This window comes from Nelumbo nucifera, chromosome 7 (genome assembly GCF_055504915.1).
Source record: "Nelumbo nucifera cultivar China Antique chromosome 7, China Antique-T2T, whole genome shotgun sequence".
Classification (NCBI taxonomy): domain Eukaryota; kingdom Viridiplantae; phylum Streptophyta; class Magnoliopsida; order Proteales; family Nelumbonaceae; genus Nelumbo; species Nelumbo nucifera.
In genome coordinates, this window is record NC_142655.1 from 46,785,359 (window position 1) to 46,857,447 (window position 72,089).

At 38.3% G+C, this 72,089-nt stretch overlaps 3 protein-coding genes across 3 annotated transcripts; 1 reads left to right on the plus strand and 2 right to left on the minus strand.

The window, feature by feature from the left end:
- Positions 1-20,676: 20,676 nt before the first annotated feature.
- LOC104609468 (polygalacturonase inhibitor 2-like) lies at positions 20,677-22,898 on the plus strand. The gene has a single exon (XM_010275792.3). It carries the CDS (start codon positions 20,828-20,830, stop codon positions 21,827-21,829), a length of 1,002 nt encoding a protein of 333 aa, XP_010274094.1. The 5' UTR covers positions 20,677-20,827; the 3' UTR covers positions 21,830-22,898.
- Positions 22,899-26,867: 3,969 nt separating this feature from the next.
- On the minus strand, positions 26,868-28,144 carry LOC104609505 (polygalacturonase inhibitor-like). Its single transcript, XM_010275834.2, has one exon. It carries the CDS (start codon positions 28,112-28,114, stop codon positions 27,101-27,103), a length of 1,014 nt encoding a protein of 337 aa, XP_010274136.1. The 5' UTR covers positions 28,115-28,144; the 3' UTR covers positions 26,868-27,100.
- A 27,764-nt stretch (positions 28,145-55,908) lies between these two features.
- Positions 55,909-57,530, minus strand: LOC109115571 (polygalacturonase inhibitor-like). Its single transcript, XM_019199796.2, has one exon. The coding sequence runs from the start codon at positions 57,213-57,215 to the stop codon at positions 56,202-56,204; it is 1,014 nt and encodes a 337-aa protein (XP_019055341.1). The 5' UTR covers positions 57,216-57,530; the 3' UTR covers positions 55,909-56,201.
- Positions 57,531-72,089: the final 14,559 nt, after the last annotated feature.

Sequence of the window (72,089 nt, forward strand, 5' to 3'; positions counted from 1 at the left end):
AAAGGACTTAATATTCCTACAAAAGTCTTTGATGTGTGCACAATTTACATATAAATTATGGTGTTTATGCATAGTTTTGATGCTGATTTGTGTGAATTCTTACCCAAATTTAGCTTGATTTCAGGAAATTATCAAAGGGGACAAGTCTAAGGGAAAAAGAACATAAAATCATACTACAAGAGGCCAAATTGGAGGTAATACAGCCCAGCTGGGAGCAAGGCCCAGCCGAGAGGTCAAAGGAGGGCTATTCAGCCCTTAAAGCCCATGCAACACTCTTTGGGAGAGCCCAAAGAGAGAGCCCAACCGCAGCCTTCCAAGGGAGCCTATTCGGCCCAACAAGGAGGAGGCCCATTTGCAGCTCCAGAGCAGCCCAAATTGCAGCCCAAGAGAAGCTATGGGCGGCAATTTCTAGAAAGTTCAAGAGAAGCTAGGGGCGACAACTTCTAGAAAGTTCAAGAGAAGATAGGGGCAACAACTTCTAGAAGGTTCAAGAGAGGCTAAAGGCGCCAAACTTTCTAGATGAGAGAAAAAGGGGCTGAAGAGAAAGCTATAAAAGGAGAAGAGAAAGAGGGGAAAATGGGTCAATTACCGTTTAGGCGAATTCCTTTTGGGAGATTTAGGAAGAAAGGTGCACAAGAGAGAAAGAAGGAGAAGATTCAAGAGAAGAAGAGTTGCTGATTTCGAACTTGGAGGAGAAGCCATCGGAGGAGATCAATCTAGGTTGTCTTCTTCCTTGATTTCTGTATAAGTGGTAATCGAATTCAGCTAGGATTTTCATGTTTATTTTCTCCATTAATTCTATCTTTCTTGATGTAATTGAATGATGTTTCATGTAAATTCAGATCTGTAATTAGTTCTCTAGGGTTATTCGAATGGATTAAATTCAATCTTGATGTTTCTTGATTATAAATTTAATTGTTAGAACTGCTAGCCGAATTGATCTTGATCTTTGTAATGTCTGAATTGCTTGAGAAAGAATTTAGGCAACCTCAATTCTATTTGGCCAAACTGTTCTTGATTCTTGGAAGTTCTAGAGTGTTTGAGAAAGAATCTAGAAATTCGGATATGCTAATCAAGAACCGAATTGATTGCAAAGTTAGAGATAACTTGCACAATTTGGTTGGTTCTCATTCAATCTGAATTGAGGCCCTAGAATGCCTAGATCTTAATGCATGCATGGGGATTAGATTCTTGTTAGAGATAGAAGAACCACCACTCATGCATAGAGTGAACATGCGTTTGAGAGAGGTTGCTCATTGCCTTGGGGTTTCACCAAACGAAGGCTGAATCCCATTCCACTTGAATGACGTAGAGAACTAATTGCTAAAGCAATTCTGTGCATATTTAGCTTATCTTCTTAATTGCATGAAAGGTGTTTGATCCAATTTGCTAGAAATAGTTTGTTAGATAAGAATTCAGTTTTGATTAGGTTAGCATTTCGGTTAATCAGATAATAGATGGCTGATATATTACTAGTAATTGCTGTATAAGTCCTCGTGGGAACGATACTCTATTCATCACTCTATTACTTGTACGGCTAGTGCACTTGCTAGTGTAGCAAATACGCATCAAGTTTTCCTTAACAGTATTCCAAAATTTCTTGAAAAATAGGGCATTAAGTCCATCCGAACCTAGAGCTTTGAGGTCCCCAATAGTTTGGAGGGCCTTAAAGATCTCCCTTTCAAAAACTTCTCTACTAATAAATTTATTTTGCTCCTTAGAGACTTTCTTTGAAATCTCTTTAATGAAATCATTGATCCCTTGAGGACCCTCACCTTTAAATCTCTTCTCAAACTCCTTACTAAAATAATGTGCAATCTGCATGTGATTTTCTATTTTTTCACCTTCTTGGTTGAAAGTATAGGTGATTCTATTTCAAGCTCTTCTAATAGTAGCTGCCACCTAAAAGAATCTATTATTTTTGTCACCAGAATTGATCTAGTCAATTCTAGATTTCTAGGCCCCCTAAACTTCTTCTCTCAAGAGAATATTATTTCATTGTTTTTGTAGGGCCAATTCCAAGTTCTTAAGAGCTTTGTCATTTTCTTCATTAATTAATTATAATTGGAGCTTCTCAACAGTTGAGATTATGTCTTGTTTTTTTTTTAAATATTTTCAAGTTAAGATTTATTCCATATTCTTAGGTTATAGACGAGATTAACCAAATTGATATTCCGGGCTTGGTTTACTATCAATTCAAGGTTTGGATCTAGACACCACATGGCTTCAAATTTGAATGGTTTCAGCCTATAGCTTTGATTAGTATTGGTAGCAAGCACCAATGGGGAATGATCTGAATCAAAAAGGGAGATTTTTGAGAAGGGCGAGGGAAACAACCGTCTCCAATCATCATTCACTAAGGCCCAATCAAGTTTTTTCCATGTAGTTTTGTTCTTCCATGTAAAAGGGTTACCCTTCATTTTCTATTCCATAAGCTCACAATCAAACATGAGATCATTAAAATGTTTTGTTTGACTAGGTCTCACTTCCCTTCATTCTCTTTTATTTTCACTTGACCTAAATGTATTGAAGTCCCCTATAAGAAGCCAAGGAGAATTAGAATTCAAAGCAATTTCCTTGATCCAATTCCACACTATTCTTTGCTCAGCTTTAGCCGGAGGCGCATAAATGAACATGCACTTCCAAGAGACATTAGATCCAATTTCACTAATGTTCGCATGGAACAATCTATCATTAGAAAAGATGACCTGAAGATTACAAACATTTTTGTTCCATATGATCCATAAATCACCAGAAAATCCAACTAACTCAACTAAAAATAATTAACAAAAGGAAAAGATTTAATGATCTTTTTAGCTCTATCCGGATTTACTCTAGTTTCCATAAAACAACATACATCAATTTTGTGAGCTTTCATAACCTCCAAAGCTTCATGCTAGAGGCATTTTCTCCTAGCCCCACAGACATTCCAGCTAAGGATCTGCATCACTACTAACAATACTAATAGGACCTTCTTTGTCCTCCTTAAGCTTGGCAATCTCTCGGTTCAGCATCTCTTCATAATTCATCATGCTTCCATCAACTTCTTTGAGCATCTCTTCTTCATTTAGAGGTTTATTGTTGTCCCAACTGCCAAATATCTCATCCTCCTCTTCATTCTCCAGATTTTCCTCTTCTTCTTTGCCCACCTTGTAAGAGACAGAATCAAATTTCTCTTCAGACTTTCCTTCCTACAAAATAAGAACATCAGTGTTCTCCTTAATTTTCCCCAAATCAGTCCCCATCACCACATCAAATTTTTTATAGGATGATAGGTTCCCTGTCTGAATAGCTTTCACGCGATTTCCTTTTTTTATCCATTTTGGCTGGTAAGATCCACGGTTTAAGGGTTCGATGGTGGCATGACTGGCATTTAGGAATCTGATTCTGGACATTTCCTTTACCGATTCCAATCTATTCACTTTCGCATGGGACCTTTGATCCCTCTTTGGATACTATCGACCATCCATAAATCTATCAAAATATTTAGCGCTTTGGGTCTTCATTTTGGAATGCGTGAAGCTACCGGATACTATGGATTCACGGGTGGAGACGAGTTTGAGGCTAGAAGATTACGAGAAGGAATGCTTGAGGGACTGCTCTTGTACGGCCTACGGCAACACAAATATTAGTGGAGGGCGAGGATGGGAGAGTGGGTGCATTGCTTGGCATGGGGACTTGATGGATATCAGAGAGTATGGTGACCCAAAATGTAAAGTAAATCAATTATAAGCTTACGCTAAAGTTGCCTCTGGGGTAAGTCTTATGGAGGAGGTAAGTCTAATGGTAAGTTTTCTGGCCTCTAGTTTCGCTTTGCTCTTTGCTGGCTTAAGTTGTGAGGTATGTTAGGCTTTTGTTCTTTCTTATCTGTTTCTTTCATGTTAGTTTGGGTCCTTTTTCTTTTGTTTTGAGCTATTAGGGCTAGCCCTTGCAGGTGGGGTCTTTTGCTACCGCTTTGATCTGGAAGCGGTTTTTTTCCAAGACCCCTCTGACCTCTTTTTGCTTGTTTTTGATTGGCACAAGTTTTTCTGTTGAAGAGTTCCTGGTTGTTGGCTTGTTTCCTTGTCGATCCAACAGTATTAGTGGTGAACATTAGTTGTGATGGGTGTGAAAGGTTTTAAAAATAAAAAGAAAAAATGAATTCAAAAATCTATTGACCTGAAGTTAAATGAGATGAATGTAAAAAATGGAAGGGAAAGCTGGAAGGACGCCAACAGGTGAGAAAAAATGGAAGAAGTGAAGAAATTAACAATAAAAAGGGTGGGGTTGAAAGAATGCCCATCATTGTTAAAAAGTTCCTAAGGAGAAATTATATGGGAAGGGAAAGGGAGATGCTTGCCGTTCATGGCAGTTGAACAAGTCAGAGCTGAGTAATCTTTGTGATAAATTGGTTGATCTGAACAATAATTTAGTATGTGTCAAAGGCAATGGTACGTAAGAACAAATGTTTCTCATTAAAAATGAGTCATCAGGAGGAAGAGAAGTGGAAAGAAACCAGAATTGAAGATTGGACAAACAATCAAGTGTATTACAAGGAAAAACCTACAGAATGTCCAAATGGAAAGGAAATGATATCAAGCCATGATGAGGTGCTTGAGAGTAAGGAGGTGCCAGGAGACAAGAACCCCCTTATGGATGATAATGGTCATGGCTTACAGCCCTGGTGTGAGACAATTTCCTCTTTGAGAAAAGGTACATACTCTGTCTTTTCTTCAACATGAATAAAGGAATCTGCCGGGATTGGAATCCAATACGGAAAGAAGGGGAGATGAGGAGATGGAGTAAGATCATAAATGAGAGGCTTCTTGATGTAGTACAGGAGAAGGCCAATAAGTTCTATGCAAGTTGGGACCACTCCAAAATACATAAGAAGCTTGGATGATGTCACTAACCCAACCAAGTAATCAATTACCGAGTTAGCACCTGCATGAAACTTCTACCTTAGTTCAAGGTTACCAAGTTAGCACCAGTGCAAGACTTCTATTTTGGTTCGAATTTACTAAGATAGCGCCAACACGGAATTTTTATCTTAGTTCGAATTTACCAAGATAGCGTTAGGACGGAATTTCCATCTTAGTTTGAATTTACTAAGATAGCACCAACACAAAATTTCTATCTTAGTTCGAATTTACCAAGATAATGTTAGCGCAGGACCTCTATTCTACTTCATAATTACTAAATTAGTATTAAATTATGATTTTTGAATTTTTGTTCAATTAGGATTTTCTTTTTGAAAGTTTTAGTAGGATTTTATTATGAAGTGTTTTCATAGATTAAGAAACTTTCTTATAGGATCCATAATAGTGTATGCCTATATAAAGAGTAGCTAGGGTAAGGTTAAGATGGTTTTTGATTTTGAATTTTCTCTTAATTATTTAGTGAAGAATTCTTCTTCTTGATAGTTCAACTTTTGCTCTTTTCTTTGATGCTTTTCTCAACGTGTTTTGTTTCCGTATTGCACTATTTGGTATTAGATTCCATGTTTGGTTCTTCTTTGGATTATGACTCCTAAGAAGAAATAAGTATCTCACATTATGGAGCAAGAACTTAACAACAAAACACAAGAAGAGATAGCGGAGTTGAGAAGACAAGTCAAGGCACTTGCTCGGGAGTTGAAAGCACTACGAGGGGAAAATGACTCCAATGCAAGTGTTTCCGCTCGTTCATTTTCATCATCAAGGTATGCATCCAAGTCGGATTTAGTTGTGAGTGGTGACTAGAAACCGTGGGAAACGGGTTTCAATATTGAGATCCCAAAGTTTCATGGAGCTTTCTCTACTTGGAAAGCAACCAAATTGGCTGTAATTGTAAGTGGTGAATAGAAGCAATGGGAAACAGATCTCAAGTTTGAATACTTGGAGTTTAATGGAGGCATAGCCTCAAATGAATTCATGGACCGGAGTTCCATGGAGGAATTAGCAATTTCAAAGTCTAAAGGTAAAATCAAATCCTATGATTTTGTTGATTGTTTTAATATTGTTGAGGATTATAACTAAAATCTTGTGTGGACATTCTCCTCAACAATATCTCTTGAAGAGAAACTTGTTGATTGGAACAAACCTCCAATCTATGATGAAGAACCAATTACTAAGGAGGAATGTGCCATCTTTCATTATGAATTTCAATATGATGGAAATAATACTTATTATCTTGGGGATTCTGATCACATTATTTACATGCATGTCTATGAAGATCCTTATTGGAAAGCACTCTTGCAATGTTTAAAAGAGTCAATAAACGAATATTCAGGTTTTGTGAAGTGCAAGAAATATACTTCAAAATTTAAGATATACAATGAAAAAATCTCAATTCATGTTGGAGGCTTACATCACCAATTATATATCAAAGGGTTAGAAACAAAGAAGCACGAAGGAAGTGCAATGACATATGTTGACAGCCTCTAAAATGGTAAAATGAATCTGAGGTAGGATTCTCTCCAACCTAGGGAGAATGATGCAATACAAGATTTAGACCAACTGGGTAAACATTTACAAAGTTGGTTTTCGAAGACCCATCTTAGCATATATAGGAGGAAAAAAGTATTTGATGTGGAAGGCTATGTTTGGGCATTTTAATAGAGGAACACCTACTGGTTGGGCAACGTGGAAGGTTAAACCATATGAGATAGTTGAAGTCATCAATGAGAATGCTTATAGACTAAAGCTACCCATCCATATACGTACCCATGATGTTTTCAATGTCAAACACTTGATACCATATGTTGGCGATCGATTAGATGGTGATTTGAACTCGAGGATGGATTCTCCCCAACCCAAGGAGGATGACAAAATACAGAGAAGGCCAATAAGTTCTATGCAAGTTGGGACCACCCCAAAATACATAGGGCTAATATATCCTTAGCTACATGTTACAACACGGGCTGCACTTCCATCCTCGTTGTAACACGTAGATGGTTTAAGTGACATAGAAAAAAGTAAAGACGGGAGTGTTAACTTCCGTTACTTATTTTCTCTACATTTTTTCAACTTAAAAAGTAAAAGAAAAGCTTTAAGTTTATTCATGGTTTTTGAACCACTATTGAACCAGATGATTCGACTGTTTGGCTCGAGAATTGTCCAGACAACCGGTTCCATTTTACCTCAAACCCGGTTCTTGACCAAAAAACCTTTGAATCGGTAAACGACTTGCTGACCAATTCAACAATTTTTTGCCATTTTTTATTTTAATTATTTTTTCAACTTTCTAAAATTTTATGTCAAAATGGGCCATTTATTTGAATTGGATGGTCGAACCATCGACTGAAAAACTAGTGGCCAAAATAGACCGGACCAGACTAGCTGATTAGACTGGAAAACTGTCTATTTTACCCCATAATTGTTACTTTGCCAAAAACAATTGATTTGGTCAGCAAACCATTGACCTATATGTTCGAACCATTCAAATCGTCCAATGGTTTTGGCTGTTTTTTTTTTTAATTTTTTTTTTGTGAAAATAGTCGGACCATTCGACTTGGACTAGACCCCTGACTGGTTAGGGGTCCAACGATTGGACAACGAATCGGTCAGGGGTCCAGTTCCTGGGTCGAACAGTCCGACCATTCGAATCGAATGGATAACCTGTTTTGACAAAAGAATTAAAAAAGTTAAAAAAATAAAAAATGCCTAAAACCGTTGGACGGTTCGAATGCCTGGGGTCAACGGTTTGTTGACCAAATCAACATTTTTTGGCAAAATAATGGTTCTGGGGTAAAATGGATGGTTTTTCCAATCTAAATGTCCAGTTTGATTTGGTCTATTCTGGCCACCGGTTTTCAAGTCGACAGTTTGACCGTCCGATTCAAATGAATGGCCCGTTTTGACATAAAAATTTAAAAATTAAAAAAATGGCCAAAAGTTGTTAACCAGTCGACGGGTTGTTGACCGATTCAATGGTTTTTGACTAGGAAGTCAAGAACCGGGTTTGAGGTAAAACGGAACCAGTTGTCTAGACGATTCTCGGGCCAAATGGTCTGACCATCCGAATCAACAACGGTTCAAAAACCATTAATAAACTTAAAGTTTTTTTTTAATTTTTTTTAGGTTGAAAAATTGTAGGGAAAATAAATAACGGAAATTAACACTCCCATCTTTACTTTTTTTGTATGTCACTTAAACCATCTACATGTTACAACATGGATGCAAGTGCAGCCCGCGTTGTAACATGTAGATGTGTAGCCTAGCCGAACTCCAATCTCTTCTATTTGATTTCAATGGCAAGTGGTAATAACATTGTTTAGAGGATTTTAAGGAAAGCAAGACTTAAAACTTTTCACAAATTGATTTAAGTATACCTTGAGCTTTTTAAATAGACTTAAACATACTTTACCATTACCATCTTAGGCTATTTAAACAAAAATATAGTTTTAGCCCTTTGCTAAAATGTCAAAAAGTAGGGAAGGTATTGTTGGGAAATGGGGTCACTAAAACTTGGAGGAGAAGTTTTGAGGTGCGTTTGAAGACACTGTCTTTAGAACATTATTTGCCCCCACTTAATTTCATTGCGTTTTCTATTGGATTATAGACAAATCCGTTCCTAGGATACAATAGAGCCTTGGGTGAGAATCTGCAACCAGCAAAGTTGAAGAGTCTCCAAAGAAATCTTTTGTGAGACTGTAGTAGACCGAACTGAGATAGAGACAAAGTGATTTTCGAAACTGTGTGTGTGAAAGCTTGATTCATGCTCCTTAAAATAAATTCTGATGGGCCATGGAGTGAAGGAAGGTGCTGGTTTAGAAAAGGCTCATTGAATAGTCACAATTTTAAAAGGTACTTAATAGTTGTTAACTTTGAATGATGCCTCTTGATCAACCTGATTGAATTGTGACCGTTGATCACATCAACGGTTAGCATCGCACCAAAGCCAAAGGTGCCCTTTGCAAGCAAAGTGCACCTCTAAAGTGCCTCATTGCACTGCACACATGCACACACACGCATGTGCATGCATTGTGTGGTAGCAACCCTCCATACTCTCTTCTTTATATCTAAGGAGTGTAAATCAGCTCCTATTAAAAAACTCAAAACAATTCTTGTAATTTTTCAATGTGGGACAAGTTAAAACTGGTTTTAGTAAGAGAAAAAATTATCTTTCAAAACAAGTGTGAATGTGTTATTTTTCTTGTAATTAACCAATCAAACCCTATTGGATTTAATCTCTAATGAGATTAAAATCCAACAGACATGTTTAACGAACTTGCTAGACCAATACAAAAGGTTGCATGGAGAAACAAAATAGTTGCTTCAAATCTTTTGGATCAAATACCAATGGCTCTTCCACTTTGTTCAGACCATTCTTTTCTTTCTTTTTCTTTCACCCTATGTTGTTTAGTTATTTCAAGATCTTTACCTCCATTCAAGGTTTCATAGAAACAAACCAGAAGGACCAAGTTGTGGATATGTTGGTTCTGTCTTGTCTAATGAAAAATACAATCAACATTGTGTCTCTAAGAAAAACATTTTTGCGCTTGGCATTGGATAATAGTTTGATATTATCATTCATTGTTATCAAATCATTTCATTATTCTTTTCTAAGAAATTCTTCTTTAAAAAAGCCTGTTTTGAGAAGATGTGGTCTATTGTTTTCCAAGCGTCAGCCAATTTCTCACTTGCAAGCCTTAACTAGCCTAGAACCTTAAACCACATCTTAGGCATTACATGCCTATAGAATACGCCTTCATTCCGTTGTCTATCGCTTCAGCAAGTTTGTTTCTATTGTAAAAGTAGTAATAAATATAGAGAAAATGGAACGTATCTTTCTGTGCTTTCCAAACCCAGAGTGTAACTGTGTTGTAGAATTGATTTTGAAAATGTTAACCGTGAACTAAGATATTGCAAATTGATATGGGCTGAGTTGTGTCATGTGTTCTTTCTCCTTAAAATTGTATTTGCCCCTTATGATACAATCAGGTATTTGCAAATCGGTTTCCAAGATAAAACAACACATAAAGCTTCTAGTGGATATGCACTCGCTACCAGAAGGTAAGAATGTGACATTATGTATTGATTTGTACTATTGGGTTGATCAATACTTTTTTTATAGAGTTTTTAGTCACCCAAATGGACACAGAGGTATCCTTACAAAGAGATATTTCTCTCTAGAACCCACCTATTCGAATTAACACAAATAAACAAAGAGAAACAAAAAAGAACAAAAATGTTTAAATAGAATAATAATCAGTTAAACGATCAATATGGTTATGTAAAATTTGAAATAAATGGTCAAGCTATAAAAAGGGATATGGTGTGACTCACATACACACCCACACCCTAATTTGACTCAACTTGGCGTGGCAAGCACATGTGTGAAATTAACCTTCAACCCCCACAAGCATGTGAATATATAGTGTACTAGCGGGGACCCGTGCGATGCACCGGATTTATTAAGCGAAAGCTAAATAATAGAAATGGTCATTTACTAAAATATCCCTTATAATTTTATGGATTTACTAAAATCTACCCTATAGTTAGCATCTTACTAAAACACCACTTATAATTTTCAACGGATTTGATCAATCTTCCATTAGATGGTAGTGGAAAATGACAGTGTTAACCCTAATGTTCATTTAAATAAATTTAATCAAAAGAAAATAAAAATAAAATACCATTTTTGCTCTTAATAAGACATGGGCAACCACTTTGTTGGTTATATTTGGTCAATTTTATTTTTTATACAAAAAAGTGTGTTAAGGGTATTTTTGGAATAAGAAATCATGGGTCTAATGGCAAAACAAACACTCCTTAATTGAAGGTTGATTAAGTAAATAAGTTGTAAATTATATGGGATGTTTTAGTAAAACGAAAACTATAAGGTAGGTTTCAGTAAATATGTAAAACTATAAGGTGTGTAGGAATGGCAACATGGCATGGATCATATTCCTCATCCCCGACTCCGATTCTGAAATTAACCCCCATCCCCGATCCTCGATGGGGATGGGTTCCCCGTGGGGACCCAAATCCCCAAAATGTTTTTAGATAATGGTATTTTTTTAATTAAATTTATTTAAAGTAAATAAAAATTTTAAATTATAAATAATTTTTTAAATATGTTTTGATATATATATATATATATATATAATATAATATAAATAGATAGATAGATAGATATAATCGGGGTCGGGGCGGGGTGGGGACCACAATCCCTATCCCCAACCTTGACCTCGACCCCGACTGGGGATTCCTATTAATTCCTGTCCCCGCTCCCGCCCCGCCAAAACAATCCCTATCCTCGACCCCATCGGGTCAGGGAAGTCAGGTCCCCATCGAGGATGGGGAAAATTGCCATCTCTAAAGGTGCGTTCTAGTAAATGACCCTAATAGAAACACACAAGAGTATACAATTGTTTTATATTTTCAACTTTGTAAATAATAAATAATTATTCATATTTTATATACTACTTTTAATAAAATTTTTATAATACAAAAATAACAATAATTAATTTCAGTTAGGTTTATTCATCAAACTAATGAAATCGACCAACCAGATTAACTCGACCCGAGTTGGTCGGTTTTGTAGTATTTTAGGTTGTTTTGGTTCAAAAATTTCCCAATTCGACCAAGTTGGATCAATTTCACTTTGGCCATTTATAAACTGACCAAAACCAAATGACCTAACCATGGATATATATTAATATTTTATATTTTAAATATAATTTTTAATATGGAAAAATGGGAAATTTCCCATATTTCTTAGTCTAAAATGTTTTATATCATAAATCTAATTTTTAAATTTATTTTTAATAATTGTACTATAATTTTTAAAATTAAAATTAAATTTTAAGTTTAAATCTTTTGAACTGACTGACCAAACCAAAAAATCGACTCAAATCGATACAACTTGAGTGGGTCGGTTTTCACAAAAGGTTAGTTGGTTTCAACTGTCCAACTCCCTAACCAGACCAGGTCAATTTGGTTGGCCAAATACTATAACCGAATCAAACTAACTCATGAACACTCATAATTTTAGCTAAATTAATAGTCTCATCTCTGATAAATAACAATAGTTTAATCTCTAATAATTATTGAAAATTTATAGTGAAATACACAATTATAGAAAATATATTGATAATGAAAAAGACAATAATTACAAAAATTACAAAAATACAATAAGTACTAAAAATATATTAACTTAGTCAATAAATAGTATAATCTTAAATAATAGTTTAGTCTCTAATAAATATTAATCAATAACTTATAACAAAAATACAATAAGTACAATAAATTAAATTTAAAATTTCAATAATAGTAATTTAATCTCCAATAGTTATTAAAAGCTTTCTATTAAATAACAAAACTGATGAGGGCGGATTTGGCCCTCCAGTGAAATTGTGACACCTGGCACCTCATGCAAACCAAGTGCAACCTCTTGACAACTGGGCAGCTCAGGTAGCTCGGCAGAGATTGCCACAACTTGCCACTTACAAACAGCTCGAGTAGCTCGGCAGAGCTTGCCACTTATAGACAGCTCGGGTAGCTCGGCAGGGCTTGCCACAGATTTCCACTTACAGACAGCTCGGGCAGCTCGGCAGAGCTTGCCACTTACAGACAGCTCGGCATGGCTCGCCACAGGCAGCTCGGAGAGCTCGCCATAGCTCGGAGAGCTCGACATAGCTCTCCCCCAGGCAGCTCGCAAGAAGATCTCCTGCTTGACATCCGTACCTGCCGGATTTGGTGGCAGCGCCCACATCTCTTGCCAGGCGGCGTTGTGCCTGCCGTCTCTGAAAAGCATGGCACGCCTGATGAGTCCGTACCCTGTAGCAGCAGCCTGCACCTGCCACCTCAGTCCTGGCAGTAATGGCTAGGGCAGTGGCGGTTACGCCTGATGTGACTGGGCACCGCTATATAAGGACTCCGATCCCCAAAGCCAAGGAGAGAATGAAAAAATAAAGGTAATCCCTGCTCTCTAGCTCTCTCATTCCTCCAATATCATCTTCAAGCTCTCTACAATCAGAGTGCTAACTTAGGCATCAGAGAGTCCCCACCGGGTAAATACCCCCGGGCCCCTTGGTTCAGTTCTCGCAGGTCCCTCAGCTCTTGCTGCCTACAAAGAGGAGGAAAAGATGGAGTTCTCGCAGGTCCCTCAGCTCCCGCCGCCTACAAAGAGGAGAAAAAGATGGAGTTCTCGCAAGTCCCTCAGCTCCCGCTGCCTATAAAGGAGAGAAGATCACCTCATGCAGAGGGCAGTCGGGTTGCACTACACCAGGGAGCTCCACCATCCTCTGAGTTACAGGCCGCCTAGGAGCAGGTCAAATGACGAATCCACCAAGGTAGCTCACCACCAGAGAGCTCGTCATAGCTCTCCCCAGCTCGACATAGCTCGGGCAGCTCGGCATAGATCTCCCCTAGGCAGTTTGCCACCAGGGAGCTCCACCGTCTCACCCCAGCTCGGCATAGCTTGGGTAGCTTGGCATAGCTCTCCCCCAGGCAGTTCGCCACCAGTGAGCTCCACCATCCTCTCTTAGGAGCAGGTCAAATGACAAGGTACTTAGCCAAAAAAAATTGATACACCACAAAAAATTGGTACGTGACCAGAAACGGTTACATCAATTGGCGCCGACTGTGGGAACACGTTACAAAAAGCTAAGTTCTCATCCTACAAAAGCTAATTTCTCATCCTACAAAAGCTAAGTCCTCTTCTCCTAGAAAGCTAAGTCCTCACCTTTTTGAAATTGAAGCTCTCGCTTTATAGTTTACATTTTTTATGAACTCAAAGACTATGCAGGGAGCTAGCAGACTAAGCAACTCTACCAACTTTATTTTCAATTCAAATAAAACCTCATCAGTCCTCTCCGCAAGGTCCCCTCTACAAAGATGAGCTCTTTGTGGCTTCTACGGGAGTTGGCGGCCAACAGACTACATAGGCACCCTTGCTGGTCGAGCCTTCCAAGTCTCCCGTGTGAGCTGGTGACCTCAAGTTAGTAGTGCTGCCCCGAAGGTCGAGCTCCTAGTAGCATCTTGTAGGAGTGGGTGACCGGCATTACGAGGCTGATGCAGCACAATCACAGGTAGCTCGGCACCTCACAGGTAGCTCGGCACCTGGTCAGCTCGGCACCTCACAGGTAGCTCGACACCTGGTCAGCTCGGCACCTCACAGGTAGCTCGGCACCTGGTCAGCCCGACACCTCACAGGTAGCTCGGCACCTGGTCAGCCTGACACCTCACAGGTAGCTCGGCACCTGGTCCGTTCGGCATCTCACAAGCAAAGCCTATGGGCCACATTACTGCTTAAAGACCCAGTCGCCTCTTCGGCATGGGCAAAGTCAAGAAGAGTGGACTACAAGTCGCTCCCAAAACCTACGGGCCACATTACTACTTAAGACCCAGTCGCCTCTTCGGCATGGGCAAAGTCAAGAAGGGTGGACTATGAGTCGCTCACAAAGCCTACAGGCCACATTACTGCTTAAGACCTAGTCGCCTCTTCGGCATGGGCAAAGTCAAGAAGAGTGGACCACAAGTCACTCCCAAAGCCTACGGGCCACATTATTGCTAAATACCTAGTCGCTTCCTCAGCATGGGCAAAATCAGCAAAAGTGAACTATAAGTTGCCCCCAGAGCCTAAGGGCTACACTACTGAACTGGTGGAGACCTCCTCACCTTACAGGCAGCTCGCCACTTGCAGGCAGCTCGCCACATACAAGCAGCTCCCAAAGCCTAAGAAATTGGATCAGCACTTACTAGCTCATCGACTTACGGGCCAAAAGAAGAAATCTACTCCCTTCGCTAAGTTACTCTCAGCTCGGGAGTGGGGGGCAAATGATGAGGGCGGATTTGGCCCTCTAGTGAAATTGTGACACTTGGCACCTCATGCAAACCAATTGTAGCCTCTTGACAACTGGGCAGCTCGGCAGAGCTTGCCACTTATAGACAGCTCGGGCAGCTTGGCAAGGCTTGCCACAACTTGCCACTTACAGACAGCTCGGGCAGCTTGGCAGAGCTTGCCACAGCTTGCCACTTACAGATAGCTCGTGCAACTCGGCAGATCTTGCCACAACTTACCACTTACAGACAGCTCGGCATGGCTCGCCATAGGCAGCTCGGCAGAGCTTGCCACAAGCAGCTCGACATAGCTCAGAGAGCTCGGCATAGCTCTCCCCCAGGCAGCTCGCCACTTGCAGGGTAGCTTGTGGAAGAGCAGTTCGGCATATCGCAGGAAGATCTCCTGCCCGACATCTGTACCTGCTGGATCCGGTGGCAGCACCCACATCTCTTGCCAGGCGGCGTCGTGCCTGCCGTCTCTGAAAAGCATGGCATGCCTGACGAGTCCGTACCCTGCAACAGCAGCCTGCACCTGCCACCTCAGTCCTGGCAGTAATGGCTAGGGCAGTGGCGGTTACGCCTGATGTGACTGGGCACCGCTATATAAGGACTCCGATCCCCAAAGCCAAGGAGAGAATGAAAAAATAAAGGTAATCCCTGCTCTCTAGCTCTCTCATTTCTCCAATATCATCTTCAAGCTCTCTACAATTAGAGTGCTAACTTAGGCATCAGAGAGTCCCCGCCGGGTAAATACCCCTGGGCCCCCTGGTTCAGTTCTCGCAGGTCCCTCAGCTCTTGCCGCCTACAAAGAGGAGGAAAAGATGGAGTTCTCGCAGGTCCCTCAGCTCCCGCCGCCTACAAAGAGGAGAAAAAGATGGAGTTCTCGCAAGTCCCTCAGCTCTCGCCGCCTACAAAGGAGAGAAGATCACCTCATGCAGAGGGCAGTCGGGTTGCGCTACACCAGGGAGCTCCACCATCCTCTGAGTTACAGGCCGCCTAAGAGCAGGTCAAATGACGAGTCAACCAAGGTAGCTCACCACCAGGGAGCTTGGCATTGCTCTCCCCAGCTCGGCATAGCTCGGGCAGCTCGACATATCTCTCCCCCAGGCAGTTCACCACTAGGGAGCTCCACTGTCTCTCCCCAGCTTGGCATAGCTCTCCCCCAGGCAGTTCGCCACCAGGGAGCTCCACCATCCTCTCTTGGGAGTAGGTCAAATGACAATGTACTTAGCCAAAAAAAATTGATACACCACAAAAAATTGGTATGTGACCAGAAACGGTTACATCAAAAACAAAAAGATTATACATAATCATTGAAAGGATACTTATCACAAAAAAACAATAAATATTAATTTTAGTATATATATAATTATATAATAAATATAGATTAAGAGTTTAAAATTATTATTAATATATATTAATTTTTTTGAAAATTATTTTCTCGAATTATTACGTGATATATGTGAAATTAATTATTTACAATATTATGTAAAAATATTAAATTATTATTAATTTCAATATTATCCTATAATTATTTTTCTACTTTTTAGATTTTTTTTTTAATTTATTACATATTTTTTTCTATTTTTTAGATAGTGTATTTTCTTCTTATGAGTCCCCATACATCTAGAGCAATTTAACTTATATGTTTAAGTCTACCTCCATTCCCAAGCAATGTGGAACAATCACATGCTTCAAGGGCTAAAAGAAGACAAAAAGTCAAAATCAGTAAAGACAAAAAAGTTGAACAAAGAGGAGTTCAAAATTCTTGTAATTTAAATCTTCCCTCCAAACATGAATCCAACAGTTACACATGCACAGAGAACCAACCCTAATTCTTCCCAATGAATGCATGGTACCCATTGGGCGATCAGACCCAAATCGTTACTCCGTCTTGCTAATAATGCCTCCACCTCGTTTACAACTCTAGTAGAACAACAAGCTATTCAAACCAACAAGGTTACTACTGAAATTTCTGTTGGGATTGTCATACTAGGCATGCTCTCAGCATTGACATGGTGGAAAAATCCAATTGAATTGCAAAAGCTGATTTGAGGGAACTCCTAACAGTTTCTATAGGAACCAACAATCCCTTCCTTGGATTTTTTGAACCGTTATTGAACCTTCTGATACGAGAGGAAGTAGGAAATAAAAGGGCGAAATAGGATTTTTAAAAAATAAACAAGTCACTTAATTGACATAATTTTTAACAATTCTTAATGTTTCATTATGTTTAAGTCAATTTATGAAAAGTCAATGTATGTTTTAGTCTTTTACTCTCAAAAAATAGAAAAGTCAGAAGAATTCTAAGAAAGCCACAAGACTCGTAAATTACACAACAATGGCATTAAATGAGATTGGTTATGGGGTTTTGAAAAATCAAGTTTTTTTTTTCATATTTTGATCCATAAGAAATTATATTTATGTGGTCTATAAGAAATCGGTTTCTGCATCTATTTTTTTGTTTTCTTTAATATTTCGTTTATTTTATATTATATTTATAAATATTTTATATTTTATTTGATATCATGGGTTAAACTATTTGACCCAAACAGTTGAACCACTGACTTAAAACTGATGGCAAAAATAATTCTATTTTCGTTTTAAAACCTTAGTTAATACTTATATTGCGTGTATTCTTACACTGTTTTTTTAGATTATAGTCATAGAATGTGGGCTTACTTAAAAAAAAAAAAGCTATAAAAAAGCCACAAGACTCGTAAATTACACAACAATGGCATTAAATGAGATTGGTTATGGGGTTTTGAAAAATCAAGTTTTTTTTTTTTCATATTTTGATCCATAAGAAATTATATTTATGTGGTCTATAAGAAATCAGTTTCTGCATCTATTTTTTTTGTTTTCTTTAATATTTCGTTTATTTTATATTATATTTATAAATATTTTATATTTTATTTGATATCATGGGTTAAACTATTTGACCCAAACAGTTGAACCACTGACCTTAAAACTGATGGCAAAAATAATTCTATTTTCGTTTTAAAACCTTAGTTAATACTTATATTGCATGTATTCTTACGCTGTTTTTTTAGATTATAGTCATAGAATGTGGGCTTACTTAAAAAAAAAAGCTATTTCTTTGGATAAGTTCACTCATTTATGGTCTGGTTCAATTTTCAAAAAAAAAAAAAACTATTTACCTGAAAAACAATTACCCATGCAAATGTTCAATTTAGAAGGAGTATAAATATAAATATGTAGAGTGCAAAATCTTGTATTTTGTATGTATTTGTATGATACATATTTGTGTTTGTACTCCTTCCAAATTGAGCCTTTAGTTTGGAAAGAGTACAAATACAAATATGTAGAGTGCAAAACCTTATATTTTGTATGTATTTGCACTATATATATTTGTATTTGCACTCTTTTCAAACTGAGCCTTGGTAAACTATATAATGACTCTTTTACCTATAAAAAAGTTACTGTTAAAATGGGCAACTTTTGTCCTACGTGAAGAGATTGTTTATCCACTCAGAGAGATGGACTTCACTTGTATAAATAAGTGAAACCTAGAGAAAATGATTTTTTTTTTATATAGATGCTACATAAACATAAAAAATGAATATAAATAAAATGGATTTTTGGCTCTAACAACTCTTAAACTTTGTGAAAAGGCCAACTTTAACCCTAAAGAATTTAAATGGTCATTTTAGACCTTAAACTATGTTGAAAAGGCCAATTTTAGTAGAAAAAACACACGGTGTTAGTGACATTATTCATAATTTTTTTAAATAATAAATAAAATATTAAGAAATGCTAATGTGGCACCATTCAATTCAAAAAACTAAAAAGTTACAAGTGAGTCCCATTGAATAAAATAAAGACTATTTAACATATAAATTAGTAATGTTAAAAATAATATAAGTGGGTCCCATTTGAAATTTCCTCTTTGAAAAAAAATAATAAGTGGGTTCCACTTAAAATTTCCTCTTTTAAGAGCAAGATAATCGATGGATCCCACTTGAAATGACAGGTGGGTCTTACCTGAAATTTTCTCTTTTAAGAGAGAATTAATAAGTAGGTCTCACATGAAATTTTCTCCTACGAGAAAAATAATTGATGGATCCCACTTAAAACTATATGTAGACCCCACTTAAAATTTCCTCTTTAATAGGTGGGTTCCTCTCTCTCTCTCTCTTACACACACATTTTCTCGTCCTAGCGACGAAAGTGCCTTTGTTGTAAAATGGGCTGCCTAGAATTACCTCCGCCCAGGTGATGCCATGATTCTATTCCACATTTGGGCCACTAGCGTCCTTTATGGTGTTGATTGGGGCTGCATTGACCTCTCCATCGAAACCAACGAGGAGTCCCAACAGAAGCTCGAAGAAGACTTTGATGCCTTCACTATCACCACGGCTATCGATCTAGCTCAGCCCCTAGTTGAAGCCCAAATCCCTTCTAAGATCCATATCGTGAAGGACCACAACAAGAAGGAGCGGCTTTTCCTGGAGGTTGAAAAGTTAGGATTAAGTGTGGTGATTATGAGAAACTGAGGGTTTGGTGCTTTGAAGATGGGGGAGAAGACGACCAAATGGCAATGTGAAAGAGAGAGGGGGAGTTGCAACGGTGGTGGCGGGTGGAAAGGAGGATAGGGGAAGAAGAAGTAAGGATTGGACAGAGAGAGAAAGACTGATTAAAGAGGAAATTTTAAGTGGGACTACGCACTTATATACATGTTGGCATTTTCAGCTTAATTTCTAAAATGACCTTCAAATCTTTTAGGGTAGAAATTGGCCTTTTCGCAAGGTTGAGGGGTTCTGAGAGCCAAAATTCTCAATAATATTTAATAAAAACAAAAAACAACAACTCTACTCGAAAAAGTGAATCATCGTCATCCACTATGCACGGTAATCTAATCTTTAGAGCTCACCAGCACTCATTACAGCCGGATTCACATCATCCCCTTGCCATAAAAAATTTTCTGCCCACACCAATAGCAATATGCAACACCAGCCTATTTTTCCTGTTTCAAAATTAAAGTGATAAGTGATTTCTTTTAGGGAAAATTTTCAATTAGTACTCTATATTTTGGGCTTAGTGTCATTTTGGTCCCCCAACTTTGAAATGTAATAATTTAGTTTTCAAACTTTTAAAACTTGACAATAAGTTGTTAGCTAGTCATCAAGTGACATTTGAAGAAGACATAAATGCCTTTTAATTTTTATTTAATTTTCTTTATCAACCTTCTAAACATTGGCAAAAAATTAACAGTTCCAAATCTTTACTTTTTCTATTCAAGAAAATTGAGGTCACCTTTGAGTGGGCATTTTGGTGATCCCAACTTTCTTGAATAGAAGAGACAAGAATTTATGACTATTAACATTTTGTCAATGTTTAGATGATTGATAAAGAAAATTAAATGACACTTTAACGTCTTTTTCAAATGTCACGTAACGGCTAATTAGTAATTTGTTAAGGTAGGTAGTGTCATATTTTAGAAATCCATGTACTGAATTATTGCATTTTAAAATTTGGGGACCAAAATGCCACTATGCCCAAATTAGAGGGTATTAATCAGAAAATTTCCCTTTCTTTTAAATGGTATTGGCAAGGGGACAGAAGATGTAAACTCACTGCAGCCGTCTGCTGATTCAGAACCGAGAACCGAGACAATCCCTTTAGGACCCTGCAGACTCGAGTCAATACAGGATGGCGAATCCGGATCTTCTACCCACAATGAATGCGCTACCCATACTCTACCTACAAGGGGCGCAGCACACCGGAAATCAGTCGGCGGTGGTGTTCTGTCGGTAGGGGTGTGTGAGAACAAATTGTGTGTAGAAGATCCGGAGTGGACAAGAACGGCGCGCAGAAACTAGCAGAGACCAAACTCAAGCACGCACATAATAACAGAACAGGAGATAGAGATGGAATTATGGAAAGCTGAAGTAGGAGAGCAAAACAATGGGAGCCCTTCTTCTTCTTTGTTGACTGGTATTTCACGGATGAACTTACGATTGTGAATTAATTTCTGATCTATATATTCAGAAACAACCCTCCATGCATCCACACTCCACGCAAATTCATCAACCCAAAACTCAACCAAGAGTCAAGAGATGGCCATTCCTACCAGTGTTTCTTCCTCCTTTCTTCTCATTCTCCTTCTCGTCTCTTCTCTTCTATCGCTCAGTTTGTCCGCCTCCAGCCGTTGTCACCCAGATGACAAACGAGCCCTCCTCGCTATCAAGAAGTCCCTAAACCCACAAAACTTTGCTTCCTGGAATCCCCGTACCGACTGCTGTGGTTGGGACGACGTCATATGCGATGCAGACGACCAAGTCGTCCGCCTCTACATCAGGTATACCACCATGATCGGCTCCATCCCGGCTGCCGTCGGCGATCTCCGCTACCTCGAAATTCTGGACTTCAGTTACATCAACAACCTCACTGGCTCCATCCCTTACTCCATCACCAAACTTCAGAATCTCAAGTCGCTCACTATCAGTAGGACCTCTGTCACTGGCCCCGTCCCTGAATTCCTCAGCCAACTCAAAAACCTCGAGTCTCTTGACTTGTCCTTCAACGAACTCTCCGGGCCGATCCCTGCTTCTCTGGCTGATCTCACGAAACTGGGATACCTTGTACTCCGAGTAAATAAACTTACAGGAACTATACCTGATTCGCTTGGGAGATTCAAAAGCAACTTCACGACGTTCGACCTTTCTCACAATGAGCTCTCAGGCACGATCCCGAAATCGTTAGGCGGATTGAATTTCCAGGGCATCGGTTTGTCCGACAATAACTTGGTCGGCGACGCTTCAATGTTGTTCAGAGAGAACTCAGATGCGCTGTGGTATGATTTGTCACGTAATCAACTGGACTTCGATCTGTCGAAGGTGAGATTTCCGAAGACAACATCGTCGTTGGATTTGTCTCACAACAGGATTCGAGGGAGTATTCCAAAGCAGTTAACTGAATTGAGTGTGGCAGAGTTGGATTTGAGTTATAATCGGTTGTGTGGGGAGATTCCTATTGGTGGGAATTTGCAGACTCTGGGGTCCGGCCCCTTCTACCATAATAAGTGTTTGTGTGGTTCGCCACTCCCCAAGTGCAAGTAGCTTGGTGGTACTGAATGCAACAATCAGTATATACTTTCTTCCATTTCTTCCCGGCCGGAGTTTCTGACTTCTCTGTCGGTGCAGGTTGACGGGCCGGGAAATTATTTTTTCTATAATAAATAAATGCATCACGTCTCTCACTCTCTCTCTTGTAAAACTAGAAATTAATGTATGGTATCGAATTTTGTATTGGGCAATTTGGACACAGATACACTTTGGAAATGCATTGATACCTACAAAAATGCTTGTATTTGCTAGTAAATACATATAAATTTCATAAATATATTAACAATACTAAATTTAAAATCAAATAGCCATAAGAACTAAAAATGATGTATAGATAAATAGAAAATGTATATTTTAATTATATATATGAAAAACTATATTACAATTAATATGCCCATATGCATAAATATCATACAATTTTATAGATAATGCATCAATCAAGAGTCCGAGACACATAAAGTATATACATTTTAATTATTCAATTATTTTCTATTTTACTATTTTTTATTTTTTTACATTAACAAAAAAAGTCAACCAAATATTAATTTCTCAAATGTAAATTAAAATATCAATTAATAATTTATAAATTTTTAATTGCTAATATAATTATTATGTTATTAATATTTTTTCTATAGTTTTTCTAAAATTAAAAACCAATTTTGGCATAAATGTTGATTAGTAGAGTTGATAGATTTTATTTAATAATGTATTCCCAAATATTTTGTTAACATTTGTATTTTTGTAAATATTTAATATGTTGTTATTTAATATATATATATATATATATTAATTTTAAGTACTAAAATAACCATTCTATTATTAATACTTTATTTGCATAAATTGAGATTAAAATCATCTATCGTAGAACCGATAAAGATGAGTGATTTGATTCTTTATATACTAGCTGGGTTAGGATCCAAATATGAATATGTTTTTGCTGCCATTACTAATAGGTTCGAGATAGAGGACCTCGATATTAATGATGTTTTAGACATTCTTCTTGGCCATGAGGGCTGATTAGAATAGAATGCTACCACAGTTGATTCACCCCCTGCGGCCAATATGGCTAATTTGGAAAATAATAAAAATCAAAATAATAGTCAGTACTCCTCTTCAGGGAACACCTGCGGGAGAGGCAGGGGGTGTGGTTCTTTAGAAAACCACATGAATAATCGTAGTAGAGGATGTGGAAATACAATTATTTGTCGACTGTGTAATAGGGACATGGGGTGATTAAATGTTGCCAACGATATGATCTCAACTACAAGAATGAGAAGGCAGAACCAGCAGCCTACATTAGCAATACTGCTCCCTTTCAGTCTGCATTCAAGTTTGGAAATTAAGAATATTGGTTCTTCAGTTCTGCATAATGCTACTCGTTAGTTTTCTTTAAATAATATTTTTCATGTACCGGAGCTCTCCAAAAATTTGTTATCTGTTAAAAAATTTGCTCAGGATAACAAATTATTTTTTGAATTTCATGGTAATTATTTTCTTGTGAAGGATTATACGGGGAACATCCTGCCATGAGGAGCCCATAGAGATGGGTTGTATCAGTGGCGAGGTGATCAATACAAATCAGTCTTTTGCATTGATTGGCGAAAATGCTTCTGTTGATGATTGGTACAAATATCTTGGGCATCTAGCCATGTGAATTGTGAAGCAAGTTGTCACTCAGTTTGGTCTACCTTATGAAGGTCAATTTTGTTTCAACTCTAATTTACTTTGTGAATCGGGTCAAGTTAGTAAGAGTCATAGGTTTCCTCTTCCCTTGTCTTCTTCAGTTGTTTCTCGTCCACTAGATTTGATATTTTCAGATGTATGGGAACCAGCCCCAGTTTTATTTAATGCAAGGTTTCGATATTATGTAATTTCATTGATGTATTTTTATCCTTTAAGCATCATGTTGAAAATTTATTTAATACCAAAATCAAGGCTCTGCAATCTAATTGGAGTGAAGAATATCGGAAACTTTCTTTTTACCAGGACTCCATTGGCATTGCTCATCGAGTCGCGTGCCCTCACACACATGAACAGAATGGTTGTGCTGAGCGGAAACATCATCATGTTATTGAAGCAACCCTGTCTCTATTGGCTTCCTCGTCGCTCCCCTTCTCTTTTTGGGCAGATGCCGCCCTTACAGCTGTTTACCTAATTAATCGGCTTCGTACTGCTACTCTTCGGAACAAGTCTCCATATGAAGTTTTGTTCGGCTCCCCTCCAGATTATAGGTTCCTCAATTTTCAAGTGTGCTTGCTATCCACTACCCCGTTCGTACAATTGGCACAAGTTCGATTTTCGTTCCCATAAATGCATCTTTTTGGCTATAGCGACAAACACAAAGGGTATCGCTATCCGCACCCTGAAACTGGGAAAGAATACATCTCCAGACATGCTATCTTTGATGAGCATCATTTCTTGGGATACTCAGTGACTGCTCCCACTGAATCGGTTCAGCCAACTAGGGTTTATCTATGACCGCCGCTTGCACCTCCAACTACACCTCCGGCTTCCATTACAGATTCCCTAGCTTTTGACTCATTGATATAGGATAATTCAGATCTTCCACCGCCGACTGACAACCCTCACCATTTGATAGCTTCCTCCACAGATATGTCTTCTCCTGAAGTCAGACCTCGTGGGACACGTCCTATGCAGGACATTCTTGCTGTAATAGTCCTAGTTGCTTCTAAGCATTCTCGTAAGCTTCCTATGGTCACTCATTCCATGGATGGATCTCTTCCTCCCTGTTCTCATCTCACGACCAGGTATCCCTTACCACAATCATTATTAGTTCAGTCTCGAGATGATACCATGGAACCCTTCGGTTATTCATAAGCAGTAAAATCTGCTCATTGGCGTGATGCCATGACTAAGGAATTTAATGCACTTGTTTCTAATGGTACTTGGAGTCTTGTTCCCTACTTGTCTGACATGAATGTGGTAGGGAGCAAATGGGTCTATAAGGTAAAACGGAAGGCAGATGGTACTATTGATAGATACAAGTTACGATTGGTAGCACAAGGTTTTATTCAAATCCCCGGGGTTGACTTTACAGCTACTTTTAGCCCGATTGTAAAACCCGTAACCATCCGTACCATTCTCTTTCTTGTCATGATGAATTAGTGGTGTATACATCAGATTGATTTTTATAATGCTTTCTTGAATGGGGTACTTTGTGAGGATATCTATATCAAACAGCCCAAGGGGTTTGAAGATCCCTCTAGGTCGACCCATGTGTGCAAATTGCATAAGGCTCTTTATGGACTTCGACAAGCACCACAGGCTTGGTATGTTCGTGTCACTCACCAGTTAGCACAAATGGGTTTTAGAGCCTCTATAGTTGATACTTCTTCCTCTTTGTGTTTTGTTCCAAGAGCATTACTCTTTATCTTCTTATTTATGTGGATGAGGTCTTACTTATTGGGAACTCCCAATGTACTATCCATAGCTGCATTTAGGAGCTCTCTCGCCATTTCTCTCTTAAGGATCTGGGTCCTGCTACTTTCTTCCTTGGTATTCAGCTTATTCGGCATTCTAATGGGGTTCTTCTCAGTCAGCGCCAATACATCACTGATTTGCTACATCGGTCTCACATGGATGCTGCAAAACCCATTTCCTCTCCTATGGTAGTTCATCCCAAGCTCACTCGACATAATGGTTCTCCTCTTGTTGATCCTACTGAGTATCGGAGTATTGTTGGGGCTCTTTAGTATGTGGCGATCACCCGTTTGAACATCTCGTTTGTAGTAAGCAAAGTTTCTCAGTACCTGCAGTCTCCTACTGATGATCACTGGGCAGCTGTGAAATGCATCTTGCGTTACCTTAAACATACCATTATGCATGGTTTGAACCTCTCATGGACATCCTCTACCTCTCTTAATCTTCATGCTTTTTCCGATGTGGACTGGGCAGGGTGTCTAGATGATCGCAGATCCATCGGAGGCTTTGCTATCTATTTAGGCCCTAATTTAATTGCTTGGAGCTCCTACAAACAAGCAACGATTGCATGTTCTAGCACTGAGTCTGAGTTTCGTGCTTGTGCCACATCCGCTATTGAGGTGCTTTGGATTTCATCTCTCCTTCGAGATCTTGGAGTTACACTCTCTGAGATTTCTACTATTTGGTGTGACAACATTGGTGCCACTTATCATGTTGCCAACCCTGTGTTTTGTGCTCGGGCTCAGCATGCTGAGGTTGAATTCCATTTTCTCCGGGATCTGGTTCTTGCACGATGGCTTACTGTCTGTTTTATCTCTTCCAAAGATCAGGTTGCTGACATTCTCACCAGGCCTCTCGCCGGTGTTCACTTCCGCTTCTTGGGAGACAAACACCATGTTCATGCTGAGCATGGAGCTTGAGGGGGTGTATTAGAGTATATCTTGTATACCCAGTTGCGTATATCCTTAGGATAACAATTATCCTTAGAGTGTTAGGATAATTGTTATCCTAATGAAATGAGATCTGTTTGTTATCTTTGTTGATTGTTATCTAGGACTCTATCTAAGATAGAGTTTCCTCTTTGCAGAACTCTTCTATTATAAATACAGTTCAAGGCCAATGGCCAACTCACTGCGCCCAAACATTATTTGTCTACTTTGTTTTAACTGTTTCTATTATTAAAAAAATGTATACATTTTCTAAAATTTTCTTTTGTTTTTGGTATGCATCCTTTTCCATGACTTTACTTTTTCCGCATTTAGGTTAGGCTATGATCCCTTTTTCTATGTTTTGGTTCTGGTTTTGTGAGATCGGAGTTTGTATGGAGCTTCTCGGGATTGTTGGGAAGAGCTTCTCACCCTTGATTGCCTCTTTTTCTAGCTTCCTGGCAAGAGATTCAACACATAGAACAAAAATATATGAGGAAAGAGGGTACCCATTCCCCCTATCTAATACCTCCAGTAGGAAGAATTTCCCTTGTATGAGTGCCATTAATTAAAACTTTTTCAATAAAATTCCAGTCAAGTTGTTATTGGTAAGAATCTGTTTGTAAATGTAAAATTCAAGACAATTTATTAAAAATCATCCGACATCAATAATAATAAGTTTATTTCTTTCAGAGAACATCATCAACCTAGCGATGATACAAAAGATGCGCAGAAATAGAAGAGAAAAAACGTATTACACTACACTACAGCCACTCACTGTTTTATTGCATAAACCCATAAATAGAAATTGCATTATGTTTGAACTCCCAGCTCTGAGTGTCCACCAGTGTAATTAATAATAAATCTCAGTTACGTTAATCCATCCATGGCGGCAAAGCTACTTGCATTTGGGAAGAGGCGGACCACACAAACATGCATTATTGTTAAACACACCGACCCTCTGCACGTTCCCACCGATCGGAATCTTCCCACACAGTCGATTGTAACTCAAATCCAGGTCTGTCAAATCCAGTTTCGTAACCTGTCTTGGGATGCTCCCTCGAATCCTGTTGTGCGACAGATCCAAGTATGTCAGGGTCCTTGGAAACATTACCTGCGACAGATCAAAGTCAAGCAAATTCCAGGACAAATCCATATTTTCCGTGATTTTGTTTTCTTTGAATAGCACCGATGGGTCGCCGACGAGCTTGTTATGAGAAAGGTAAACGGACTTGAGGTTCAACTGGGCAAAAGACTTAGGAATCTCGCCGGAGAGGTAGTTGTCAGAAAGGTCCAAAGAATGGAAGTAGCCGCTGAATCTTCCAAATGAGTCTGGTATGCTTCCAGTGAGTTGGTTATGCGAGAGTGTTAAACCTCCCAGGTGGGGTAGATCAGCGAGAGAAGCCGGGATTGAACCCGATAGCTGGTTGTAGGACAAGTCAAGGTAGTCGAGGTTTTTGAGGCGGCTGTGGAATCCAGGGATGGGGCCGGAGAGATTGGTCTGGCTAATGATAAGCGATATGAGGTTGTGAAGGTTGACAATGGAGGATGGGATAGAGCCATGGAGGTTGCTGATCAGATCGAATGTCAAGATGCGAAGGTAGGGAAGGTCGCCAATGGCTGCCGAAATTTCCCCGGAGATGTTAGCTTGTGCGATGGAGAGTTGGGTGACACGGTTGGTTTGGGAATCGCAGGTGACGTAGGTCCAGCTTTCACAGCAGTCTGTGGTGGGATTCCAAGAGGCAAGGTCTTGGGGATTGTTGAAGGATTTCTTGATTTTCAAGAGAGCAATCTTATCACTACGGTTGCAGCGTTGTGAGATGGAGGCAGAGAGTGTGAGAGTGGAAGATATGAGAAGGAGAGAGAGGACAAGAGGAAATGGAACAATGGTACTTCTACTGTGAACAACCATCTTGCTTGGTGGGATGAGTTTTCAAGACTCACAACTTTTGAACTTTATAGAGAGGTACAGCTTGACAAGTCAAATAAGGAGGGCAGGCTCAGCTCCTTGGTTTAATTTCATATTCTCTTTCTCAGTGTGCCCCAGTCGCTGCCCCAAGTAAGACCTTAACCAGGTACTTGGCCTAGCCCCCAGATCCCTTTTATGTTACTGTTCATCGCCATAAATGAAGCTAGAATCAAACAAGGTTGGCGCAAGTTGATCCCATGCACTGCATTTTAAACACACTGGCTTTGTATTACCTTGTTAATAACAGATCCCGATTTGCTAGACACACAGAGGGGGCGTTTTAAAATGTGAATTGTTTTTCTTGTTGCCGGTTCCTGAAACAAACAAATAAATCTGATTTGAAAAAGATTGATTGCTTCTTAAAACAAAAACACGGAAAACATGTGATTGGTTGTGTATGTGTTTTTTTTTTTTTTTTCAAAATTGAAACAAAAAATATGTGTTTGAATTTTTGGGTTTCAGAAACATGTTTTTATCTGATTATTTGATATTATGTTTCATAATTCACATAATTTTTATACTAGAAAATTTGTTTTTTTTTCTATTTTAAAAAAGAATTATTTTGATGGTTCCAAAGGTTGGGAATAAATCTTTATATTTTATTTGTAAAAATCAAAATGATTTTAACAACAAAATGCAATCATGCAATGATAGAAACAAATAATCAAATACAAAACAAGTAATAATAAAGAGCACCAAGATTTACAAGGAAAATCCCTCAATGAAAAGGTAAAAACCACAGGACTGAAGTTCAAAATTCATCCACTATCAACAATAATAATGAGGTACAAAAATCTCTCTAACAACGGCAAAAGACATATACATCAAGAGTAACAAACTCTCGGGTATCACAAACAATCTCACTGCAAATTAAGTGGATTACAAGAGAAATGGAGAAATTGATGAAGGAATATCGACACATGCAATTCATGCAAGGCCCACACACTTTGCCCCAATCTCTCAAGCAAGCTAAGTTCGATAAGAACACCTCCTCTTCTTATCCTCTTATGTAAACAAATGTACATTATCTCTATTATTTTGTTTAACAACCAATGCCAAAATCTATAAATACTGTTAATAGTATTTGGTCAGGATTAGGATAACTCAAAGATAATCTTAGTGTAATCCCTATCAAATCAGGACAAGTTTAGGATAATCACTCTATGTAGAGTCCGTCACTGTAAATAATTCTATAGTGACGGATTTAAAGTTCTGTCACTAAAAATACATTATTTAGTGACGGAGAAATTTTTCATCACCATAAAGAGATTATAATAATGGACGGTTAAAGCTCCGTACTAAATTGTAATTTATAGTGACGAAAAATTGAATGTTCGTCACAAAAACATAAAATCTTGGCATATAGTGACGGATAATTGTCATCTTTCACAAATGATGAACTTAAAGTGACGGGCCACTTAATCATTGTCACTAAATATTGAGTTATAGAAACGGACAATTAAATAATCATCATTAAATGGTAAATTATAGTGACAGATAAATGAATGTCTGCCACAAAAGCATAAAATATTGTTGTATAGTGACAAACAATTGTTATTCGTCACAACTGATTGACTTATAGTGATTGGCGATTTAATCATCGTCACTAATTGCCGAGTTGTAGTGACGGAAAATTAAATATCTGTCACAAAATCATAAAAGTTGATTTATAGTGATGAATAGTTTAATATCAATTACATAATCTTTATTTATAGTGATGGGTGTATTTTTCACAATTTTTTATCTATAATAATGGACAATTAATGCTTTTTCACAAATTAAAATCACAACATCTTCATTTTGGGAAACAAACATTTTTTGTAGTGACATTTTCTCATAATCATTGTTTAAAGGATATTTTGTTTTAAACAATGGGCAATAGGTTAAACATTTAGATATTTAAAAAAAGTTTTGGTAAAATTCAATTTAAGTTCTACATAGGGATACTCTTTAGTCAAGTTTTTATAGACCATTAATAGCTTTTAATATTGTGGAGGCTTGATTGATCCATACATTATGCTTGATAATCTGTCTAGGGCTTGGCATTTGAGCTTGCTAGCCAATGAATTAATAAATTATATGAAAAATATAAAATGTTAATTTATTTTATAATCAAATATAGAAAAATATGCAAATTTTTCTAAATTCATAACCAAAGTATACCATATATTTCTCTCTCTTTCTCTCTCTCTCTCTCTCTCACACACACACGCACACACACACACACACACACACACACACACACACTAGCGAGGCTCCGTGTGATGCACACTAAAATTTGAAAACCAAATAATAAGATCGAAGGAAGGTAATTCACAGTAAAATAATAAATGCATAATTATTGTTAATTTAAGGTTAATTAAACCATAATTATTGTTAATGAATTATTTTTATTTTGTAATTAAATTTAAATAATAGTTGTTAGTTAATAGTAAAATAAGTAAATTATTGTTTTATGATAAAGTAATTGAATGGTGATGGAGCGGGTTCGGGGCAAAAACCATATTTCCCATCCCCCAACCCCGATTTTGAAACAAATCCCCACCCCGACCTCGACCACTGTTAGGGATAAAAGTTATCCTTCATCCCTAATCCCTAATGAATACGAGTTTCCTATGGGGATTTGAATCACCAAAATTTTTTAATTGAAAGTATTTTTGGAAAATAAATTTACTTAAAATAAAGAATAATTCAAAATATATATTTATATATAATGTAAATAATCTATATTATATATATAAAGAAAAGCGGCCCACGTCAACTACCCTATCCTTTCTCTAAACCCCCTTCCTCCTTAACTCTCTTTCCTTTCCCCTTTCCACCACTTCCATTTTTCCAATTCAACACCCTTTCTCTTCATTCCTTAATCAAGTAAGATAACAAAATTAACCAATTTACTATTAATTATGTAATTAAAGTTGATTAAAAATTTTAATTAAAAGTATTTTTGGAATATAGATTCACTTAAACTAGAGAAAATTTTAAAAACATAAATAATATTTTTAATATATTTTGATATATATTTATAATGTATATAATATTATATATATATAATCAGGGGTCGGGGTAGTGCAAGGACTTCACTCTCTATACCCGTCCCCATCCTCAATTAGGGATCCCTATTAATCCCCATTGGGTCAAGGAGGTCGAGTACCTAGCGAGGATGGAGAAAATTGCCATCCCTAAGTAATTTTGTTAATTAAACAATCTAACTAAGTTTTATTAAGCAACCTAACAATATTATGATACATATATATATTGAAATCCTACACATAGGGCTGTCAATGGGTTGGGTCTAAGTTGGGTCTAGGTAGAACCAATCCCAAACCAATTATTAATTGGGACAAAATCTCATACCAGAAAACTACCCAAATCAATAGTCAGTAGCAACTTGATTAGAGGTGTAAAACGGGTCGTGCCGCCCTCCCTTGGGATAACTAAGGGGTCAGCTTGGCATTGCCCATGGTCTAAGCCTGTGTGGGCCCATTTCGTGCTGCAGGCCAAGCTGGTCTGTGGGCCAAGCCGGTCCAAAGCTATTTATTTTAGAAAATTGAAACAAAATTAAAATTTTAATTTTATATAATCAATCCGATCAAAGAATGAAAAAATGAAGCTAAAAATAAAGAACACCAGCAATCATGATAACCATTAATAACCAGATAAATAAGAAGGAATCAAAAAAATAAACAACCTGATTGTCCATGTTAGGAAAAATAGCTCTGAGATGATTGAGCAAGGGCACGGAGGCCATCCCATAGCATACGGTTCTTTTTCTATTGTGTCTGTGCACATAAAGCAGTTCCCCATTGCAAATTGAATGAAACAAAAGCCATTGGCATTATAGATTTTGGATCCTTAAGAATCGTTTGGCGTTCCAATGCCATCTGAAGTAAACAACATTGATAAAATCAACATCGAATAAAGATAGAACAATAAAACGTAGTCAAGACATTGTATATTTGAGAAGAAGAAGAAGAAGAAATTAGTCAAGCCTGTGTACATCGGGATCACTTGTAGTTCAGGATTCTTGTTCAAGCTTCTCCCCCCTTTACACCTCTCTCTCTCTCTCTATGCATACGACTGCACGAGCACGGGCGTGAATATTTGAATTTTAGGGTATTTCAATTTTGGATTACCGCCATTTCCAAGTGTAGCCCTGAGTAGGGTTGGGCATCCAGGTTTACACTAACTAACATGGTTTTCGAACTACCATTGACCTGGACGGTCGGACCGTTTTGCCCAGGTACCGTCCAGGAAACCGGTCCCATTTTACCCCAAATTCGGTCCTTGACCAAAAATCGTTGAATCGGTCAATGAACCGTTGGCCCAGGCTGTCGAACTGTCAACTCGTTCAACGGTTTATGGCCATTTTTTATTTTTATTTTTTTGCCAAAATGGGCCATCCGTTCGAACTGGATGGTCGACCGGAAACCGATGGCTAGAATGGTTCCATGGTTGCTGCTACCGTGAATCCTTTTACTTCTGTCCTTGATCCACCGACGGTGGATATTCCTTTGAAGGTACCTTCAATCAAGTGGGGAGAACCGGCGATGCTTTTCTCAGAAGAAGATATTGAGAAATCTCTCTCCCCTCTCCAATTTGCGCAGGTTGGAAAATGCTCATATGGTCGCCCTTCCCTAGCAGAGATTAGGAAATTTCTGGTTGGTACATTTAGACTCCAAAAAGCTATTGTGGTCACTGCATTAGATCCGAGGCATGTGCTTCTCATATTTGAAAGTGAGGAGGAATACCTTAGGGTTTGGCTGTGAGAGGCTGCTATTATCAAGGATTTTCTTCTAAGATTTCTGAAATGGATGCCTGGTTTGGAGTTAGGATGGAAACCTTCAGTGGTTTCTCTTTGGATTTCTCTACGAATGTTGCCGATTAACCTATACAATGACATGTACCTATGATCAATTGTGCAGGTAGCAGGAAGAGTGCTAAAAGTTGATCCGACAATTGCTCGTTTAACCAGAACAACCGCGGCTAGGGTTTGCATGAAGGTTGATCTGTTGAAAGAAAACCCTAGTCATGTTTGGGTTGGGCTCAGCAAGGAGAGTTTCTAGTAGAAAATAGTTTATGAGAACCTCCCCAAATACTACACATTTTGCTTCAAACATGGTCACGGTGAGGGGGATTGCAAATTGAAACTGAAGAGAAATTCGAAAGCTGAGGGAGAAGTCGCCAAGTCTAAATCTACTTAGCTCCAAAGCTTGTTGAACCTGAACAAGCACTAAGGAAAAAACAAACTGTGAAGCAGGTTTACCAGGAAGTTCAAAGAACCTCAGCAACTGTCCCAGAAATTGAAGTGATAGAAAATACAAATACAGAAGAGATCCAGACTCAACAACCTAAAATCCCAGAACAAATGATATTACCTACAGAGGGGGTGCGAAAATCCTTTGCTTCCGAAGATGATATTAGTTTGAAGCCTGTTCATCCAATTAGTTTGGAGATGATATCCTTTTCGTTTAGGAAACCTGACAGGATCTGGAGTCTTGTGGATTTGCAAAAATCCAAGTTGGAATTGGATGAGAGGCTTTCTCATAGGGGTACAACACTGTCATCAATTCTGATGTCGAGTTGCTTGATAAAATTACTGAAAGAGCTCAAGGTTCCTCCTGTGCCTTTTCTGAGGACAAAGCCGGGTTAGAGGTGGAAGCGAACTAGGCATAGGTTGTTCGCAAGAAAAGGCCTCGCAAGACCAGTTACCAGATCATATACTGACCAAGGTATGACTACCTCTAGTTATTCTTAATGAATGGCTATTTTGGAATATTAAAGGGATTACAAATGATCCCTCTATCACTCGTTTGAAATAACTCTACAAACTGCATAAGTTAGGTGTAGTAGCAGTATTTGAACCCATGATTGGGGATGACAAGCTTTCCCAGATTTCTAGGAGACTCAACATGACTGGTTTTATGGTTAATATTAGTAGTAAAATTTTTATGTTTTGGAATAACTTTTTCTCTGTATAGTTGATTGAAGATTGTGATCAAATACTAATTGTGAAAGTTACCACTACTACCATTGAGATTTTTTTTTTCTTTCTATGGTTTATGCCAAATGTGATCAATTGGAAAGAATGTCTCTTTGGAACAGAATTCAAAACTTAGCCTCTAGTATTTCTGAACCCTGGTTGTTAGCTGGAGATTTTAATATGATCACTTGTAGAGAGGAAAAAGTGGGGGGAAGAAATCTTGATGTATCTACAATGGAGGATTTTGTTGATCTGATAAATGCCACAGACCTGATTGATTTGGGTTTCTCTGGAAGTAGATTCACATGTTGCAATAACAGAGAAGGTTTGGACTGTGTTTGGGCTCATCTAGGTCGAGTTTTGGTTATTTCCAACTGGACGCGATCCTTCCCTTTGAAGCCTGTGACACATCTTAATCGCACCTGTTTTGACCACAACCCTCTAGTTTTTTCTATTGAGGAGGAAAGACAGACAAGTCCCAAGCCTTTCAGGTTTTAGCAAATGTGGTTCTTTCACCACTCCTTTCACACGGCTGTTAGGGATTGTTGGACTGAGGAGGTTAACGCCAATCCATTGGTGAGTTTATTTCTCAAACTACATAGATTAAGGAGTAAACTCAAGCAATGGAATTGGGAGGTTTTGGGGAATGTTCATCAGGCTGTCAAGGAGGTAGAAGATAGGGTTCAACATGCTGAAATGAATCATTTACAGATGAATTCTACTACTAGCTTCATGAAGTTAAGAGAGGAGAGGAAGAAACTTCATGAAGTTCACAAACAAGAGAAAATTTTCTAGAGGCAGAAATCTAGAATTAAATGGTTGAAAGGGGGGGATAGAAACTCAAAATTTTTTTATCTCTTTGTTAAGCTGAATCGGATGCGAAGCAGAATTTGCAAAATCAAAAATTTCATAGGTGATTGGATTTTTGATCTAGAGGAATTGAAACATGGTGCAGTAAGCTATTTTTGTAGTGTTCTTTCAGAGGAAGGGGCTGTTGGTGATTAGGATTTGGTGGAAGTCATTCCGTGTGTGGTTAATCAGGAAGACAATGACTATATTTTGGACATTCCTTTTGAGACAGAAATTCAAGAGGTGGTTCATGCCATGTATAGAGACAGTACACCAGGGCCGGATGGTTTTAGAGGACATTTTTTTTTGTCTCGTGTTGGGATATTGTTGGAACGGATGTGGTAGCGACTGTCCAATTCTTCTTTAATGGTGGCCAGCTTCCGGTTAGTTACACTTCCTCCTTTATTTCTTTAATTCCAAAATGCAAGGTTTTAGAAAGTTTCACAGATTTTCGTCCCATCAGCTTAGGTAATTTTTGCTACAAAATTATTGCTAAAATTTTTACTAAGAGACTGACCAGCATTTTACCAAAGATAATTTCACAAGAGCAGGGTGCTTTCATTCAGGGGTGAAATATCATGGATAATGTAGCTTTGGTGCAGAAAATGGTTACAAATATTGATAGGAAGGTTGTGGGGGAAAATGTTGTGCTTAAACTGGATATGGCTAAAGCTTACGACCAGCTGAATTGGGACTTTCTCTTCAATGTCCTGAGACGGTTCAATTTTAGTGAATCATAGATTGAAGCTGATTAGAAAAATGGTTGTGAATTGTTGGTTCTCAGTTCTTTGGAATGGAGGAGTCACAGGGTGTTTTCAATCCACCAAAGGCTTTCGGCAAGGGGATCCACTCTCGCCTTATTTGTTTATCATTGTAGAAGAGGTACTTAGTAGAAACTTATCCAAGCTGGGAGAAAAATATTCTATAGATGTTTATGTGACCTATAGGGGATTCCCTCCTATCACCCACAATCTCTATGCTGATGACACTATCATATTCACAACAGGGTCCAAGCAAGTGTTATAGAAAGTAATGTCAATAATCTAAAGGAATGAGTAATGTTCAGGTCAATTGGTGAAAAAGGCGAAGAACTGCTTTTTCGCATCAACAAAAGCCTTTCATAGTAGAAACCAAATTATAACTTCAAACACGGGCTACTTGCACAAGCCTCTTCCCTTCACCTACCTTGGTATCCCAATTGGTAAGGGCCGTGTGAAAGTAGAAACCTTTGATGGGGTTGTGCAGAAAGTGGTAGCAAAAATTTTGGGCTGGAAAGGGAAAGTTATCAGGTGGCTGAAACAGTTGATGAAAGGATTCCTTTGGTCTAATTTGGATACAAGTAATCATCACCATTGAATCGCTTGGGGGAAAATTGTGAGACCTTTTTTTGAAGGTGGGCTACAATTTAAAAGTTTATCTGATGTCCAAAAAGCCCTCAGGTTTAAAGCTTTGTGGTGAGTGCTTTTTTAAAACTCTTTGTGGGCCAAATTTTTCAAAGCCAAGGTGTTGAAGCATGATCATTTCTATACAACAATCCCTCCTTGCTACACTTCTCGTACCTGGAAAGTGAACATGGAACTAAGAGGTGACTTAATCCTTCTTTCGAGTTGGTTAGTGGTAAGGGGAGAGATCAGCTTTTGATTAGTTAATTGTACCATGGATGGTCCTTTAATTGAGAAAGCCATTCAACTAGATGGTCTTAATTTGCAGTTGAGAGTTTGTGATGTTGTTGATGAGGCATGAATATGGCGCCTGGATTAGGTTAGGGGTTTTCTTGAGGATGAGAATAGCAGTATTCAGGGGTCAAGTGTGAAGCTCTCTAATAGCCAAGACAAGATAGTATGGCTTCTTGAGGCGAAAGGGGATTTCTCTATAAAAATAGCTTGGTCCTTCTATAGGACTGCTCACCCTACGATGGAATGGTACAAGGTAGTTTGGAATGCTTTAGTGACCACCAAGATAAGCTTTTTTGTCTGGAAACTTATGGTGGGGAAGGTAGGGGTGGATTCTGATATAAAGGAGTTGGGGGTTTCGTTTGTATCCAGATGTGTTTGCTGCCATGATCACTCAGAGGAAAATATCAACCATTTGTTGGTGCATAGCTGCCTAGGTAGGAAAGTTTGGCTTTTCTTTAGCAGATTGTTTGGGCCCCCTTTCAGGGGTAATGAGAGTATTAAGGAGTTTCCCTCCATTTGGTTTTTATCAACCTCAGAAAAAACCAATGGACTGTTACAGTAGGGCTGATTGCCTGTTTTGTAGTCTAGGAAATCTGGAAAGAAAGAAATAGGCGCAGAATGGAAAATAAATTCAAATGCTCTAATATGGTGATTTGGGTGATAGTGCGATGGATTCATGAAGTCTCCTCCCTATAAATCTCACCCACAAGGTGAGTTTTACTCAACAACTCTCCTTATAGGGTTTGGGGTTGCGGATTCACCCAATTAAGGGTAGGTACATCAAGGTGGTGCATTTATCGGTAGTTTCAGAGGGTTACTTTAAATTGAATGTTGATGGTGCTTCTAGAGGAAATCCTGGCCCATGTGGTGGAGGGGGTATCACTAGAGATGGAATAAATGGTTTTATTAGTGCTTTCTCTAACACTGATGGTTTGGACTCCAATTTAGTTGCAGAGGCTATGGCTTTGCTGGATGGCTTACACCTGGTAGTTGAACTTAACTTAGATAAGATTATGGTGGAATCAAACTCCAAACTTCTGATTGGTGTTATCAATGGTACTTGTACAGCCCCTTGGAAGCTTTGGTTTTGGTTGTCTTAGGTACATGAGCTTAGAAATAGATTGGATTTCTTTTGTGTTCATATTTACAAAGAGGCTAACGAACCAATGGATGCTCTTGCAAAGCTTGGTTACTTAGAGTCTCAGAAATATGTTTATGATTGCATAGATAATCTTCCTTCACATGTACAAAACTTGATTACAACAGATGGTCTAGGTCTTTCTTTTTTTGAGAATTCATTGATTCTAGGTTGCCTAGACCCTTTATGTTTATATGAGCCAAGCTTCCTTTGTATAGAGCAAGGGGTAAGGCTTCACGTCCCCCCCTCCAAGGATTTCTTCATATCAATAAATTTCGGTGGCCACCCCTCCACCGGGAGTAAATTTTGGGGCTTTACAAAAAAAAAGATATATATTAACTAATAATTGTTAATTAATAATTAAATAACTATTTGTTAATATTAATGAATTAACTAATTGTTTAACTATATAATTAAATAATAAAATATTAATAATTAATAATTAAATATTAATAAAATAAAAGTTATTGATTAAATAACATTTAATTAATTTATTTACTAAATCATGATTAGGTAGGGATGGCAATTTCCCACATTCCTACCGAGTACTCGACATCAAGCTAGGGATGGGGATTGCTTTGGGGAGGTGGGGACAGGGATGGCGATTAATAGACAACTTTTATCTCCAATATGGAACAGGGTCGGTGATGGGGAGTTATTTCAAAATCAAGGTCAGGGACAGGGAATATGATCCCTTCCTTGAATCCACCTCGTTGCGATTCTTACGATTAGGGATACAAGCTAGGCTTAGTAGTAGGGGTGGAAACGATTGAGCTATTCACAAGCTATTGAGCTCAGTTCATGAAAAGCTTGATTTAGCTTAGTCAAAATCAAGCTTCGAGCCAAGCTCAAGCCCAGTATATAGGCTTGTTTGCTAATCGAGCTCAACTCATGAGGCTGACCAATGATTTACATACATATATGTTTCATAATATTTTTATTTTTTATATTTGATAATAAATGATTTTTATAATTCTTAAATGTTTGTATGTAAAATAAAAAATAATTTTATATGTATGGTTTTTATTTTTATAAAAAGCTTGGCTCACATTTGAGCTCAAACATATGAGCTTTTGAGATGAACCGAATTCAGGCCCAAATCTCTACCTTTAATATATAAATTTTATGTAAATATATGTAGAAGTGTAAAAATATAATCCATATATTGTATAATATATGAATCTATATAATAAATTTATTATGTTATATTTATATTAATTTATTATATATAAATGTTGAAAATAAATATTTTTTTTTGTTTTTTTGATGTTCCATTCAATGCTTTTTGAGCCTTTTCGGCATGGTTTTCAAAACCAGACCGGACAGTTAGACCCACTTATATTAGTATTTATAACTCATAAATAATATATTATTAATAATATGTATAATAATATATATATCATTATTTATAAACTTATAATATATATATATATATATATATATGCTTCAAGGGGCTACACAACGGGAGGGAGGTACCATATCCCCCAACCCTAGTGGCAACGGAATTTGATCCTAGGTCTTTGCTACAATGACTAGAGATCCTACCAACTAAGCCACCACCAAACCAAGAATCAAATAAATCAAACTAAATTTTCTTATTTAGTTTAGTCCGATTTGGTTTTCATTTTGGTAACCAAATTTTAGTACCCCTAGCTTTCATTGCTTGTGGCATGACATTTGCTTTTTGAGATGAAAAATGAAACACCAAATATTCTATGACTTATGCCTTTGGTTGTAGTGTGTTTGTTGTCTCTATGTTATTAGTGAATAAAGGTCAATGGGGATGGTTGGTCATCGGTGTTATAGACTGAACATTAGATTTTGGTCACTATGACCTGAATAAGATAATGTCATAACACAAAAAGGTTTCACTAAGAGGGGAGAAGAGAAGAAATCTGACTATTGGGTCAAGTTTGAATCGGTTGAGAACTAGGTGGAACCGGTTCCAAACCGATAATGAACCCATGTGGCTGATGTGTAGATCAATGTTTGGGTTCCATGCCATACAAAGAGAGCCAACTGGGCAGCATGTTAAAAGGTTAAGTGAGAACATAAACTTAATGGGCCTAAAGCCCAATTCGAAATGGGTTAATTAGATTAATTAAATAGGATATGAGGATAAGTCTTATCCACTTAAAGAATCCAAATCCAAATAAAGATTTGGATGAGGAAACTCCTAATTTGATTAGGATTAAATTGATCTTAAACTACAGATAAGATAAGGGATTATCCTTATCACTTAAAGAGTCTAGATCCAAATAAAGATTTGGATTAGGAAACTCCTAATCAGATTAGGAGGTTGTCTCTTTAAGGCTATAAATAAGAGAGCAGGCCGGACATGTAAGATATACCAGACAAGACATAACAAATTGCAGAGTTCTTCCCTGTTCTTGCCACCCCTACCCAATTCGATCTCCACTTCTGGGAGTGATCATGAATTGTTCTTGATATTGCTTCTTGGTAGAAGAAGTAATCTGAAGTCATGCTCACCAGCCCTCTACTCCATTCTTGCTGAAGAGTCGTCCTATTGATCCTGCTTTACCTCACAATGTGTCATCTTCAGTGGAAGTAGGTTTTGGTTTTCTCCTTGGGCGTGAACACCTTCATTGGGAGTTACTACTGCTACTCTGTTGGTATATCCCACTCCTCTTTTTTGGTTTCAGATCTGGTCCGGTTTGGTTAAAGATTGACCATTGAAGATGCAGTTTTCTAAAATAGGGAATGCGATTCCCAAATGGGAGAGAGAGAAATTTTTGAAATTTTGCCCAACCTTCCTCTAGGGTTTGGCCATTCATATGATGGATTTCTCATCCCTTCAGGTGAAGCATTAAGAGTTGCATCAACTACTTGATGAAATGCATTGCCATGATGCTAATGATGCGGAAACAAATTAATGGAAAGCTTGATGATGCATTAAATACCAAGGTTTGATGGGAGGGAAGCCAAATGATGGAGGTAGAAGGTTCCTTAGTTCTCATGAATGTTAGGGTTAGGGTTTATAGATAGCTAGAGGCAAGGCGGATGGGGGCATCACTCTATTCTCAATTTTTTCAATTTGGCTTAAATGAGTCATTTTAAATACATTTTTTAGCAACTAGTTTTAATATATATTCTGGCTTCTTTGTGTAGAGTATATAGCTGCAAGTTAAAAACCAAGATATAAATGGATGGCAATTGATAATATTATTAATTTATTAATATGCTTATTAATTAATCGTTGTATTTATTGATTAATAATATTATAGTTAATAATACAAAAATATTCAATTTCTTGGTAAATTAACACAAATTAAAAAAAAGAAAACATTCTAATTAATGGATAAAAATTTCAACTATTTTTAAAACTAATTCATCAAAATTTTTAAATTTAGAAATTAATTAATTAATAAAGAATAAAATTATATTTAGTATTATAGTTTTCAGAAATTTTAAATGTTAAAATTAATAACTTAATAAAAATAAAATTATATTTAGCATTATAATTTAAAATTAATTAAAACTTTAATTACTAAAAATAAGTAAATTTTCAGGTTTTTAACATTAGAAATGTAATAGTTTGAAAATTATTATTTTACAATACAATTAATGAAAAGTAAAAATTTTATAATGGATTGTTAGAAACATAAGAAAAATTATTATATTACTAGATTATTTTTAGATTGATTAGTTAAAATTTTAAGGTTAAGCAATAAAAACCTTAAAACCCATTTAAATTCCATTTTCAAATTACTAAGTTAATAAAAATTAAAAATTAATTTGTAAAACATAAAAGTATTAGAATTAATTGAGAAAAATGATGGAAAATGAATAGAATTAATATAATATTTGAATTACTTTTAAGATTAAATAAAAAATTATTATTTGAAAATTAATAAGCAAAAATTGTATATTTAAATTTATTATCTTAAAATCCATTTCAAAATAATTAAAATCATTAAAATTCTAAATTAACTAATTAATTAAAGAAATTTTAAATTATTTTAAAATAAAATTCATTTAAGTGTGTGCATCATACAAATCTTGAATAGTATAAATTTGAATAATGAGGTCAAATTTATGTTTCTAGAAAGACATAATACTAGAAGAGCTTTGACCAATCAAACCTCCCACCCCGTGAATTTTAATAAATACCACCTAATTGGTTGCCACTTTTCTGATACTAGCAAATGTGCTTGGGAATCTACTTTTATGATAGTGATTATAGCAATAATGCAAGTCTACATTTTTTATATTTATGTGTATAAAAATAATTCTTATTATACGTATTTTTGTTTAATATGATAAATGTATGATATTAGAGATGTATCCAAATGTTCTGTGTTACATACTTCTGTATTTTTAATTATCTTTCGTATTCTTGTTTTTAAATTTTTATTATTTAGTTATGACATCAAGGGTTGACAAATTTGACCCAAACGATTCAACTATTTATTTGCAACCAAAAAGGAAAAAAAAATCAAAATTTGGGTGGATTTTAAATTTTATACTTTATTTCCATCATCAATAAAAACAATTCTTCCTTATCACACATATTTTTATTTAATACATACAATTAATATAAAATATAAGAGATATGTCCAAATGTTTTCTACAAAATTTCTATAATTTTCATAATTTGTTATCTTTTCTGAACTTTTATAATCTAATCCTAACATAGAGTGTTGATAAATTTGACACAAAAGGTTGAACTATTGACTCACCACCAAATAGAAAAACACTTTAATTTTTTGGCCACTTTTAAATTTTGTATTTTATTTCCAACACCAATTAAAACAATTATTATTTATCACACTTATTTTTCTGTAATATGATTAATATAAAATATTGGAGATGTTCCCAATTTCTTTCTATAATTTTTTTGTGGTTAATATTTTTTGTATTTATTTCTATTTCAAAAGTTTTATTATTTAATTAAGGCATCATGGGTTGACGAATTTGACTCAAACGGTAGAATTGCTTACTCACCACAAGGATAGAAGAAGATTTATATTGTTTTTAGGCTGGTTTATAAAAAAATGGCTTTTATATTGTTAAAGATATTGTACATAGATATAGTTGATAGATTTTACTGGTGAGAAAAAATAGCTTGCATATAGGATTCAACGAGAGAATGGGAGTTCATACCTCAAATATAGGACGTAATGAGAGGGAAATGAATGATTTAAAAGTACTAATTAAAATTACATTTTCCCTCACATTTAGGGAGGGACCAAATTCAGAAATAGGGGCATTTTAGTTAAAAAATGTTCCACATCTCTATCTATATCTATCTATACTAGTATTAAAAGTATGAATGAATGTGTGAACTTTTCTTTAACTTAAATACCCTTATTTTTGAATTTTGTCCATCTCTAATTGTAAGGGCTGAAAATATAATATAGTACTTTTTACCTTATTTAATTCACTCACATTAAACCTTGTAATTAAGGTATTAACTCCCATTCTCTTTCATTAATAGTCCTATATTTTAAGGTATTTCTTACTAACAAATTCTACTAATTAAGTTATATCCAATACTTTTAACCAATGTTAAGAGAATTAGACCGGGTATAGAATTGGAAAAGGAAGGTGGTTTCTTGAGACTAGTTCATTGGTGATGGAGCGCAATAGGGCCGGTCGTAGCTATCAACGATCTTGCCTCTGGCTGGAGCAAATGGTGCCTGAAACGGAGGAGAAAGCGAGTAATCTCCGAGGAAGATCCTGATGAGAGTGCTCCGAAGCTTAAGTTAGTATTTTCTCAAAGGCAAGATAAAAAACCAAATGGCGCAAAGTTATCACATACCTGCTTCTTGGGGGGAAGAGAGCCTTTTATAACCACTTCGCGCACTCATTCCCAAGCTCCTGTCAGGTCGGGTATCATTACCTCTGCACTTCTGCCAGTTCGGGTGTCATCACCTCTGCTGGGGCAGACAACCGTCACTGCTCTCTTTGTCGGAGCCGTCTCTATGACTGGAGGTGGCGGTGGCAGGTGGCCGTTGAAGTGCGGCTGTCAAGTGTCAGATCCTTAGTCAGTCAGGTGCGCCGCCTCAGGATATGGACTTTTTTGGTGTCAGGTTAGGTACGGTTTGTTCAATTCGGCGTCCTGGAGCCGAAGTGCTGGAGTGGCGTGCGAGGTGAAGTCTTGAGTTTAGATAGAGGTGTGGCTCGAACTGCCCTGGGGCGGGCCAGTTCGGGTTGTTGCCCTTTGCGCTCCTCGTAAGGCTCATGGTCAAAGGGAGAGTTCGGGCTCCTTTTGGGGAGCTCGGACCGCTGGTTCCTCCTCTCGGAGCTCGCACCTTGAGCGTACTACCGTGCCGAGTTGTTGCCTCTACCACGTGTTGAGTGGTCACGAGGTCGGACCAATTCTTCCTTCATCAAGTAGGCGATCATAGTTAGCTCTGCCACGGTTCTCAGCAAGAAGCTTGAACTGCTTGATGAAGTGTGACTGGAAGTTGAGCAGAGCCTCCTTTACCTTTGCCAAGTAGGCGATCATAGTTAGCTCGCGTGCTTCGTATTCGCCCGTAACCTGGTAGACCACAAGCTGGAATCATTGCAGATAACTATGTGTTTCTTTCTTACCTTTTGCGCTAAGGCCAGCCCGGCTATCAATGCCTCATACTCCGCCTCATTGTTGGATGCCGCGAACTCAAAGTGTAGCGTGTATTCCAATTTCATGCCACCCGGGCCGTGCAGAACTATTCCAGCCCCGCTGCCCTATTTGTTCGAGGAGCCATCTACGTGAAGGATGCAGGGCTCCTCATCCCAGTTCGCGTTTGACCTAACTAGGAGAGATGCCACCCTAGCTGCTACCTCACGGGGTTTGGACTCTATTGGCCTGGGAGCTCTGGGCTCACCCGAACTGGGGATCTCGGGCTCAACCGGCCTAGGGACTTCGAGGTTGAACGTGCACTTAGCGATAAAATCTGCTAAGACTTGGGCCTTAATAGCAGTTTGTGTCTTATACTGGAGGTCGTACTCGCTGAGCTCGATGGCCCACTTCGTCAGCCGACCGGAAACCTCGGGCTTGAGTAAGACATGCCTCAGAGGTTTGTCAGTTAAGACGATGACAGTGTGAGCCTGGAAATATGGGCGGAGTTTCCGAGCTGCAATTATCAGTGCTTATGCCAGCTTTTTTATCTGCGGGTATCTCGTCTCTACTTCTTTTATTAGTATTGAACTGACCTCCTCGTCGCTTGCCGAGAGGTACAATTCTAAGACCTCAGCCTCCTCGGGCCTGGTTAAGATCGGCACACTAGCGAGGTAGTTTTTTAGCTCACCGAACGCGAGCTGGCAGTCTCGGGTCCATCCAAACCCTTTGCCTTTGATTGCTTTAAAGAAAGGCATGCAGCGGTCTGCCGACTTGGACATGAAGCGGCTCAGAGCGGCTATGTGGCCATTTAGCCTCTCAACCTCTTTTACTTTTTGGGGTGGTCTCATATCTAGGATGGCCTTTACCTTATCCGGGTTGGCCTCAATACCGCACCGGTTGACGATGTACCCTAGGAACTTACCCGAGGTGACTCCGAATGCACACTTGTTTGGGTTCAGTTTCATGCTAAATTGACGTAGAATTTGGAAGACAAAATCTAAGTCTTGTATTAATTCATGTGAAAACGGTGTCTTGACGACCATGTCATCTACATAACATTCTATCTTCGTGCCAATTAAGGGCTAAAACAGCTTATTCACAAGTCTTCGGAAGGTCGCCCTTTCATTCTTCAGTCCGAAGGGCATGACCTTGTAGCAGTACAGGCCGAACTCGATTATGAAGGTGGTTTATTCCTCATCGGACTGGTCCATCCTGATTTGGTTGTAGCCCGAGTAGGCATCCAAGAAGCTTAGCAACTCATGTCCCGAGGTCGCGTCCACTAGGTGGTCAATTCTGGGGAGGGGGAAGCAATCTTTCAGGCAAGCTCGGTTCAGGTCGGTGTAGTCGACGCACATGCGCCACTTGTCGTTTGCCTTTTTTACCAGCATTGGGTTGGTTACCCAGCTCGGGTAATGAACTTCCCTTATGTGTTGCGAGGAGCTTTTTGACCTCTTCGTCGACCACCCTCCAGCGCTCTGGGGCTAAGTTGCGTTTCTTCTGTCTAATGGGTCTGACTACAGGGTCAGTATTAAGTTTGTGAGTTATAAGGATGGGGTCAATACCGGGCATATCAGTCGCGGACAATGCAAAAATATCTAAATTTTGAAGTAAGAAACTCACTAGTTCAGTTCGTAGAGGTTCTTAGATGGAAGCACCGATCTGTAGTGTCCGAGCCAGGTCTGCAGCTGAAGTTGGGATTGCGACCGTTTCTTCTGTGGGCGAAGCTCATTCTTCGCCTTGCTCCGTAAGCCGCTCCAGTTCGAGGTCATTGGCCACCTTGGTTTTTCCCTTCAGGGAGGAAACATAGCACTTGCGGGACTCAAGGTGGTCGCCTCGCGCTACCCCCACACCGAAGTCTGTAGGAAACTTCATTGCCAAGTAGTAGGTGGAGACCATTGCTCGTAGGACATGAGTGATTGGCCACCCTATTATGGCATTGTATGGGGAGGGGGTCGCGACCACTAGGAAATCGTGGTTGAGTCTGACCGCACGGGGCCATGTGCCGACTTCCACAGGTACTGTTATTTTCCCGAGGGGCCTGACTTCCTCTCTGCTGAAGCCCACTAGAGGAGTGTTTGCAGGCTTCAACTCGCTTCTCTGCAACTGAAGCTGGTCAAACGCCGAATTGAAGAGAATGTCCGCCGAGCTGCCTAAATCAACAAGTACATGCCTGACTTCGAAGTCGCTGATCCTTAGTTTTATGACAAGCGCATCATCGTGAGGGTAGTGGACCCCTCGTGCATTGTCTTCCGTGAAGAAAATTGGTTCTTCCGTCTTCGGCCTCTTCGGAGGGTTCTGTTCTTCTCGGGCAACTTCGTGAACTGACGCTCGGGCCGCTACTGAAGTATAACCCGCTACCACCGAACCTCCCACTATCATGTGGATGGTTCCCCGAACTGGCCTCTCTTCCGGAGGCTATCTTTGCGATTGTTCGGCCGGCCTGCTGCTGGACTCGAGGGCATCCCTACCGTGCTCCCCTTGCCAACCTGTCTTATTATTATTATTATTATTATTATTATTATGCTGTACAAAATTTCTCAAGTACCCGCGACGAATGAGTCCCTCTATCTCGTCCCGAAGATTATTACAATGTTCGGTACCATGACCGCGATCTCTATGGAAACTGCAGTACAATTGTTTGTTCCTCTCGTTTGGGTTCCCTTTTTGGCAAGGTGGCCATTTTATGTACGGGGCATCTTTGATCGTCATCAAGATCTCGGCTCGCCTCACGTTTAAGGGTGTGTAGTCCGTCCGAACTGCTAAGGGAGCTTGGAACGACTGGCTCAGCTTTGTCTCCCGGGCTGGATCTTTCCTTCTTCTGTCATCTGGGTTGGAGGGCTCGCCTTCCCTCTTCCTTTTATCGATCCCGCTTTCGGTCCTTTGGTTGATCTCCTCCTCTGTTCTCATGAATTTATCCATGAGCTTGAGGAATTCAGATACAGTCGCGGGCTGGCTAGCTACCATGTGCCACTTGAACTCCTTGTGTGTCACTCCTCTCTTGGCCGCCGCGAGCTGCACCACGGGGTCCAGTCGCGGTATCTGCAAGCACGCATCATTGAACCGCTTGATGTAGCCCCGGATGGACTCTACAGTCACGGGTTTCCTCGGTTCTGGGGCACTGCTTGCTGGTAACGAAGTGTGCGGTGAAGACCTACACGAACTGGGTCTAGCTTCTTATTGACCCGGGGGCCAAGTTCCTGTACCAGGTGCGGGCCACCCCCCTGAAGGTGGTAGTGAAGGCCACGCACATGCATGATTCACTGGCCCTTGCCTGGTACATTTGGGACTGGAAGGCATCGACGTGGTCGTTGGGGTCGAAGGACCCATCATACTTGTCTAAAGGGGGGAGTTTGAAATCTCTAGGCATGGGGACTGCAAGGAGTTCTGATGAGAGGGGGGAAGGGACTGAGAGAATAGGGGCAGCTTTTACCTTGTCCAAGCTTGTCTCTTCTTTACCTCATAGTTCGGGCAGGACGCGGGTGGTAGTTCGGTTACTTCGCCGGCGTCTTCATTGCTGAGTGGGCCTAGTACTGGTGCTGCTAGCCTCTGTTTTCCGAGCTCGATGGGCCCGGATTGTTGGTAGTCCGCCGCTAGGATGTTGAATCGGTTCTCTATGGGCGGGATCTCAGACTTGGAGTGCTGAGGTGTTGACTTGGCGCGCGAGGTTCCCGACCCGCCGACGAGCTACGAGGCGGGGGTTATTTTTCTTTCCCCCCGGCCCGGGGATGAGGCCTGGCTCTTGGGGGGGTTCTGAAGCTGGGAGGCTTCTCCTCGGTGATGGCGTCCGCCCTGAGGGGAGGGCTTAACCGGCTTTGGAGCAGGGTGCCGAGGTGGAAGTTGTGGCAGAGGCAGTTGGGGGAACTGCTGCTGATAGTAATACTGAGAGATGTGGTGCAGTGCTTGGTGCTGCTGGAGCTGATGTTGCTGGAACTGCTGCATTTGGGCTTGCATTGCCCGCATGCACTGCAACAAGTCGTCAAATTGGTTCTGGCTGGTTGCCAGGGGGACAACAGTTGGTTCTGTAAAGGTTGCCTCGATAGGGAGAGGAAGGGGGGCGTTCATGGCGGGAAGGTTCACGGGCGCCACTGTTCGTGACGCATTCAGGCTGGGTTTCCCATCCACCAGAAGGGGGATGGTGAACTGTCTGATGCACACCACGGGAACTTGAAGTTGTTACCCGGTGGCATTCATCTCCGTGCTACGTCCAGGATTGCTGGAAGAAGCCATGAGTGTTGGGGTTTCTTGGAAAAAAAAGAAAGGGGTTATGAGAGTTTTAGAGGGTGGCTTTTAGAAGCTTTCCCATAGACGGCGCCAATTGATGGAGCGCAATCCGGCCGGTTGTAGCTGTCAACGATCTTGCCTCTGGCTGGAGCAAAAGGTGCTTGAAACGGAGGAGAAAGCGAGTAATCTCCAGGGAAGAACCCGATGAGAGTGCTCCGAAGCTCAAGTTAGTATTTGTTCATTGGCAAGATAAAAAACCAGATGGCGCAAAGTTATCACATACCTGCTTCTTGGGGGGGAGAGAACCTTTTATAACCACTTCGCGCACTCACTCCCAAGCTCCTGTCAAGTCGGGTATCATTACCTTTGCACTTCTACCAGTTCGGGTGTCATCACCTCTACTGGGGCAGACAACCGCCACTGCTCTCTTTGTCGGAGCCGTCTCTGTGAGTGGAGGTGGCGGTGGCAGGTGGCCGTTGAAGTGTGGCTGTCAAGTGTCAGATCCTAAGTCAGTCAGGTGCGCCGCCTCAGGATACGGACTCCTTTGGTGTCAGGTCAGGTACGGTTTGTTCAGTTCGGCGTCCTGGAGCCGAAGTGCTGGAGTGGTGTGCGAGGTGAAGTTTTGAGTTCGGATAGAGGTGTGGCCCGAACTGCCCTGGGGCAGGCCAGTTCGGGTTGTTGCCCATTGCGCTCCTCATAAGGCTTGGGGTCAAAGGGAGAGTTCGGGCTCCTTTTGGGGAGCTCGAACTGCTGGTTCCTCCTCTCGGAGCTCGCACCTTGAGCGTTCTGCCGTGCCGAGCTGTTGCCTCTGCCACGTGTTGAGTGGTCACGAGGTCGGGCCAAATCTTCCTTCATCAATTGGGTCTTTGGTTAAATCAACCGGTCATCAAGTTTCACTAGGTTTTTAGCAATTTCTAGTTCTTAAAGTATGACAAAATTGGCTAGGGCCCTATGTCACTGTTTAACCGATTTGACAAGTTGTATGGTTTTGTTTCCTAAACACTACTTTTAACAATATAAAACCCTTTTTTTTTAATTTCCCCAAAAATGAAATCAGTCATCTATCTATGTGGTGGGTAATCAATTCAACCATCTAGGCCAAATGGATAAACCCATGATGTAATAGTTAAATAATAATTTTTAAAAAGAAATAAATACAAAAAGATAAAAAAAGTGTAGAAAAAATTGGGCACATCTCTAATATTTTATATTGAGCATATTAAATAAAAATAAGTATAATAAACAAGAATCCATAAATCTACATCTTGATCTTGAAGCCAACATTTAACTATTTGCTCATTCATGTGGGAAGCATGAAGAGCTAAGCCATTGATGTTGTGGCGAATGTTATAACTAGGATATTCAATATAGCTAAAGTTTCATATGTGTTATGTCCTTTTGATCAATAGACAACTTAAGCATCGATGCCTTTATTCTCAATTGAAAAGAATGCTATAGAAATACCCTGAAATAAAAAAAATATTGCAAAACTTGGTTCTAGATCTCATGAAATAAGGTAGAATTTAGAACAACACTTTACATCTTGATTTTATGGATAAATAAATTTAGAAGATGAAATTCCAATTACATTACTATAGATTCAAATTTTATTTGGAAGTAGGGGTATAAATAGATCGAATTTGAATCGAATTAGGCAATATCCGAATTCGAATCCGATTAAAAGATTTGATATCTGATGAATATTGAAAATTAATGTCCAAATTTGAATTTGATTAAATATTCAAATATTCGATTTGATTCGAATTTAACCAATTAATGATTTTAGGTAATTAATAAATATATAAAATAAATACTTTATTTGTAAAAGTATATAAATATATAAATTATTTATATAATTTAATTATATATATTTATATAAATTATATAAAATATTTAAATATTTCATATATTTATATATAAGAATTAAATAATAGATTGAATTCAGATATTTATCAAATTGAATTAAGTCATATCTAAATTTAGTTTGAGTACTTAAACGGTATGAATAGGTTGACCAAATTTGATCAATTGTGATATTCGAATTATCCAAATTCGATTCAATTATGTTGAATCTTGAATTTGAAATCGGATTTTCAAATACCATTGACACCCTTATTTGGAAGAGTTCTATTTGAAGATGGAAATGGAATACAAAATTTAAATACTGACCAAAATATGCAATTACTTTCTTGTTTGGTGGCGAGTTAACAATTCAACTTTCAAATTTTGTTTCAGTCTCTAGCCTTTCTACTTCACATCGCCAATTTGTTTCACTATTGTAATCTATTTCTATACCTAAGAATGTCCAAGAGGCTCTTACCTCACCCGAGTGGCGGCAGGCAATGGAAGAGGAACTCTCTGCCCTTTAGCATACTCAAACGTGGGAGCTCACTACTCTTCCTCCCGGTAAGCATGTTGTGGGTTGTAAATGGGTGCATACTATTAAATATTTGTCGGATGGTAGTGTGAAGTGTCTGAAGGCCAGACTTGTTGCTAAAGGTTATTCACAATTGTAAGGGGTGGACTATATGGACACCTTCTCTCTAGCGGCTAAGATTGGCTCTCTCCGTGTCTTAATTTTCCTAGCTGTTATATATGGAGCAACTATCTGTGTTTGTTGCTCAAGGGGAGGATGGTAAGGTGTGCAGATTGAAAAAGGAAATTTATGGGTTGAAACAATCGCCTCGTGCTTGGTTTGGAAATTTTAGTGAAGTGGTGAAAAATTTTGGGATGAAACAATGCCAGGTTAGCCACTCAGTGTTCAGCTACGATTCAAAAGCCAAAAAGATTTTACTAATGGTTTATGTGGATGATATTGTTATAACTAGCAGTGAAAAATTGGAGATTAATAAACTAGTCTTTCTACAAAACCATTTTCTAACAAAAGATCTTGGGACGTTGAAGTATTTCTTGGGTATAGAAGTTGCCAGATCAAAACAAGGTGTAAACCTTTGTCAAAGAAAATATGTTCTTGATCTGTTGGATGAAACAGGACTGTTAGGTACAAAACCGGCTGAAGCTCCCATGGAGCCAAATGCTAAGTTGAGCAGTGATACAGGGGAAATATTTGATGATTCTGGAAGATACAAACGGTTAGTGGGGAAGCTAAACTATTTGACTATCATAAGACCAAACATCTCCTTTGCAGTTAGTGTGGTGAGCCAATTTATGCAGAACCCTCGGATACCTCACAGGGATGCAATTCTTAGAATTGTAAGGTACCTGAAGGGAGCTCTAAGCCGTGGGTTATTGTACAAACCAGGAGGAAGACTTAAGGTAATTGGGTATACAGATGCAGATTGGGAAGGCTTAGTGTCGGATAGAAGATCAACTACAAGTTACTACACATTTCTTGGAAGAAATCTTGTGACATGGAAGAGTAAGAAGTAGACGATTGTGGCAAGGAGCAGTGCTGAAGTCGAACATAGAGCCATGACACACAATACATGTGTATTAGGATGGCTGAGGAATCTCCTACAAGAAATTGGGTTCTCCATGGACAGACCTATGAAATTGTACTATGACAATCGAGCTACACTCCATATCTCATCTAACCCTATTTTTCATGAGAGAACAAAGTACATAAAGATTAATTGTCACTTTGTGAGGGAGAAGGTCCTTACTGGGGAGATAAGCACAGAACATGTGGGCTCAGGTGATCAATGGGCAGATTTGTTTACAAAAGGTTTAAACTCAGGGAGAGTGAACTATATATGTAATAAGGTGGGATTATATGACATATATTCTCCAAGTTGAGGGTGTTAGAGCTAGCCAAATAAGGGTATTATTAGTCATTTTATTTCTTTTAAATTATTTGCTTTTGTGGCAGATTTAATAGAGACTTTTTGTCCCATACTTAAGTAGGGGTAGTTTAGTCTTTATACAACTAATTAGAGGCTAATGTAAAATATGGTCGACTGATACAGTTTACCCATCAGAATCGACTGTTCTTCTTCTTCCTTGTTCTTCTTCTTCTTCCTCCCTTCTCTCTACTAGTTCGAACTCCTTAGCACAAATGTTAAACAGGTAGGATTTCAACTTGTGCAGAAACAACATCAAGATCAAGTAATACATACTCTTCTTCATCCTCCACATGGTAATCTTGCTTGGGAAATGATTCCATTGTTATCTTTTCAGTTTTGGATTCTAAGCTAGTAGAAGAATGCAAACAACCTAAAACTAATAAGACTTCTACCTTAAAATGCAAACAACCCAAAAGGATTATACATGGTTGAATTTGGGAAGATAGGAAAGGTAGAGTCTCCAGTTATACCCAAAAGAGAGAGAGATAGAGTGAGATTACCTATTGATGTTGATGTCCTTGATGCTATCTAGTGGTGAGAGGTCAACGTCGAATATGAGAGAGAGAGATCGCGCAAGAGAAAATGACTGAAAGAGAGCAAGAAGAGAATGAGAAAAAGAGAGGGAGAGGGAGAGAAAGAGAAAGAGAGAGATTACCTATTGGTACTGGTGTGCTTGGATGCCGTCTGGTGGTGATGAGAGGCCGACGTTGACTGTGAGAGAGAGATCGCACGAGAGAGAAAGATTAAAATATAGTTGGAAGAGAACAAGAAAAGGGAAAAAAAGAGGAGGAGAAAAATCCCTAATTTGTGCCACGACTTTTAGTGGCAGTCGATGTATTCTATAGTGGCAATTTTAAATGACTGCCACTAAAGAATATTATTTCTAGCGGTAGCCAGCCTTTAGCCACCTTCTAAACTGCCGCTAATTTTCATTTTTCCTGTAGTGTTGTCTCCAAGTACTTGATCATTAAGCAATTAGATGTTCAGAATGCTTTCTTGCATGACACTCTTGAAGAGCATGCTTGTTTTGCAATAACCACCTGGGTTTATAGATGCATAATTCTCTATGTCTACCATCAAAAGTTGCCACTATATGGCTTGTAATAAGCCCCACAATCTTCTTATCACAAGCTCAGTTCCTTCTTGTTGCTTCTAAAGTGGATTTGTCTCTAGTTATCTGTATCTCTAGCACAACTGTGATGTACTCCCTCATTTATGTTGATGATACTATACTTACGGGGTCTAATTCATCTATGATTTCTTCTATGATATCTAGCATGGATAACGCCAAGCCTTCTACACCAACGGTGACCCCTATGAAGCTCCAAAAATTTGATGTGATTCTCTTTCTGCTTCTGATTCTTCTTTCTATCATAATATACTTATGGGGTCTAATTCATCTACGATTTCTTCTATGATAGCTCACATGGAAGCTAACTTTGAAGTCAAAGATATGGGTTCTCTTAATTACTTCCTTGATAATGAAGCTCATAGAGACTCTCATGACTTGTTTCTTTCCCAACATAAGTACACTCTTTATTCATTCCATCATGCAAAGACGGATAGTGCCAACCCTTCTACCCTAATGGAGACCCCTATGAAGCTCAAAAATTTGATGTGATCCTCTTTTTACTTTTGATTCTTCTCTCTATCATAGTATCACGGGAGTGTTGCAGTGTCTTACCTTCACATAACCTGATATTGCATTTACTGCAAACAAGGTGTGTCAATTTCTTCACTTTAGCTCCTAGTATAGTGCATTGTTATTCTATGGAAAGAATCCTATGTTATCTTAAGAACACCATCTCTCATGCACTCCTACCATATCCATCTCTTATGGACATCTTTAAGCATACACAGATGTCAATTGGGCTAGCTGCCCTCATGGAGGTTCCTGATCCTCTAAGAAATAGCCATTGTATTGGTCCAACACCAAGTCAGAATGCCATAGCATTTTACTCATTATTCTCAAATTGTTGCATTGAAGTCCAAGGTGACACGCCCTCCCTGTCCACTTGCTAAGGTCTAATAGCATTGCTGATGTGTTAGCTATACCACCCCATCAATATATGAAATTGGGAGTTGTAGTCAACTTAATCCAAGGTTTTAAAAACCGATCTAGAAATTGAACCACTTTGATCACCAGTTTTTAGGTTAGTGGTTCAACTATCCAAGTTGAACGATTCAGGCAATTTGGCCTTTGGATAGTAAATTTAGTATATTAGCGCTCTATCTGCTTTTATGAGAAAAGAGAGCTAGAGCTAGGTGGTTGTTGGCTGAGAGAAGTAAAAAGAAAGGAAAGAAAGGAAAGAAAGAAAAAGAAGAAGAAAGAGATGATGGTTCACCTATAATGGCAATGGTGACCATGACGATGAACTTTCTCTCATCTCAAATCTTAGATCTAGGATCTCATTTCTTTCTTTTTTTAATCTCAAATTTGAGATTTGAGATCCTCACCTCTCTCTCACACACACACACACTCTCTCTCTCTGATCTCAGATCTGAAATAGTGTCTCAATCCATCTCCCATCTCTTTATCTCTTTTTCTTCTCTATTAATAATCTTAAAAAATAAAAAATAAATATTTTTTTATTAATCTATAAACTGTTGCCTGGATCAAATAGTTTAGTGGTTCGACTGTCTAGGTCAACGGTTCTCTAACCAATTCAATGGCTTTTTTTTTTTTTTTTTCAAAAAAGCAGGCCACTTTAAAAATGGACCCAAATACACAACCGGTTCCCAAGTTAAATGGTTCGACCATTAGATTTGGTCTGGTTTTTAAAACAATGACTTAAACTCTATCCGCTCCTTTAGATTAATTTATCTTGTACTTCATTTGTATTTTTTTATCTTGTATATCAAATCCCAATTGTATATGTGAGCTTCACAATGAACCAAAAACTTTTGCTTTCATTCAAATAGTCTGTCTTTGACGAACTACATATCCCATTTATTAGGGTAAATTGCAAAACCTCCCCTATACTTTTTGTCAATTGTGGTTTTGTACTGTAAGTTATACCAATAGCACTATCTTTGAACTTTTTGACATTGCTGCATCTACATCCCTTTCCATTATTTTAAGTTGACAAAAACGGGCAAAATTACTAAAATACCCAACTTTAATCGTTTGAATGGTAAATTGGCTTCTAAATTTGCCCTTTCCTATTACATTAACAAAAAAATTCATAAAATTTGTTCTTTCTACAGTTTCTATATAGTTTGTGGAATTATATATTTTTTGAATTTTTTATGAATTTTATGTATCTTATACATTTTCTAATTTTTTATTGAAAATATATTATATATATATTTTTTTGAAAATGTGTCTTTTTTTGTTAGTATAATTTTTAAATTTTTTATCAATTTTTTTGTCTCCTACAATTTTTATTTTATGTTTTGAGAAAATATTGAATGTGGTGGATATATAGAAAGCAAGCAGGTGGATTGAGGTTGTACAGAAACTTTTCAGGGCATTTTGGCTAGTATAAAACCACATGTTTTCATCTAGGGGCAATCTTGACATTTAAAAATGTTGAATTAATGGAGGTTGTATAGAAAAGTTCAAGGGGAAGACAGTATTATTAGCAGGGTACTGAATAGCAACTGTGAGAAAGTACGGGAGAGTTTTCAATAATTTATCCAAAAGGAATTCTTTAGCAGAGAATTCCTTCACTAATGAGTAATGAATAGATCACACAATTTATCCAAAAGGAATTCCATCCGAAAGCTGAAATCTCAGTTTCCAGGCCATGGCCGACAGGCCGTGGATGGAGATTCAAACTCCAGCGAAGACTACTTGCACTTGGGGAGAGGCGGACCACACAAACACTTGTTATTTTTGAAGGAGTTGGGCCGGAACTGCTGCAGTTTTCCACCGATTGGAATCTCTCCACACAACTGATTATAACTCAAATCCAACTTTGCCAATAGCAATTCTGTCATCTGCTTTGGAATACTCCCTCGAATTCTGTTGTGTGACAAATCCAATTCCGTCACCCTGTTGGGAAACCTCACATTGGACAGATCGAAATCCAGCTGATTATATGACAAATCGTACGCCCATGCGTTATCGTTCTCCATTAATATCGTGGACGCGTCGCCTATGAGCTTGTTGTGTGACAAGAAGAGAGTGTCGAACTTCAGTCCGGCTAAAGATTTCGGGATTGTACCTGAAAGACGGTTGTGGGAAAGGTCAATCCCTGAGATGTTTTTCAGTTGCCCTAAGGATTCAGGTATAACTCCGGTGAGTTTATTTACATCGAGTTTAAGATAAACCAGGTTGGTGAGGTCACCGAGAGAAGCAGGGATTGGACCGGTGAGCTTATTGAAGGCCAAATTAATGGATCCCAAGTTCTTGAGTTGGCCGAGGAATTGGGGGATGGGACCAGACAAAGAGGTCTTAGTGATGGTGAGCACCTGGAGTTTCTGAAGTTTTGTGATGAAGTAGGGGATGGATCCGGTGAGGTTTTTGATGTTACTGAACTCCAGGTAGTCAAGGTGGCTGAGATCGCCAACAGCGGCGGGGATGGAACCAGGGAAGGTGGTGTCGCTTAAAACGAGCCACCTGACGCGGTTGGTTTGGGTGTCACAGGCCACGCTGGGCCAATCGCAGCAGTCTGTTTGGGGATTCCAGAGGGAAAACTGTTGTGGATTTAGGGATTTCTTGAGTGTCAGCAGGACTCTTTGGTCATCTGGGTGGCAGCGAATGGAGAAGGAGAGAGTGAGTGATGGGAGGAAAGATGAGATGCAGAGGAGAAAGGGAATGAGAATAGAGGAGGAGGAAGTAGTCTTAGTAGGAGAAACCATCTCTTGTTCCAGTAGTTCTGAGTAGTTGAGAAATTGTCTGGAGGTATGGAGTAACGGAGGGATGTCTTCTACATTTAAAGAAATTATGCGTGAAGACTGCAGAGGGATGAATGTCTAAATCTCTTGCTTTTCTATCAGGAACTCTATCTCTTTGTTTTTCCTGTGTGCTTGACAACTTGAGCTCTGGTAGACGTAGACTTGTAAAATGTCTACTGATCTGCTTGGTCAAGGCAGCTAAAACTGCTGAATGTGTAAGTCCACGTAAATACAACAAATGCAGTATGCGGAAATGGAAATCTCCGGTCCATAAGTACATAACATGGAGATTGAATATTTGAATGGGGTCTGGCTTTGGATTTGGATAAGAAGCAAATCCAATGTCGTTAGAATTGTTTGAAAGAGTACTGCGGTCAACAACTTCGACAATAACAATTAATTGAGTGGGTCAGCACTCAGCAAGTTGGATCGTTTAGTGTGCTTCATCAATCAAACCCAGAATATAATTCCGCGTAGCAAGCTAGTTGGAATCCCAAAAGTCAGGCGCCCGTGGGAAATTTATAAAATGTACTGTACTACCCGCCCCCATTCGATGCACGGGAAAAGCTGGAATCAAACAATAAAATAGAATGGCATAAACCAATTCACATCATACCATAGTCCATAGTTGTTCTGAATTATAGACAAATTATGTGATTTAATGGCATTTTGTAGTATGGTGTGGATTAGTCTACACCACACTGTTTTGATTTTATGTATTTCATATATATTTATAAATGATAATACATAGTTAATCATATCTAACTTTTGCCTTCTATATGATAAATACATCAATAAATTAATATTAACCAATAAATATTAATTTTTTATAAAACAATAGTAAAATAATTAAATATGATGAATATTTTGAAAAATGCATTAACTCTTACTGGTGGTGGACAATTGCAATGACGGAGAAGCTTCAGCTGGTAGGGTGGGTGGGTGGGTGGGCGGGCAGTGGAGACCTCCAACGGTAATATGAAATAGATAATAGGGTTTCAGAGAGACTTGTGAAGCATGAGATCAAATATAAACCATGGAGGGGATGCATCCACGAGTTTTTGCCATTGACGATATATTGGAGTGTAGACGGGACCAGTCCATGCTATATTGGGGTGTGGCATGTCCCATCCACACCCAACCGAACAAGTCTACATCTCATGGACGGGACCGCAACGGTCCCTTCCACGAAATAAACGTGATGTCGAACACCACCCTAATCAAGAATGCAAATAAATCAAATAATTAATCTTTTTGTTAATTTTCTATTAATTACAATAATCTAATATTTTACTATTAATTAAAGTTATTGGAGTAAATTAACTAATTTAGTGAAGGGATGGAAGATCCATCGTATGGACCATCGAACCCTAGAGGAAGGTTGGGCGAAATTTCAAAAATTTCTTTACTCCCATCCGGGAATCATATTCTTAATTTAGAAAAATGTATTTTCAATGTTCGTTCTTGTAACCAAACCGGACCAAATTTGAAACCAAGATTAGGGAGAGGTATACTTGATACAGAATCCATGCAAAATTGCTCCTACAACGCAGGTGTTCACACCCAAAGAGTGCACCAAATCCTCCATCCACTGAAAATGACATAGCTTAGGATGAGGCAGGATCAGCAGGTAGTTCTTCACCAAGAACCTTTAATTCTTCAACAAGAATCAAATGGGGTAGTGAGCACAGCCTCAAAATTGTTTATTCTAGCAAGAAACAATATCAAGATCAAATCTTGATTAGTTCCAAGAAATGGAGATCGAATAGGGTAGGGCGGCAAGAGCAAGGAGAGAAAGAATTGAAGGCAGAAATAGTCAAACTGAGTTGTCTTTTGTGTTGTATATTTTTCAGATCTGCCTTGCTCTTTATTTATAGCCTCAGAGATGATCTCCTAATTTGATTAGGAGTTTCTTGATCCAAATCTTTATTTGGATCTGAACTCTTTAAGTGATAAGGATAATCCCTTATCTTATCTGCAGATCAAGATCAGCTTTTCCTAATCAAATTAGGAGTTCCTTGATTCAAATCTCTATTTGGGTCTTGACTCTTTAAATTGATAAGAGTTATCATCTTATCCTTATCTACTGATCCATACCCAGATTCGCCCCTATTTAATAAATCCATTTAACCCAGTTCGAAATGGGATTTCGGCCCATTAAGCTTTCAAGCTCACTTCCTTTTATGCTAACTAGCTTGGCTCTCTTTGTATGGCATGGGACCCTATCGTTGATCTACACATCAGCCACATATGTTCATCCTAGTCTCTATTACAAGGCCTGGCTGAATTCACTGTTGAATATAGTGAACACCTGAGTCCATCACCATGGGCTCTTAATGGGCTCAACATTTAGACTAAATGGTCCTTGGGTCCAGCCATCTTATGAAGGCCCAATGACTGTGGGCAAATGCAAGATTAGCACATCAGGTATAACCCTCAGTGGTCTTACACTTAACCTCTCAGCCCTTAATAATCAAACATTGCCTGATAAGAAATGACCTCACCCTCAGCTGCAAGGTACAGTGTTGCACTCTCTACTCACATGGATCCCAGGAATTAAAACCATTTGCAAACAATTTGTGAAATCATAATATATAAGTATATCTCGATATAAATATATTATGCAAAATGAAATTTCAAACACATTTGAAATCCATTGCCGGCAGTTTAGGTTACCATCAGAGAGAGTGAATTTCCCCAATTATTCACTTTGTTCGATAAAGGGGCTGATCTTGTCACTATGATCACCCACTCAAACGGATTCTCAGACTGTCCCAACATACCCAGGTTTTGTTCCCTCTAAGAATCTCACTGATTGGCACATCAAAGACAGCCCAATCCAACACTTAGTACAGTACCATAATCGAGTCTAGGGGTCAGATGTAACATTCTAGTTTTGCCCATCTGTCTCCAAGGTCCAGGGCAACACTAGAATTTGGTCCAGTTTAGGGTTTCAAGAAAATCCACACTACATGTACCTCAAGTCTCACCTTGGCAGCTGGGACAAGCTCCCCCAACCAACATGGCGGCACATTCAGTGTTAGCCTTGGCAGGATAAATTTCCCCAGATCTATCCAATGACTATGAAGATTCTAAACTAACATGAGTCTCATATATGTCCAGTTTAAGGGTATTACACCAAGACATACCACAACAACATGAATTAAATATGTACTTTATTCATTTACAGTAATGTCATAATGTACATTATACTAATTGGAGCTAAGGGCATACACTGTCTAACTTTTAGTACTAACTCCAGTGTTTCTTTTCAACCCATCGTTGACTCAGAAAGTCGAATCATTCAAAATGTCACCCGATCATTATAGTCATTAAATATTTTATGACTAATTACAATATTTATGCAAAATTACAGTTAATTTAATGCTAATTGTAGTAATTATAGTAAATTAATTAATTGAATATAAATTTTAGTGTTTCTCAACCTACCATCTACTTAGATGGTTGAATCGTTCAAATTGAAACCAAGTCACAATTCCAGGTCAATTTTCCTAAAACCCAGAGGCTGAGATGACAAAAATTCCCTTGAACATGCCACATATCATCCTCTATATCCATATCAACAAGCTCAATGGGACACCCATAGGTGGGTTGGTTCAATTGCTACCCAGTATAGGGAGTCAACTTTAGAGATATCATGGTTTTCAAAATTGGACCGGATTGGTAAAACCGAGAACCGATCAGGTGATCGTTTCCATTTTAACCCAGAACTGTTATTTCCCTCAAAACCATTGATTTGGTCAGCGAACTACTAACCTGGTTGATCGAACCTGATGTAACCGTTTCTGGTCACGTACCAATTTTTTGGCTAAGTACCTCATCATTTGACTTGCTCCCAGGTGGCCAGTGACTCAAGAGGATGATAGAGCTCCCTGGTGGTGAACTGCCTGGTGATGAGCTACTTGGTTGCGAACTCCCTGGGGGTGAGCTACCTGGTGACGAGCTCCCTAGTGGAGAGCTACTTGGTGATGAGCTCCCTGGTGGTGAGCTACTTGGTGACGAGCTCCCTGGTGGAGAGCTACTTGGTGATGAGCTCCCTAGTGGAGAGCTACTTGGTGACGAGCTCCCTGGTGGAGAGCTACTTGGGTGGACTCGTCATTTGACCTGCTCCTAGGCGGCCTGTAACTCAGGGGATAGTGGAGCTCCCTGATGTAGCGCAACCCGACTGCCCTCTGCATGAGGTGATCTCCTCTCCTTTGTAGGCGGCGGGAGCTGAGGGACCTGCGAGAACTCCATCTTTTCCTCTTCTTTGTAGGCGGCGGGAGTTGAGGAACCTGCGAGAACTGAATCAGAGGACCCGGGGGTATTTTCCCGACGGGGACTCTTCGATGCCTAAGTTAGCCTTATGATTGTAGGGAGCTTGGAGAGAAATGAAAGAGCTAGAGAGCAAGGATTACCTCCATTTTTTCATCCTCTCCCCCTTGTCTTTGGGGGTCGGAGTCGTTATATAGTGGTGTCCTGTCAAATCAGGCGTAACAGCCTCTATCAAGTCAGGCGTAACCGCCTCTGTCTCTTTGCCGCAGCTGTTACTGTCAGAGCTGAGGTGGCGGGTGCAGGCAGCTGCTATGGAGTACGGCTCTGCCAGTCAAGGGACAACTCTCAGGATTGGCAAGCACGGCGCCGCCTAGCGAGAGACGCGGGCACAGGTCTCCGGATTTGTCAGGTACAGTTGTCAGGCAGGAGATCTTCCTGCGATACGCCGAGCTGCCCTTAAGTGCCGAGTTGCCTGTAAGTGCCGAGCTGCCCCTAAGTGGCGAGCTCTTCGTAAGACGCCAGGCTGCCTGCGGAGTGGCCAGCTTCCTGTGGCGAGTTGCCTATGCCAAGCTACCTGTAAGTGTCGAGCTACCCCTAAGTGGCGAGCTCTTCGTAAGATGCCAGGCTGACTGTGGAGTGGCCAGCTGCCTATGCCAAGCTGCCCTAGCTATACCAAGCTGCCTATGCCGAGCAACCCGAGCTATACTGAGCTGCCTATGTCGAGCTACCCAGTCGTCAAGAGGCTGCACTTGGTTTGCATGAGGAGCTAGGTGTCACAATTTTACTAGAGGGCCAAATCCGCCCTCATCATTTGCTCCCCACTCCCGAGCTGAGAGTAACTCAGTGAAGGGAGTAGATTTCATCTTTTGGCCCGTAAGTCGACGAGCTAGTAAGTGCTGATCCAATTCCTTAGGCTTTGGGAGCTACCTGTATGTGGTGAGCTGTCTATAAGGTGAGGAGGTCTCTGCCAGTTCAGTAGTGTAGCCCTTAGGCTCTAGGGGCAACTTATAGTTCACTTTTGCTGATTTTGCTCATGCTGAGGAAGCGACTGGGTATTTAGCAATAGTGTGGCCTGTAGGATTTGGGAGTGACTCGTAGTCCACTCTTCTTGACTATTCCCATGCCGAAGAGGCGACTGAGTCTTAAGCAGTAATGTGGCCCGTAGGCTTTGGGAGCGACTCGTAGTCCACTCTTCTTTGACTTTGCCCGTGCCAAAGAGGCGACTGGGTCTTATGTAGTAATGTGGCCCGTAGGCTTTGCCTGTGAGGTGCTGAACTGACCAGGTGCTGAGCTGCATGCGAGGTGCCGAGCTGACCAGGTGCCGAGCTACCAGTGAGGTTACGAGCTGACCAGGTGCCGAGTTGACCAGGTGCCGAACTACTAGTGAGGTGCCGAACCGACCAGGTGGGTGCCTTAGAGCTATGATTGCGCTGCATCAGCTTTGTAATGCCTGTCACCCACTCCTACAAGAAGCTAGTAGGAGCTCGACCTTCGGGGGCAGCACTACTAACTTTAGGTCACCAGCTCACATGGGGAGCCTTGGAAGGCTCGACCGGTAAGGGCGCCTATGTAGTCCGTTGGCCGCCAACTCCCGCGGAAGCCATGAAGAGCTCATCTCTGTAGGGGGGACCTTGCGAAGAGGACTGATGAGGCTTTATCCGAATTGAAAGTAAAGTTACTTACTCTATTAGCTCCCTGCATAGTCTTTGAGTTCATAAAAAATGGAAACTATAGAGCGAGAGCTTTAATTTCTAAAAAGTGAGGACTTAACTTTCTAGGAGAAGAGGAATTAGCTTTTATAAGATGAGAACTTAGCTTTTGTAGGATGAGAACTTAGCTTTCTGTAGTGTGTTCCCACAGATGGCGCCAATTGATGTAACTATTTCTGGTCACGTACCAATTTTTTTGTGATGTACCAATTTTTTGGCTAAGTACCTCGTCATTTGACTTGCTCCCAGGTGGCCTGTGACTCAAGAGGATGATGGAGCTCCCTGGTGGTGAACTGCCTAGTGATGAGCTACTTGGTGGCGAACTCCCTAGTGGTGAGCTACCTGGTGACGAGCTCCCTGGTGGAGAGCTACATGGTGACGAGCTCCCTGGTGGAGAGCTACTTGGTGATGAACTCCCTAGTGGTGAGCTACTTGGTGACAAGCTCCCTGGTGGAGAGCTACTTGGTGACGAGCTCCCTAGTCGAGAGCTACTTGGTGACGAGCTCCCTGGTGGAGAGCTACTTGGGTGGACTCGTCATTTGACCTGCTCCTAGGCGGCCTATAACTCAGGGGATGGTGGAGCTCCCTGGTGTAGTGCAACCCAACTGCCCTCTGCATGAGGTGATCTCCTCTCCTTTGTAGGCGGCAGGAGGTGAGGGACCTGCGAGAACTCCATCTTTTCCTCTTCTTTGTAGGCGGCGGGAGCTGAGGAACCTGCGAGAACTGAATCAGAGGACCCCGGGGGTATTTTCCCGGTGGGGACTCTCCGATGCCTAAGTTAGCATTATGATTGTAGGAAGATTGGAGAGAAATGAGAGAGCTAGAGAGCAAGGATTAACTCCATTTTTTCATCCTCTCCCCCTTGTCTTTGGGGGTTGGAGTCCTTATATAGTGGTGTCCTGTCAAATCAGGTGTAACAGCCTCTATCAAGTCAGGCGTAACCGCCTCTGTCTCTCTGCCGCAGCCGTTACTATCAGAGCTGAGGTGGCGGGTGCAGGCGGTTGCTACGGAGTAAAGCTCTGCTAGTCAAGGGACAGCTCTCAGGATTGGCAGGCACGGCGCCACGTAGCGAGAGACGTGGGCGCAGGTCTCCAGATCTATCAGGTACAGTTGTCAGGCAGAAGATCTTCTTGCGATACGCCGAGCTGCCCCTAAGTGGCGAGCTCTTCGTAAGACGCCAGGCTGCCTGCGGAGTGGCCAGCTGCCTGTGGCGAGCTACCTATGTCGAGCTACCTGTAAGTGCCGAGCTGCCCCTAAGTGGCGAGCTCTTCGTAAGACGCCAGGCTGATTGCGGAGTGGCCAACTGCCTATGCCGAGCTGCCCTAGCTATACCGATCTGCCTATGCCGAGCTACCCGAGCTGTATCGAGCTGCCTATGCCGAGCTGCCCAGTCGTCAAGAGGCTGCACTTGGTTTGCATGAGGTGCCAGGTGTCACAATTTCACTAGAGGGCCAAATCCGCCCTCATCAGAACCGTTTAAACAGTTCAACGGTTTAGCTAATTTTTTATTTTTTTGGTTAGAACGAGTCGTTCGTTCGATTTGAATAATCGGATCATTCGACCCAGGAACCGGACCTTCACCGGTTCATTGTCCGAATCGGTTTTAAAAACCTTGAGAGATAGGTAGGTGCGACAGTGATGAGTCATCAACTTTTGTGGATCTCGCGAGTGCAATCTTGCTCCCATCCTGCTCTTAGTCTAATTTGTGATCTCGTACTTTGCAGTCTCAGGGATTGGGTCTCGCTAGAGAGTGCAGTGAGGTGCAATTGGATTGTTGCTAAAGCTTACAATGAAGAGCGATGAGTTGTTGCAAAGTGCACCACAGGGTGAAGCATCACGATGATGCTAATGATGTGGAAACAAATTAATGGAAAGCTTGATGATGCATTAAATATCAGGGTTTGATGGGAGGGAAGCCAAATGGTGGAGGTAGATGATTCCTTAGTTCTCACGAATGTTAGGGTTAGGGTTTTTAGAGTTCACATCTTCGCCCCATAACGTCTCGCCCCACAGCACATCCCCGTCGTGTATTGAGAGCATCTCCCGGTGATGATATCATCGGTTCTAATACTATCATCGAGAGATGTTCCAAATACACAGTGGGGATATACTATGGGGCGGGGATGTGAAATCGGGTTCTAATACTAGCATCACTCTATTCTCCATTTTTTCCAATTTAGCTTAAATTTGTCGTTTTAAACACATTTTTTAGCAACTTGTTTTAATATATGTTCTGGCTTCTTTGCGTAGAGTATATAGTTGCAAAGTTAAAAACCAAGATCTAAATGGATGGCAATTGAAAATATTATTAATTTATTAATATGCTTATTAATTAATCGTTATATTTAATTATTGATTGATAGTATTAAAGTTAATAATACCAAAATATTAAATTTCCTAGTTAATTAACACAAATTAAAAAAACAAAAGTAAAACATTCTGATTAATTGATAAAAATTAAGCATAATTTATGTATTACTTTAACTATTTTTAAAGTTAATTCATAAAAAATTTTAAATTTTAAAATTAATTAATTAATTAATTAAAAATTATATTTAATATTATAATTTTCAGAAATTTTAAATTTTAAAATTATTTAATTAATAAAAAAAATTATATTTAACATTATAATTTTAAAATTATAATTAACATTATAATTGTAAAATTAATTAAAACTTTAATGACTAAAAATAAATTAATTTTTGAGTTTTAAACATTAGAAATGTAATAGTTTGAAAATTTTTATTTTACAATACAATTAATGAAAAATAAAAATTTTATAATGGATTCTTAGAAACATAAGCAAAACAAATATATTACTATAATATTTTTAGATTAATTAGTTAAAATTTTAAGGTTAAGCAATAAAAACCCTAAAACCGATTTAAATTCCATTTGCAAATAAATAAATTAATAAAAATTAAAAATTAATTAGTAAAACATAAAAGTATTGGAATTAATTGAGAAAAATGAAGGAAAAATGAATAGAATTAATATATTATTTGAATTACTTTTAAGATTAAATAAAAAATTATTATTTGAAAATTAATAAGTAAAACAAATTGTAGATTTAAATTTATAAACATAAAACACATTTTGAAATAATTAAAATCATTAAAATTTTAAATTAACTAATTAATTAACGGAATTTTAAATTATTGTAAAATAAATTTAAATTTAAATAATGAGATCAAATTTATGTTGCTAGAAAGACATAATACTGGAAGAGCTTTGACCAATCAAGCCTCCCACCCTATGAATCTAAATAAATACCACCTAATTGATTTCAACTTTTATGATACTAGAAAATGTGCACGTGAATCTACTTTTATGATAATGATTATAACAATAATGTGAATCTACACTTTTTATATTTATGTGTATAAAAATAATTCTTATTATACTTATTTTGTTTAATATGATAAATATATGATATTAGAGATGTGCCCAAATGTTCGGTTTTACATATTTTTGTATTTTTAATTATTTTTTGTATTCTTATTTTTAAATTTTTATTGTTTAATTATGACATCAAGAGTTGGCACATTTGACCCAAATGATTGAACTATTTATTTGCAACCAAAAAGGAAAAAAAATTAAATTTTGGGCCGATTTTTAATGTTATAATTTATTCTATCATCAATAAAAACAAAGTGTGGGCCATGCTGTGCTGGCCCACAGGTTATCCCGAGTTGTGCCTCCTTTCCCTAGGATAATTTGACAGGTTGGTTTGGCACGGCCCATGGCCCACGCCCGCACGGGCCCATGTCGTGCCGTGGGCCGGGCTGTTCCATGGGCCGAGCCTTGGGCCAAGCCAAGCCGCGGACTGGGGCAAGCTATGAGAGGCTCATTTTAAGAACAAAAATTGAAAAAGATGTTTAAACTTTTATTTCATATGATTTTTGATGTATACAATTGTTTATATATACAATTAGACCTATTCATGGGTCGGGTAGCCCAACGGTCTAGCCCGTCTTGACCCGTTATTTTTCAAGCTTGGACAAATTTTTAGGCTCATGGGCTCGAGCTCGGGCTTTCTCAAATAAGCCCAGCCCGGGCCCAAGCTCGGCTTGATACTATTACATATATAAAAAAATACTTATGTTATATATAATAAATATAATATATATATGCTTTTTAAATTATTAATAAATATCAATTTACTATTAGGAAATCTAAATTAGTTTATTAATTTATTAAATTATTACTAAATTAATATAATATTATTTTATAAATGTATACTGAAAATAAGACATTTTGTGTACAAACCGGGCTTCGACTCGGGTTTGAACTTTAGGCTTTATATAACGGCTGGGATCGGGGTCGGATTGCACATTTTCTATTGATAAAGTGGTTTGTGTTAATTATAAAACTATGATTTTTTACAAATTAAAATTTTTATTTAATTTTAGTCTAGTATAGAAATATATATATAACATTTATATATATATATATATATTATATAAAATTTGTTATTTAAATATTATATAATAATATTTACCATATATGCATATAACTTCCAAGTTAAGCTTATTAGGGGTTGTTTAGTTTAGGCCCTATTTGCTAAAGCCATCATTAGACTCCAAAAGTTTGATACCCAATTAGATTTCAAATCTGATTATCCCTGATAATGTGTGGGCATGGTGCATATCTCACGTAAATCTAACTCAAAAGAAAATAGTTGCTTGAGCCTACAAAATTATGGAACTAATCGGGTTGGGTTAAGTTATAAATGACTTGTTACTTCTTATTATTAATTATTAAAATATTGTTAGCTACTAAAATATTGTAATTATTAAATTATTGTTTTTATTTAAATTGCAATAATTTTTGGAAATTATCATATTTTAAGAAAATTTGCTAATTTGGCTAAAACAAATTAAATGTAATCACTTGGTAAATAAATATATCTTTTTGGTAATTAACTATAATTTTCTACAATTTATAGCTTAAATTATAATTGCTGCTAATTACAGTTTAAAAATAATTATTATTAATTATATTACTATTAATAATTCAAATACTATTTTTTTTTCATTTTAATAATACCCAAACCAAAAATTATTGAAAAATATGGAAAATTAGCTGTATTTTTTTTAACTATGGTATTTATTTAGTTATTTAATTTATTTTTACTAAAAGCAATTGCAAATTAATTTTGTAGTGACTAATATGCAAAAATAATTGCTGAAAATACTGAAAATTATTGAAAAATACTCATATGCAAAAATTACTGAATAATAATGAAAATACACCAAAAATTAATTAAAAATCCAAAAATTCTGAAAAACCTAAAGCTGAATTAAAATACTAAAAAGAATTAAAAATTTAATTAATTGTATTTCATTGAATAAAATAATAAAATACTATTAATTGTACTTTTTAAATATTTTTAGTAAATACCTTATTAATATAAAATATTGTTAATTTTCAGTATTTTTTAATTATTTTTGTATTTTAATTATGTTTAGGTTTTTTAGAATTTTCCTAATTTTTAATTAATTATTGATATTTTTTCGTTATTATTCAGTAATTTTTGCAATAAAATAATGTTAATAGAACATGGTCTGCATTTTTAATGGGTTTATTATGCACAATAAAGTCTCAACTCATAAAAATTATTAATTTATTAAAAATGCATTAATACAAAGTTATCTAATAATATTATTAAAACTATTAATTAATACTTTTATATTTAAACTTATTATTTTTAATTAATTGTTGGTATTTTTCATTGTTATTCAATAATGTTTGTAATAAAATACTGTTAATAAAATGTGTTCTACATTTTAAATTTTTATTAATTTTTATCATTTTTAATGAGTTCATTATTAACAATAATGTTCTCAACTCATAAGTTATCTAATAATATTATTAAAACTATCAATTAATTTTTCATATTTAAATTTATTAGTTTTATTAGCATTTATTAAGTTTGATTTTTAAGTGGAATTGAAAACATTTTTAATATTTACTAAGTTTTGTTAATATTTACTTTTAGTGAAAGTTTAATGGATTTGTAAATTAATAATTATTTTGATTGTTTAACCTCAACCTATTTATATTATTTGAGTTATATTGTTAATATTCTCTCTCTCTCTCTCTCTCATTTAAATGTAATAATAACACATTAGCATGCATTAAAATAAGAGGCTTTGGAAAACCCAAAGGTCTCTCTCTAATAGTGTGCAGCTTTATTAATATAATCAAAATATGCAATGATTACTATTTTATATTTTTAAAACAAGAGAAAATAAGAAAAAAATACAAAAAATGGAGAAAATAGATAAATAGGTTCTCTCAAAGGAGAGACATGCTGACATGGACCATCCAATTTTCATATATATATATATATATATATATATATATATATATATATATAGATAGATAGATAGATAGATAGATAGATAGATAGATAGATAGATAGATAGATAGATAGATATTATTTCCAACGCCAATTAAAACAATTATTATTTATCACACTTATTTTTCTTTAATATGATTAATATAAAATATTAGAGATGTGCCCAAATTCTTTTTATAATTTTAATATTTTTTTGCATTTATTTCTATTTCAAAAGTTTTATTATTTAATTATGACATCATGGGTTGACACATTTGACTCAAACTGTAGAATTGCTTACTCACCACAAGGATAGAAGAAGATTTATATTGTTTTTGAGTTGGTTTGTAAAAAAATGGCTTTTATATTGTTAAAGATGTTGTACATAGATATAGTTGATAGATTTTAGGGGTTGTTAAAGATGTTATACCTGATACGAAGTAGGATTGTTTCTTTAAAGAGTCAAGATCCAAATAAAGATTTGGATTAGGAAACTCCTAATCAGATTAGGAAGTTGTTTCCTTAGGGCTATAAATAACAGAGCAGGATGGACATTAAAAACACACCAGATACAAGATAGCAATCTGCAGATTTCTTCTCTATTCTTGCCGCCCCTACCCAGTTCAATCTCCACTTGTGGGAGTGATCAAGAATTGTTTTTGATATTGCTTCTTAGTAGAAGAAGCAATCTGAAGTCGTGCTCACCAGCCCTCTACTCCGTTCTTGCTGAAAAGTCATCTTACTGATCCTATTTCACCACACACTATGTCATCTTCAGTGGAAGTGGGTTTTGGTTATCTCCTTGGGCGTGAACACCTTCATTGGGAGTTACTACTACTTCGTATCAGGTATATCCCTCTCCTGCCTTTTGGTTTCAGACCTGGTCTGGTTTGGTTCAAGATTGATCATTGAAAATGCAGTTTTCTAAAATAGGGAATGTGATTCCCAAATGGGAGAGAGAGAAATTTTTGAAATTTCTTCCTACCTTCCTACAGGGTTTGGTCAAACATATGATCGATCTCTCATCACTTTAGTGGTATCAGAGCCAGGTTCAAATCTTGAACCAATTTAAAACAGATCTGAATCTGTGCAAATAGGCTGAAGGCATTCTACTTGATTTGCGCAATTAGCGCTTTTCTAGGAAATCAGTTCCCAATTTTTGGGCGAATGATCTAAAATTAAGTCTTTATTAATTTGATTTATATTTAAAATTGTTCTATATATTTTTCTTGGATTTTGGGTTGTTCGTATGGTGGAGATCGAATTCTTTTATTGTCACAAGAAATCTACACACGTGCTGATTTATTCTATTCATTCTTGGTCTGTAATTAATTTTTTTTTTTAATTTTAGATGGAATGTATAGGAATTCAAATATGATGTAATATTAATAGAAAAATTAGGTTTTCTAATTTTATTTCATTCGAAGATGAAGTAGAAAGCGCAAAGGAGAGAATTTCGTAGATTCAGGTTCAACGGTCTGCAATTTGCAGTTTTGGAAACTACATACTGCGAATTGATCTTTGTTTTGTAGGGTAGCAGTCTTACGAACAACCCTCGTACTGATTCTTGATTATCATGTATTAGTTGCTTAATTTTAGATCATCTTCTTAAATTGAATCTTGAATTAAACATCAAACCCTAGACCCATTCGAACCAGATTTGACCAAATTGGTTGGACCAAATATGTGGTTCAATGGGGGCTGTTCTCAGATCTAAAATTTCCTTCATGGGCCGAGGGATTGATGGTTAATTGCAAGATGCAATTCAGTCATCATCTATAAAACCTAGTTTTAATCTATTAAAACTGCTTTAGCTCAATTCAGCATAAATGCTATATGGGCCGAACTACTCTTTGCAGTTCAGCCCATATACCTAGATGATATTAATTGGTAATATTATGGAATTAAATGGGATTTATTTATGGGTTTTGTAGTTATTTAATTGATTGGATCAATTATGGTTTTCATGCATGTGATGTATGGATGTGTGATGTGCTACGTTCATGGGCTATAAACACTTGGGCCATACTAATTCAATAGTGGCTCTTTCGCACACTATGGCTGAATGCACATCATTGCCATGGTGTCCTCAAGTCATTGGAAGATCTTCCTATGTGGTGGGCCCTACACCAGCTTCCTCTCCAAGAGGAATCGTGCGAAACCCTATCCGTTTAGGGCCCATCTAAATCTGTCTTTATGAAAGTTAGTAGGAGTCACTTTGGTTTGACCTAAATTAAACTAGGGCATAATTATTCATTCCCTCCTGAAAATATAAGGGCATGTGATAGGGAGATTCATAGGATGAAACTCTCTAAAGGCCTTCCATCATTAGTATTGGTGGGTGGAGATGTGATGCGTATTTGCTACACTAGCAAGTGCACTAGTCGCACAAGTAATAGAGTGATGAATAGAGTATCGTTTCCCATGAGGACTTATGTAGCAACTACTAGTAGTATATCAGCCTACTATTATCTGATTAACCGAATTGTATATCTAATTCAAATCTAAAAT

Bases quoted from the DNA above. Each gene is read 5' to 3' on its own strand.
- LOC104609468 (XM_010275792.3), top strand. From the start codon at position 20,828: ATGGCCATTCCTACCAGTGTTTCTTCCTCCTTTCTTCTCATTCTCCTT.
- LOC104609505 (XM_010275834.2), bottom strand. From the start codon at position 28,114: ATGGTTGTTCACAGTAGAAGTACCATTGTTCCATTTCCTCTTGTCCTC.
- LOC109115571 (XM_019199796.2), bottom strand. From the start codon at position 57,215: ATGGTTTCTCCTACTAAGACTACTTCCTCCTCCTCTATTCTCATTCCC.